The sequence below is a fragment of the Punica granatum genome, unplaced genomic scaffold, assembly GCF_007655135.1.
Source record: "Punica granatum isolate Tunisia-2019 unplaced genomic scaffold, ASM765513v2 Contig00424, whole genome shotgun sequence".
NCBI lineage: Eukaryota > Viridiplantae > Streptophyta > Magnoliopsida > Myrtales > Lythraceae > Punica > Punica granatum.
The window spans coordinates 383-72,471 of record NW_022204338.1 but is presented as its reverse complement, the minus strand read 5'-3'; the positions used below and the strand labels follow the sequence as shown (position 1 = coordinate 72,471).

Sequence of the window (72,089 nt, the reverse complement as noted above, 5' to 3'; positions counted from 1 at the left end):
ATACCAAACCATGTTGTTTATCTACGCAATTGCAAGTTTCAGCTTCAATTTTGAGGTTTGTTTCCCAAATCCTGACTCTCCTTACTTCGTTTCCCTCAATTCTCCTCTAACTTTGCACCTTAGCTCTCTCTCTCTCCCCCTCTGTTTTGCCTGTTTCTCTCCTTCAACTATTTCAGCAGAGAACACAGCAAGAAATCGAAAAGAAAAGGTCAATGGCGGTGGGTTACTGAGGGAGAGAATGAAGTACACGTGGGGCCCCTCACTACCCCTCTTTTTATTTTATTTTTATTTTTTTACAGCCACAAAAATTTATGGTGTATAATTTACATGTATATTACGTAAGCATGTATTTGTATATGTTATATGTATATATATATGTGCATCTTCGGTTGACCGGTCTCACAATCTCCCCCACTAATAAAAATTTCGTCCCCGAAATTATTTACTTGATATCGAAAAAAGATATGGATATTTAACTCTCATAGAATCCTCGGGTTCCCAAGTGGCCTCTTCTCTCGTATGACTTCTCCACAACACCTTCAGTAATGGGATTCTCTTGGTTCGAAGAACCTGCTCTTTCCTATCTAAAATCTCCACTGGCTCTTCCTCATATGTCAAGTCCTCATTTAATTCCACCGGTTGATAACTCAGAACATGGGATGGGTCCGGTATATACTTACGCAATATTGACACATGAAACACGTTATGAATATGGGATAGTTCAGGGGGTAGAGCCAACCGATATGACACCTTCCCAATGCGCTCCAAAATCTCATATGGCCGATATGTCTGGGACTAAGCTTTCATTTCTTGCCAAATCTCATAATAACCTTCCATGGTGATACTTTTAAGAAAACCCGATCCCTTTCCTGAAACTCGAGGTCTTTTCTTTGTTTATCCGCATAATTCTTCTGTCATCCTTGAGCCGTCTTTAATCTTTCCTTGATAACCTTGACCTTTTCAATTGTTAAGTCAACTATTTTTGGTCCAGTGAGTTGCCTTTCTCCAACCTCATTCCAGGACAAAGGTGCTCGACAAGCCCGACCATAAAGTGACTCGTAAGGAGCCATTCCAATACTAGATTGGTAACTATTATTATAGGCGAATTCCATCAGAGGTAGATAGTCATCCCAACTGCCCTGAAATTCTGTAACGCACGCTCTTAGCATATCCCGTCTGACTCAGGATGAAAAGTAGTGGTCAAATTCAGCTTCGTACCCATGGCACGAACAAAACTATTCCAATACCTTGAAGTAAAATAGGAGCCTCTGTCTGATACTATAGATACTGGCACCCCACGCAACCTCACAATCTCCTTAATGAACAATTGTGCTAGTTGATCAACACCAAATGTCGCTCTAACCGGTAAGAAGTGAGCAGTTTTTGTTAGTCTATCAACTATCACCCATATAGAATCATGCCCCCTTCGTGTTCGAGGAAGTCCCGAAACAAAATCCATGGTGATCTTTTCTCATTTCCATTCAGGAACCGAAAGAGGCTGTAATAACTCGGACGGGTGTTGATGTTCTGCCTTAACCTGTTGACACACCAGACACCTAGCAACAAATTCAGCTATATCCTTTTTCATGTTGTTCCACCAATAACTTCCCTTCAAATTATAATACATCTTAGTACTTCCCGGGTGCACCGCATATGGTGAGCTATGGGCTTGTGCAAGAATCTCTCTCTTTAATTCAATATCGTTAGGTACGCAGATCCGATTCCCGAACATAAGTGTGTCATCCTCCTTCAAGAGAAATTCAAATTTCTTGCCTTCCTTTACCTTGCCCTCCTTTATTTTGTTTTTCATCTCTATTAAAAATGGATCTCCTAGTTGCGCCACTCGAATTCGATCAATTAACACTAGTTTCACATCATAGATAGCCATCAATGCCCCGGATCCGGTCGTCTCTAATTTAACTTTCAATGACCTATACTCGTTAATAAGTGTGTTGTGAATACTCCACATACTTGCTAATCTTACTAATGATTTCCGGCTCAGTGCGTCTACCACGACATTTGCCTTCCCTGGATGATAGTTGATCGTGCAGTCGTAATCTTTAATTAATTCCATCCATCTCCGCTGTCTCAAGTTGAGTTCTTTCTGAGTGAACAAATACTTCAAACTCTTGTGATCTATATAAATCTCACATGTTGCTCCATACAGGTAATGTCTCCAAAGTTTGAGAGCAAACACTACTACTGCCAATTCAAGATCGTGTGTCGGATAATTCTTCTCATGGTTCCTTAGTTGCCGAGATGCATAAGCCACCACTTTGCCATTTTGCATTAAGACGCAACCTAAACCTTGATGGGATGCATCACTATATATCACAAACTCCTCATTAGTAGACTAAATAATAAGCACTGGGGCAGTAGTCAACCTTTTCTTCAGCTCATGGAAACTCTGCTCATACTCATCTGTCCACTCAAACTTCACACTCTTTCGCGTAACTGAGTCAGAGGAGCAGCATTAAGGGAAAATCCTTCTATAAATCTTCGATAATAACCAGCTAATCCTAGAAAACTCCTCACCTCTGTTCACTTGTAGGACGACTCCAATTCAAAATAGCTTCAATCTTCGCAGGATCCACTGATACACCATCACCTGAAATCACATACCCGAGGAATCCCACCTGATCTAACCAAAACTCGCATTTACTAAACTTGGCATAAAGTTCTCTCCCTCAAAATCTGCAACACAACTCGGAGATGCTCATCATGCTCATCCTTGTTTCTCGAGTGTACCAATATATCATCAATAAAAACTACCACAAACTGATCAAGATATGGCTGGAAGACTCTATTCATTAAATCCATAAAACCTGCAGGAGGATTCGTTAACCCAAAAGGCATCACAAGGAATTCATAATGTCCATACTGAGTGCGAAACGCAGTCTTGGGCACATCAGAGTCCTTTATTTTCAATTGGTGGTATCCCGATCTAAAGTCGATCTTCGAGAAGACAGTGGCACCTCGGAGCTGATCAAACAAGTCGTCTATCTGAGGTAAAGGATATTTATTACGCTCTGTGACCCGATTCAGCTGTCAATAATATATACACAATCTGAGTGAACCATCCTTCTTCTTTACAAACAAAACTGGAGCACCCCAAGGAGACACGCTAGGCCTGATAAATCCATTTTCTAATAATTCTTGCAGCTGAACTTTCAATTCCTTGAGTTCTGACGGGGCCATACGATACGGTGCGCGAGAAATAGGGGCAGTACCAGGCTCTAACTCGATAGTAAATTCAATCTCTTTATCAGGAGGAAGACTAGGGAACTCATCCGGAAAAACATCCGGAAACTTACAAACCACTGGAATTTCACTAAGCTTCCGTGAGTCAACTTCAGTAGCAACTACATATGCCAAGTATGCTTCACACCCCTTTTTCAATAGCTTACTTGCCTTGAGGAAGGATATGAACTTAAACGGAACACTTAACTGATCTCCATGAAACTTAAATTCGGGCTCATCCGGTATTCTAAAGATAACCTCTTTCTTGTAACACTCCACAGAAGTATGGTGAGAGGCAAGCCAATCCATCCCGAGGATAACATCAAAATCCCAAATACTTAAGGGTATTAGATCTACTAACATCTCCTTATCCTCTAATTGTAGCATACAACTTCGATACACTTCCCCAACCACTACGCTCTCCCCGGTCAGTGTAGGTATAGACATACAACTATCTAATGACTCTCGTGGTCTATTAGAATGCATAGCATATGATAATGAAATATATGAATGAGTGGAACCTGGTTCTATAAGTACATGTACGGGCTTATTAAAGAGATTTAACGTACCCGTTACTACAGTAGGAGTAGCATCGGCATCTCGCTTCGTTAAGGTGAACACTCTACCCTGCGTTATTGGTCTACTAGCCTGGCCTGCTGAGCTCACCATTGATCCACCCCCTCGGCTTTGAAAACTCTTATTACTGCTCACCTGTCCACGGCCTCTCATCGTCAATGGCCTGTTGCCCACATTAGCACTACTAGATGCTGATATTGTAGGCTGCCTACAGTCCCTCTGCACATGTCCCTTCATGCCACATCTAAAGCAAGTAACCTTTTCACTTTTTAATTGCGGGCAATTGTTTCTCAAGTGATCACGACGTCCACAATGAAAAAAACCTCCACATTGTATTTGGAAAACACCAGAATGAATTCAACCACCGTTTTGACAATTCTAACGTCTCGAAGGATTGGCTTCTCCATAACTTCGCTCATTCTGACTTGTCATGCCCTGATCTTGGTGAGACCATTGCGGACCTTGCTGATAGGTTGATTTCCCTTTATTGAAACTCTGAGTAAACCCGCCTCTTTTTGGGGGTCGGTAGAAACCCGCTACAACTGGGCTATTAGGCTGAGTTCTGCTTTGTTCCCTCTAAGAAACTTCCTCTCGTAAGTCCTCTTCAGTGATGATAGCTTTATTATATAGGTCATAAAATAATGGGATCTCCAAAACTAAAAGGTGTGACCTAATGTTGAGGTTCAATCCATCCAAGAACCTACTGCATTTGGAAGTTTTATCACTTACCAATGTAGGGGCAAAACGTGACAACTTGGTGAATTTTAATTCATATTCAGCTACGCTGAGTTCCCCTTGCTTCAAATTCAGAAATTCTCGCTCCTTGGTATGTCGAAAAGAGGCTGGAAAATACTTGTTATAAAATGCTTGTGTAAACTCCACCCAAGTGATAACGTGTAAGGAGTTCGGATCCAGTCATCTCTGGGTAGCTTCCCACCAGTACTGAACATCCCCTTCTAGCATAAATGATGCAAGTGCCACACGTTGGGTGTTTGAAACCTCCATGATTGAGAAAATCCTCTCCATTCCAACTATCCAATTCTCTGCTTCTATGGGATCAAAACTTCCTGAAAAATTAGGTGGACCATATTTCCTAAACCTTTTGTATGGTGTCAATTGTAGCTCTGTCTGAGATGTGGATGCACTCTGTGCTGCTTGCCTCTGAAAGAAAGCCGTTTGTTGCTCAATTAACTGCGCTTGCTGCTCAACTAGGCGAGTCATCGCTGCTAGTGTTTGATGGATTGGCAGATCTTGTTCGATGGGAGCTGCAATAGCTTCTTGAGGAGCTTGAGACACTTGATCTTCTATCATAGGCTGTGGTGCATTCGGATCAGCTAAACCCTAAACTGCACGGTACCTATATCGATCCCGACCCATACGCTTGGGTCCCATTGCAAATTTTTCCTAAGCAAAACACTAGTTAATCAAGCATTTAACAGACACAATTATATGATATATTCTGTCTCGAGACCGCAACTAATAAAAAAGAACGGGGATCAGGCACCCTAAGTCTACAGAATCCTATAACCTTTGCTCTGATACCAAAAATGTCACGACCCGAAATTTCAGCAAAGGTTCCCCTATGTTTTCTCGATATCCATTATCACATAAACCATTCATTTATAACATGCTTTCTACCTCCCAAAACATTTAACCAATTCAGCAACCTATACAAAGGCATATAACCAATTCAGCAGGTTTTGATAGGTATATAACTCTCAAGGAGTACTTTCTTACAGCCATATCACTAGCCCGACTAAACAAAAGTTTCAGGTCGTAACATAACTATAACATTCTATAAGAACTTACTACTTATACTAGGAGTGGCCCTACTGCAAAAGATCCTCTGCGCTAATCCCCGTTATTCAAAAAGATATCCTATGCGATTAGTCTATCTTCTAGCTCATCTGGAAAAATATATGCAGGGGGTGAGCTGCATCTCAGTGAGTACGATATTCCAAAGTAAAATGAATTAATACACTCATAATTCACAGTCAATCAAATATATATATGTATCTATATACTCTACGCAATATCGAGTCTAATACCAACCTAATCCGTTCATACAACTAACTCAACAAACAAATCTCAAGTAAATTATACGCCTATCTTCATCATCATATCTCATAAGGGGGCCCCTTTTCTATTCCGCCGGGTTCAGCCGCCGTTCGTGCCCCTTTTTGCTATTCCGCCGGTTCCAGTGGCCGTTCGGGCCCCTTTTGCTATTCCGCTGGGTCCAACGGCCGTTCGTGCCCCTTTTTGCTATTCCGCCGGGTCCAGCGGCCGTTTGTGCCCCTTTTGCTATAATCACACAATAATACTAGCATACTCAACGCATATATCAACTATATTCCTCAATCATTTAGTCACCTCCACTTCTATAACAACACATATAAATATTTACTATCATTTTACGATGAAAGAAAGTACTCACAAAGACCCCTCAAAATGATAACTCAATGAGTCGAGCTGTTTGGTTGTATAATCTCGGTCTCCTCAACCCCTATTTATATTCAAGCACAAATGTTAGATAATATACAAAATAAAAGCATAAATATACATCAATTCAACTCTCTTGTTCCTATTAATCACAAGCACCCACATAAGAATAAGATAATATGCATAATAATGACATTGCATGCTAGTCCCTTTAACTATTTCTCCATTTTTATTAAAGCTAAAATTACTTCCATACACAGGTTCATCCCACTGTCTACTCCTTATTATCCACCAATCATTACTCAGTTCTCCTTACTCCTCAATTTCTCATTAAAACATGTTATTATCTCATAATCATTTTGAATTAGTAAATTCGAAGAGGCTCGATATTCAATTGTTAATAAGCAGCTAAGCAGCAACCCAATAAAGTTGGCCTCCATACCCAATTAACCCTCAAGCAAAAACATGTAACTTCTTCAATTCGTTGCCTTAGTGAACTCATACAACCAACTTTAAGCAAATGACAAGTGTTCTTATCATCTCATGAACACAACTCCAAATTTTTAGCTTATTAAAATAACTATAAAACACTCCAGCACCACAGTAACGACAAGCCAATTGCCTCTACAAAACTCAGCTCCTAAAATACTATATCGAATTATCAATCCAACTTATTCAACTTACTACTCAAAACAGATTTCCACTTCCATTGTTTAGGGCCTCAAACGGGCATTTTATCGATATTTTAGGCGAATTCCATCGTTTAGGGATTCAAACGGGCATTTTATCGTTATTTGGGAATTTTGGCAATTTTGGGAAAGTTTATTTTTTTGTGCAATTTCAATTTTCTTAATCCCTATTTAAGCTTTGTAAGCCCTAGGGCTGAAACGGTTGTTATTTTGATTATCAATAAAAATTGGAGCTTGCGTGCTCTTTGCCCAATTCTCGGATTTGTTCGAGTTGAATGCCAATTTCCTAGGAATTCGAAGAGTCAATAGGAATTGAAGGTCGTAGTTCCAGTATTCGTGCGCAAATCAACGAGTCTATGATAGGTTACTTGCATGTACGCTGCGTCAATTGGTATCAAAGCCTACGGTTTGATCTTGATCAACCATGTCGCCCAAGAGGAGGGATCGTGTGAAAGATATTCATGACCGTGAAAATCTACGACATCTGAAGCAGAGGCTGGATCAGATGGATTAGAGGATGGAACATATGCTGGGGCAGCTAACACAGCAGATGGCTGCACTTACGGAGAATCAGAATCAGAGAAACCCTAATCTGAATTCTGACCCTAATTGAGAGAAAATCGAGTATGATTCCAATTCTGAAGGGAACACGACTTTGTTTTCCGAAGAGGATCCGTATGATGACGCATTTTTCATGGCGAGAGGCGATGGAGAGCCCGATTTTGACAAGGATGATGAGGGAGATGACAAGGGTTATGACGAGAATTGAAAATTCGATGAATTTGAAGGGAATGACGTGGGTCTTTTTGCTTAATGATGAGGGCGACAAGGAGGTTGATGCGGTCTGGGAGGCTATCGACAAGAGAATGGACTCGCGAAGAAAAGATAGGAGGGAGGCGAGGCTGGAGCAGGAAATTGAGAAGTACCATGCCACGAATCAAGAGATGAGGACGAGGATGTCAGATGTCTCTATCGAACCAATCACTGCGGTAGAGTATCTTGAGTCGGAATTTTTTCCATTCATCCATTCTGAAGCATGGGCTGACATCGGTTTCTGATCAAGTATGGAAGATGTGTATGTTTGTGTGGATAATTTTATTTCTGGACTCCTAGGGCAAATTTGAGGGCAAATTCTCTCCACTCATGGGAGAATGATGCGGCATAAGACATGGCAAGTCGGTACTTGGAGAAAAATAGGTTCTGACAACCCTATTTCGAAGGAAATGACCTTGGGAGCAAAGGCCGTGAAATTTCGACATTTTAGGTGAATTCCATCATTTAGGGCCTCAAACGGGCATTTTATCGTTATTTGGGTGTTTTGGCAATTTTAGGAAAGTTTATTTTTTTGTGCAATTTAGGTTTTCTTAATCCCTATTTAAGCTTTGTAAGCCCTAAGGCTGAAATGGTTGTTTTTTTTTATTATCAATAAAAATTGGAGCTTGTGTGCTCTTTGCCCAATTCTCGGATTTGCTCGAGTTGGATGCCAATTTCCTAGGAATTCGAAGAATCAATAGGGATTGAAGGTCGTAATTTCGATATTCGTGTGCGAGTCAACGAGTCTGTGACAGGTTACTCGCGTGTACGCTGCGTCAGATAGTGATGATGATGATTTTGACAGTTGTGAAAACAGTCCCTTCCCATGTATGGATGATGGGGATGATGATGACAGTGATAAGGATAATAATAAGAGCGATGGGGATGATGATGCCAAAATTGAATCTGAGATGTTTGGTTTGGAGAAGAGTAAAGCAAAAGCTGAACCTAGCAAGGCAGCATGTTCTCGTGGGAAAAAGCATAAATGGATGGCTTATAATCAGAGGCCTAAGAATCTACTGGTTAAAGCCCAAGGGATGACTATGCAATACCAGTTTAGAGGGTTCATGAGGCAACCGAGGAAGTTTCTGAGCAAGAAAAGGAATACCACACTAAAGAGCTTGACAACCTCAAGGGTAATGAAGATGATGAGTAAGAGTTGAAGCCTCTAAAGTTTAATCAAGCTGCAACATTTGGTAATGTTTACTTGGAGTTGTACATTTTTTTCCCCAACCAGGATGTGACTAAGAAGGGACTACGCTACTGCATCACGAAGACCAATAAAATTTTCGAAAAATGACAAATAGAGATGCAGGATCATTTGCACTAATGAAAAGTGTGACTGGTAGATTGTATGTTCTTGGGTAGAAGCTTGTGGGTTTTACCAAGTCAAGTATTTTGATCCCAACCATAAATGTAGTAGAAAGCTAACGGGCCGTTTGGATTCAGAGTTAAAGTTACTTTGATTTTGATTTTGATTTTGATTGTGAAAAAAGACAAATGAGATGTAGTTATAAATTTGACTTGGGAAACGTGTGTTTTTGTTGTGTAGTGTGTTGAGTTAAAGTTAAAGTTAAAGTTAAAATCAAATTTCGGGAAAACAAATGGGGCCTAAAAGTCCTCAAACATTTAGGAACTGAATTGCAAATAAGCTTGTGGATAGGCCAAGAATTACACCCAAGATTACTATAACTGATGCGCATGCCTACATGGTAGACACATACCATATTCAGTTGTTAGAAATAAACTTGTATATAGCTTTACATATTGCCAAGCAGTAGAAAGATTTGAGAAGGAGTAATATGCAAAACTTTCGAATTATTGTGAAGAACTTGGGAGAAGCAATTCTGGTTTTACTCTTCAGCTAGGAGTTGGGAGACCAGATCTTTCTTTCCCGAAAATGTTTGACAAGTTGTGGATTTGCTTTGATAGAACCAAGAGAGGGGCCTTAAGAGGTTGCAGACCTTTGAAAGGTCTAGATGTGTACTTCCTTAAAGAATATTATGGAGGCTAGCTTCTAGCAATGGTCACTCATGATGCAAATCATGCATTTTATGTGATTGCATATGCCGTAGTGGAACAAGAGACAAATGAGGCTAAGTCTATTTTTCTTACAAGACTTTTTGAGAATATAGGACACCCAGGTGTACATGGATGGAAGTTTATCTCTGACATGCATAAGGTAACTACTGGCTCATTTATCAATGTTATTCTAATATTCAATGTAGATTTGATTATTTCTCTAACTTGCCTATGTTATTTTTTTGTAAGGACTTCAAAGGAACACTGCATGAACTATGCCCAAAAGCTAATCACAGATTCTGTGTTAAGCACCTGGAGGCCATTGTATGGAAACATTGGCCCAACGCGGATTTGAAAAAGAAGGTGTGAGATTGTGTAAGATTCAAGATAGTGGGGGAGTTTAAAAAGAATTTTTGGGAGGTTAAAGCACTGAATGTGGCTACTCATGATTATTTCAGCAAACCGCATGTTTTCCTATGGACAAGGACAACATTTAGTATAGGAAGCAAGAATCAATCTTTGCTCAACAACACGTGTGAGCAGTTTAATAGGACTATTGTCAAGTTTCGAGGTAGGCCCATCCTTACAATGCTAGAAGATATAAGGACATATCTCATGACAAAAATGAATAAAAGCATGAACCAGTTAGCTGAGTATCAGGATCCTATCGCTCCTGTTGCTCAGAGCAAGCTAAAGCAATGCAAGATAGACAATAATTCATGGCATGCATTTTGGGTTGGAGATCCAGATGAAACAATGTTTTAGGTACAACATATTTTCTGTCAACATGAGAAGTATTTGGGGAACTTGAAAGAGAGGAGTTGTTCATGTAAAGAATGGGACCTCTATGAGATTCAATGCCAACATGCAGTAGCATGTGTACAGCACAACAATATAGACCATGAACTCTATGTCTGCCAATACTACCCAAGGAGAAATGGCAAAGTACATATATGCCATTCATTCTGCCAGATAGAAGAGAAGATCAATGGAAAAAGACTGGCCAAGAGACTATCTTACCTACAGCATACAACAGTGGTGGTGGCAGACCTAAGAAGAAAAGAACAAAGAACAAAGATGTGCCAGGGAATCTTTTTAAGGCCACGAAGACCAAGCCTCAAACATGCAGAAAGTGAGGTGCCAAGGGGCATAACAGTAGGAGGTGCAAATACACAACAGTAAAAGGAAAGAAAGGAAAGATGACAAAAAATAATCCGAGGAAAATGTATTATTCTATTATGTCTAATTGAATTTAATATGTATAATTGATTGGTATAAATGCATTTTAACATGATTTTGTTCAGGGAATATCTATCAAAGACGATGGGTTAAGTGGTTTTCAAGGCCAAGGACCAGAACAGATCAAACTATCACATGACAAGGTATTAAAAAAAAGGAGAATTTATCTAAAATGACCCATGGTTTATCCGTTTTGTCAAATCTATCATATGTTTTTTTTGTCAAATCTATCACATGGTTTACTTTTTGCATCAAATCTATCACATGGTTTACTTTTTGCATCAAATCTATCACACCGTTATCTTTTCCATCAACATCTAATGGTCGTGTTGACGTGGCACCCACGTGGCAAGTGTGGCTCACTATCTCTCCACTTGCACGTCAGCACGGCCGTTAGATGTTGACAGAAAAGATAACGTCGGGATAGATTTGATGCAAAAAGTAAACCATGTGATCGATATGACAAAAAAAAAACATATGATAGATTTGACAAAATGGGTAAACCATGAGCCATTTGGGGTAAAAATCCCTAATAAAATGCATATATTTTATTATTTGCAGCTTGAATGAGTATTGGAACACAAGTCTGAATACATATACATTATTGAGGTGCAAAGGAAGTATGTAGATCAAGTCCCAATGTTTGTTCCAACTCCTAGCTTTGGAGTAGCACCAACTTTGCCTCATTTCACACCACATGATGTACCTACAGGATCACATCCATCACCATCAAGCAGTCTTAACTTCCCAACTCCACCTGTAAAAAGACCACCACCATGCAGGCCACCAAGGTTTGCTTTTGCATCATCTACTCCTTCTCCTTATGTGAGCTTCCCAGCTCCACCGGCAACGAGACCACCACCACGCAGGCCTGCAAGTTCTTTTATTGGATCATTTGTTCCACTTTTTGTGATTCCTCAACTGCAAGTGCCCCAATTCAGGAGTGCCTTGTCTCCACTAGTGCCTTCTTCTCCAACACCAAATGCTCTTGCAAGAATCAACCCTGCAACTTTTCTATGGAATGGGCAAGAATGTGTCACAAGGCATACTCATTTAGCAGCAAGCAGGGTCACTAGGAGCATGATGAAGAAGATGGGTTCTTCAAGTCAAGAATCTTCTGCCAACTCCAGCAAGCATATCAGCACTCAAACCTCATTTAGTAGAAAACCAACTCACAAAGATCAAGAGTAGTCTCAGCAAGTCAATTGGCGATTCTTCTTTTGTTTGGAAACAATATCAGTGCAGTGTAGAACCAGGTCATATCAGTAGTCTTTTGTTGGGAACTTTGTTTTGTTTGGAAACAATATCTCTTTTGGGAACCATTTGCAATCATATGCATTTAGGATGTGCATTAGTAGGCACTTATAATCTTTTTTCTGTATGCCTGACCATTGGATTGACAATATTAAATAAGTTATTGTCTTTTTGTATATGCATGGTCTTTCGGTGTATAAGATGATATATACATATATATGGTATTCTTGTAACAGTTATGCTCCCTCATCTGCGTTTCGCCAAATTTAAATTGAAATGCAATGTAGGACTTGCATTATACAATTGTATAATAGCTCTGTGGAACACGCTCAACAGATACGATAATGCAAACCATATACCTTATTCTGGTCTCACATGATGCACTTATTCTTATTGACATAGAGTGGCTTCCTTATTTTGGGGCTTATTCTCGTATATGTATAACACTTTGAAGTAGCTCTGAATCATTCTTTAGAGCCGCGCAAGTCGACTAATGTCATACGGCGAAGCATCTGATGGTAACTTCTCATTGTATGCTCTTCCTGCGAAGCCTTCATTCACCACATCTGTAGGATGGAAACCATCAAAGTATGCATACTGTGTTCTGTCAGTGCAAGGAGTGCTACCAGGGACGCATGTGCCGAGATCCTGCACCACTGGGCAGCATGTATCCTGCGTATTCAAGAGAGCTAACAAGACCAAATGAATAGATAATCTGGTCAGTACTTTCAATTCGATACATCTTTCCAAAAGATAGAAACTGATACCAAGAGCAGTGGCTGCATCACTTTAAATCAATAAAATCCGATCAGTATTTCCAATTCGAGTGCTAAATGCAGTAGAAAGCAATAATTGAAGTGAACTCAGAATTATAACCAACTTGATATAACTTTTAGAAGAATCATCACCACATACATAATGAATCGTTGCTTGTAACCGTGATTCCAGTGGTGTTTATGTAAGTGAACTTGGCACCGGTTAAATGGCTGTTCAAGTCATTGACAAGGGGAAGCAGCTTGTTGCTGAATAGTTGAGCTGCATCGTTCACCATTGAGTAGTTAGCCCCAAATCTTCCGATAATTTCTGGTGTTAGCCCTATCAGCCCAACACCAAATATGGCCACCTTTCTTGCTCCAGAGAAATATAGATCCTGACATATTGCATCAACCAATTCAAAGAAATTAAGAGATAAAATTGAATGGATATGAGATATGCAGCGGAGATGGTTTAGTGTTCATTTCTCATCAATAAGACCTCCTGTGCCATTTTATTTTACGTTTTATTTTCCTTTACTTTTGATGCAGCAGAAGACGTGGCAAATCGGTATCTCAAGAAAAACAGATTCTGACGACCCTGTCTGGAGGGAAACAACATGTGGAGCCAAATAGGAAATTTTATGGCCTCAAACAGGCAATTTTATGTTAGTCGGGCATTTTTGCATATTTTAGGAAAAAGTTGATTTCTTTCGTTGCAATTCCCTAAAATAGTTTATTTCCTTTGTCCTAAATTAGTTTATTTCCTTTGTTGCAATTTTGTTTCTTCATATTTAAGCGATGTAAGCCATAGGGCTAAAGAGAGTTGAGTTTTTTTGGGATTATCAATAAAGTCTTGGAGCTACCATGCTCTTTCGCCCAAGCTCATATTTGATTCGAGTTCGATACCTATTTCCTGGTATTCGTAGAATCAACAGGTTGTAGAAGGTTGTTGTTTGACTGACGCAGCGAAACTAATTACGATATGTTGATTCGCGCACAAATATCAGACAACGACCTTCTACAACCTGTTAATTCTACGAATACTAAGAAATATGCATCAAACTCAAATCAAATCCGAGATTGGGTGAAAGAGCACAATAGCTCCAAGACTTTATTGATAATCCCAAAAAACTCAACTCTCTTTAGCCCTAGGGCTTACGTCGCTTAAATAGGAAGAAACGAAAGTGCAACAAAGGAAATAAACTATTTTAGGGAATTGCAACGAAAGAAATAAATTTTTTTCCAAAAATTGCAAAAACTCTCAAATAATATAAAATTGCCTATTTGAGACCCTAAAATTTCCTGTTTGGCTCCAGATGTTGTTTCCCTCGAGATAGGGTCGTCAAAACCTGTTTTTCTCGAGATACCGATTTGCCACGTCTTCTACTGCATCAACTTTGCCATGGGTCTCTTTTGTGATCGAAAAAGAAAAATGAATAGCAATAGTTGATAGTTAGTAAATTGCCCATATGGCCCTAGAATATCTGGGGTCACAACTTCACAGAGAAACTAATCGGTGAATATCGATCTATGAAAAACTATAGCTTTGAAGATGTCAACTGAAAAGCTCAAGAAAGCAAAAGCACAGAAAATATAAGATTCTCGATTTATGTTGGAAAATTGCTTGCTAATATCGGCAAAATTTTTGCCAATAGCTGAAAAAAGAATGTATATATATCACCTACAAAATCCAAAGTTTATCAAGTAAATGAAAAGAAACGAGTATTATGAAATACGTCTATGGTTCTGTATGCCATCTACATTAACTAGGACATATATGGGTCCAAAATGAAAAAAAAAAATCATGTAGAAACAAAGAGTAACAAGTATCTAAGGCAAAATAACTTGCTCCGAACAGAAAAGGGGAAAAAATCACCTTGAGTTGGTTGGAGTACTGCCTGGCAAGCCCGTCTGCAAACTGTTGAGGAGTGTATAATCTGCTGGTTGGATAGATATCCGGCACGAAGTAGTTATTAATGTAGTCATTGTTTCCAGTTATAACAACGTATATGCATTTTTGGAGGTACTGTCTCGCTGCAGATGCACTCTTCATTATCTTAGTGATTCGTAATACTGTGATGAGGTGGTTCCTTAACTGCTCATTCAAGGGTATTCTATCACCCTGCAGAAAAAAGAAAAAGGAAAAAAGAAAAAAGAAAAAAAAGAAGAAGCAAGCGAAAGTATTAATTAAGTTTGGCAGTAATAAAACAAATTTTAATGACCTACAACCAGAGCCTATTTACACTTCAGAAATTAATGATTTAAGCAGAATTGTAAACTTGATCATAAATTATGAATTTTGAACTACTATATGTACCTGTTGCTTCCCGGTTTCATCCCGAATCCCCGACACAGCTGATGCATAATTCACTCCTCTTATTATATCTTCCATTTTATTTGCAAAAGGCGGTATGAAATCTTCAAAACCCAAAAGTTGGCCTGCACAAATTTCGAATATTTCTCTGCACATAGCATTCAAGAAGTAATTCGTAAAATGATGATAAATCAGATGAAGCAGAACCTTCGAATATATATATATGTAAAGCTTAATCATGAAATAAAGGAAACCTATGATATCAGTGATGGTGCGATTATTGGTGAACCGCCCAGTAAAGCCCTCAGGAAAGTCCACCCCATAAGGCAGGTAATTTGCCTTGGCTTGGGTGTTAAGCTGGTTGTTGTTGCCACTGTCGACAAGCGAGTCTCCGAAGATGAAGTAGCAGGGAACTTGGGGCTCTCCTCGAACAAAGTTCTGGAGACACTGAGTCAAGAACAAGAAGGGAAGAAGAATTCTCAGTGTGTCATTGAAAGCCATTGAAGGCGAATCTTCAAGGAGAAACTTGTAGAAGATGAAGGGTGAATGATGCTAAGAGGAAGCCATCTATATTTATATGCAAAATCTTGTACTTTCGCCGCGCCCTACAAGACGAAGATAAATGCAGTAGCATGTAGTTTTGCACCGAACTGAGACTAACAAGGAAATTAAATTTAAAGAGGTAAATTTGTAGAATAAACATATAGACTTGTACTAGCTAGGATATAGGTTTTTTTTCGTAAATATTTTTTCCAGCAGTAAGAGATGGGCTCATGAATCTAGTTGTCTATACAGAGGGAAATTAAAATGGCACAGGAACCACAATTGTCGAGAGTTAATCCCAAGAAAAATAGAATATAAAATTATGCTTCTATAAGAGATTGAGCTTCACAGCTTACCAACTCGAGCTTTTGGGTTAAGATGAGCCCAATCACATATAAGCTCACTTGATATTTTTATATGGTATCAGAGTGGGTTATATTTCCGCGGACCGCGCAAGCTCGTAGCCTATTCTTCATATCGTTTATAAGATCGAGCCTTTGGATTGAGATGGACCAATCGCTTGTAGGCTCACTGGATATTTTACAAACACCACTTATGAGGATCGAATTCACGACCACTTTTCCTATTTCAAGAGCAACTGTTACTACCCTAATGCTGGGTTTCTAAAGATCCTAGAGCAAAATAAATAACATAATAAGCCATTACATTCGTTTGTTTATCTCATTAAGGTTAGAACACTTTTTTCTTTTCGGTAGATTCATTAAGGTTAGAACTCTTAATTAGTTTTGTTCAAATAATGCAATTATTTTATATAATAAATGTAAATAAGTCATTTCCTTGTTTATTACTAGTTTTTTTTTGTCCATGAGATGCACAGGTAATTGTTTGAAGTGGTGAACTTTAGATGGATTTTTAAAAATTTTGACATCACTGTGCGCACCCGAATTTCGTCTCGTCGGGGCACGCAATGCGCGAAGCCTCATTGCAACGCGGCTTGGGAGTGTCCACCTTCCCGGGGACGCGCGACGAACGCACGTGAGAAGGAGTCGCCACTTACTGTTTACGACCCGTAGGTCGAGGGCCGTTGAGTTGCCCGGGTCTAGGGGTACGGGGTACACCTAAATGCTAAGGCAATGATCATGCGGAACCGAAAATTCCGAATTCGGGGGTTCTATTACGTGTGGGCCTATATCCCACACGCCCTTTCGGTACTCTAGCTTGCTAGGCTTGCCCTTTTATTTATTTACCACATGATTAAGTTCCGCTCATCTTACGCGTTTTGACACCGTAAATTCGAAGGAACACTCCGACCGACCGTCCACTTTCCGACCGGGATTATTACATGACTAAATATGCATCGTAAAACCCTTACATTGTTCTCTCAAATATAAATTACAATGACTGAATCCCGGTTGGTTCGTGTTCGGCCGTTATTTCACTCATGCTCACCGTATGGTTTGGAAAAGACCGAAATCGAAAATAATGCAACGCGGGCTCATGGAGCCGGTGGTCGGGTCCGACCGGACCGACGGATAACAGAAGAATCGTTTGATTCTTGAGACAGCCGTGGGACAGGTCGAGCTCCCGGGTCATGTCCTGACCACGACTCATTCATCCTATCCGAGTTGTCTTTCCACTTAGACATCACTAAGATTGGGACGTTGAGTCGACGCAAGACCCGATGCCGCACTCGGGTTGCGCGCTCTCAATGTGCATGGGCGTTGGACCCCGTGATATCGTTTCCTATGAGTTCAGGCTTGAACCGCGATGAATACAACAAATAACAGAAAAGTACATGTTGCAAAGAGCACGTATTATCATGTTGCATACACATAATTACATAAACAAAATTATTTAAACGAGGCATGTGCGTTATCGGTGGGGAATCCAAGTAGGAAAAGCGATTGGATATCTTTGGAAAATTTCCAGAGGACTGAATTGAACGATTTTAAAAGATGGGGGACTGATTTGCAAATTATAAGAGTTTGGGGACTGATTTGAAAATTCTAAAAGATGGGGGACTGATTTGTAAATTCCGAAAGATTGGGGACTGATTTATACATTCCGAAAGATGGGGGACTGATTTGCAAATCATAAAAGATGGGGACTGATTTGTAAAAAAAACTACTGAAAATGTCCTAGGACTTATTTGAAATGAAATTGAAAATCAGGACTGATCTGAAAGATAAAAAAAGGCCCGAGGACTAAACTGAAATAACTCGGAAAGTTTCTTGGAATGCTAGAACAATTCTGGAAAATTCAAGGACTGATTGAAAAATGATAAAGTGACCGGGGCTTGATTGAAAATGATTTTGAAATTCGGGGCAGATCTTAAAAAAATAAAATACGTCCTATGGACTGAAATGTGACGAAACAGAAAGTTCGTAAAATCGAGTTCGGGAAAAATCCGATCACCCACGCGACTCAAGAACATACACTGCACATCATATCCATCAAGCAAACAATAATATTCAGGAAATGAGCCCTAATCATGCTACTAAGTTGAGAATTTACCTAGTTCGGAAAGTTGAGGGGTGATTCTGTAAATAATAAGAAAAAATAAAAAAAAGTCAAAGATATGCTGGGTGAGTTTGACCGGGCCGGTCTGAACAGTATCGGGCCGGTCTGAGCTGGATTGGGCCGAACTCCGATGGAATGGACTGGGCCGAATGGAAGATTGGGCTTCGGAAGGATGGATGGGCCGAAGTTGGCGGACTGGGCCGGACCTGCAACAGAGAAATAATGGGCTAGTCCCGAGATGCGGGATAGGGCCTTCAAGAGTCGGGCTGGACCGTTGCCGAGTCGGGTTTGGGCTGTTTTTGGCTTGCACAGACCCGAATGGTAGCAACAGACCCGACTGGAAGGGTGGACAGGCCCGACTGGCACGAGTCGGGTCGGACGTCGCCACGGAGGCTCCCGATGGAATTTTGAGGCAAAGTCGGCGGCATTGGACTCCTAACTGACTGAGGAGCACAGTGATAGGTGGCTCGTAGCGAGATTCAACCCGAGCGGACCTGTGCGTCCCTTCAAAGTTCGGATCAGAAAAGACGACCAGAGGAACAGGCCCGACTGGCACAAGTCGGGTCGGACGTCGCCACGGAGGCTTCCGATGGAATTTTGAGGCAAGGTCGGCGGCATTAGAACCCTAACTGACTGAGGATCATGCCTGCAGTGGTTTCATGAAGATTAGACATGTCGATTTTCCTGAGAGATGCAAAGAAAACCGGTAAAAACTGGAAAAATCTGTAAAGGGAGAAAAGAGAGAAATGGCGGTGGTGCGCGGTTGAGCGGCTCTCGGCACGTGACCACCTCGTCACGGGGGAGAGTGAGGGTCATGAGGAACCCTTAGGAAATGATGGCACGACTTGCCATAGTCGTGAGGTGGTGGAAATGTCGAGGAAGCCCGGGAAACCGTGAAGATGTCTATGGAACTAGGTTCTGGACAGGGCTGGTTTGGCAAGCTGGAAGCTTCAAATCGCAAAACTAACACCGGAAATGGACTCAGGAGGTCGAATACATGTGGGATATGAAGTTTGGTTGAGTTTGGATCGGGTTGGGTGGCGGTCGCCGGAAAACGGTGGAGTTTTCCGGCGGTTGCGTTTTCTTTTTTTTCTGTTCTTTCCCCCCAAGATCCCGAGAATGAGCTGCCCCAAAACAAGGAGGATTCTCCTCCCTTTAATTGCCAATTTTGCCGGGATTTCCACAGATTTTGGGGAGGAAATCGCGGAGATCCCGAATTTCCGGATCCGGTCGGCGGCTGCCCGGCCGACCGGAACAGTAATTAATTTTTTTTTTTTTTAGAAAAGGTAATAAATTGGGAAATGATAATTTGGCCCCCCTTGGAGCCGGTGGACCGAAATTAGGTGCTGACAGCTTGCCCCTCTTTGGTTGTATGCTCGGATGGAGGATGCAGCCAAAGACTATGAGAAGCACCAAGTTTGGTCCTGGCGATCGTCTGGCCATTCTCCTTGTTTGTGCTAATATGTAGGCCTGTAGCAAAGTGGTAAAAACCATAAATTAGTAAATGTAGACGCATACTTGAAAGACACGAAGTCCAAAGGTAGTAAATGCGGACACGAAGTCTGAAACGTAATGAATGTGGACACGAAGTCAAAAATGCAATAGATGCGGACGCGAAGTCCAAAATGCAGTGAATGCAGACACGAAGTTCGGAATGTAGTAGACTCGGGCACGAAGTTCGTAATGCAATGAATGTGGACACGAAGTCCGGAATGCAATGAATGTGGACACGAAGTCCAAAATGCAGTAGATGTGGACGCGAAGTACAAAATGCAGTAAATGTGGACGCGAAGTCCAAAATGCAGTAAAGATGGACACAGGGTCTTGAACACAAAGTCCGAAAAGCGGTAAAGATGGACACGAAGTCCGAAAAGCAGTAAAGATGGACACGAAGTCCGAAAAGCAGTAAAGATGGACACGAAGTCCGAAAAGCAGTAAAGATGGACACGAAGTCCTGGACGCGGAGTCCAAAAAGCGGTAAAGAAGGACACGAAATTCGAAAAGCAGTAAATGTGGACACGAAGTCCTAGACGCGAAGTCTGAAAAGCGATAAAGATGGACACGAAGTCCTGGACGCGAAGTCCGAAAAGCGATAAAGATGGACGCGAAGTCCTGGACGCGAAGTACGAAAAGCAGTAAAGATGGACCCGAAGTCCTGGACGCGAAGTCCGAAAAGCAGTAAATGTGGACGCGAAGTCCGAAGAGTGGTCAAGATGGACACGAAGTCCTGGACGCGAAGTCCGAAAAAAGATAAAGATGGACACGAAGTCCTGGACGCGAAGTCCGAAAAGCGGTAAAGGTGGACACGAAGTCCTGGACGCGAAGTCCGAAAAGCGGTAAAGGTGGACACGAAGTCCTGGACCCGAAGTCCGAAAAGCAGTAAATGTGGACTCGAAGTCCTGGACGCGAAGTCCGAAAAGCAGTAAATGTGGACACGAAGTCCTGGACGCGAAGTCCGAAAAGCGATAAAGATGGACACGAAGTCCTGGACGCGAAGTCCGAAAAGCAGTAAAGATGGACACGAAGTCCTGGACGCGAAATCCGAAAAGCGATAAAGATGGACACGAAGTCCTGGACGCGAAGTCCGAAAAGCGGTAAAGATGGACACGAAGTCCTGGACGCGAAGTCCGAAAAGCGATAAAGGTGGACACGAAGTCCTGGACGCGAAGTCCGAAAAGCAGTAAGGATGGACACGAAGTCCTGGACGCGAAGTCCGAAAAGCGATAAAGATGGACACGAAGTCCTGGACGCGAAGTCCGAAAAGCGATAAAGATGGACACGAAGTCCTGGACGCGAAGTCCGAAAAGCAATAAATGTGGACACGAAGTCCTGGACGCGAAGTCCGAAAAGCGATAAAGATGGACACGAAGTCCTGGACGCGAAGTCCGAAAAGCGATAAATGTGGACACGAAGTCCTGGACGCGAAGTCCGAAAAGCGATAAAGATGGACACGAAGTCCTGGACGCGAAGTCCGAAAAGGAATAAATGTGGACACGAAGTCCTGGACGCGAAGTCCGAAAAGCGATAAAGATGGACACGAAGTCCTGGACGCGAAGTCCGAAAAGCGATAAAGATGGACACGAAGTCCTGGACGCGAAGTCCGAAAAGCAGTAAATGTGGACGTGAAGTCCGAAGAGTAATAAATGTGGACACGAAGTCCTGGACATGAAGTCCGAAAAGCGGTAAAAAAGTAAATGCAAACTTGGTAGGAAGGGGATAGAGCATATGGAGGCAGGAGTCCATGTTAGACGATAGCGCTTGACGTTGAACTGTAGTCATGTGTGGCGACGCGGGATGCCGACTGTTACGTGGTGGGAAAGTTGCAAGGGAATGACATCAGGTGACCACAGAGGACCATCTACTCGATTTGAGATTGTGACCGGTCGTGTGAGGCAATCGTGAGTCCGTTAAGGAGGAGATGTCCCTTGTGGTTCCATGCGTATCGAGGATGCCCCAGTAGCTTGTGAATGTTATCATTGAGAGGCGGTGCTGCTGTCGACTGACGTTGTTACCGCAATGAAGTTGCTTCGTCGGTGCTTTGCCCCTGGGACGGCAGTGTGTTTGATCTGCTGGAAGCCGACCATGCTGTTAGATCGATTGTTTGTTGTTCTTGCTGGCAGCTGGTCTCGCCGCTGAAGCGATTGCTTGCTGGGAATGCCCCGGTCTCGCCACTGGGACTTTGCTTGCGAGGCGGTTGCTCGTTACTGGCTGGGCGGTTGTTCATTTGCTAGGGATCGACGTCTAGCGATGCGGGACTCGAGCTCTGAGAGCGCCTACGTACCCTCTTGGACCGGGGATCAGAGTCTGCCGTAGTTCTTGCGCTTGTTGTACCTGTGATCCTGGCATCATTAGTAAGTCATGGAATCACTAGCAATTTACAAGCACAGGTAAAAGGATGTGTTCGCGACGCATGCTCTTCGGTTTCGGGTCGCCTGGGCGACTCGTGAAGAGTTTTTGCTTTGGGGATGCAAATGGGGGTCCAGCTTTCTGAGGCCCCGATGCGAGGCCTCCGGGGCTCCTGTTGGCCTTACATGGGCATATCGAGACGTTCTCAAAGGTGCCCAAGCGGCTCTATCGGTTGTTCGACGCGCCTGTGAACTTAGGACCCTTCTCGTCAAGATCTCGAAGGGCGGCTGCGCTTGTGACCCGCATGGGGATTTTTTGCCTAGATTTGATCAGGCTCGGTCTGACCATTTCCAGAATACTATGACTAGACCTCAGAAAGGAATGTCTGAGATTTCGGCTTTGTGGTAGCCTGTTGAAGGGTGGCTGTGACCCATTCTGGAGTAAAGCAAAGACAAACAGAAAAGAGAAAGCTTGGGGGGAACGCGTTGCCCCAGGCTAAAAGGATACACGAGTTCACGCTTGCCGTGAGATGTACCCCCTTCTCTTCCGTCCTTCGGTTAGTGTTGGCTGTCTTGAACTGTTTGGATTGCGTGCTTGGTCGCCCGCTTTGCTTGAAGAAGAATCCGCCTTGGATGGTTGAGTTCGGTAGGATAGCCGATCGGGGATCGTGTTGGAGTAGATAACCTGGCCATTTCCCTTGGGGAGCCCTGGTCCGCGCAGTGTGCGAAGGCCCAAGGTGACTATTTTGTTTATCTCTCGTTTTACTCTCCTTTTGCTACGGTCACCCACCTCGGGGCCGTACCTCTCAACCTAAAGGGGATGAACTCTCCTTTTGCCAAGACTGTCCGCCTCGGGATTTTCAGTCGTGCCTCTCTTTTGCCCTAACTTTGCCTAGATCGCCCCGAGGGGTTTTCGACCTAGCAGGCTCGATTCTTTTCTCTCTCGAGTTTGCAAGGGCGAAGGGTTCGAATAATTCGACCTCCGAGTGCGTTGTGTTCTGTCTCCGTCGAGGAGTTGCGTTTGCTGCTTCCCCTTTTTGTCGGGGTTTGTTGATTCTTCTTTGAATTGGCGGTGCCGGAGTTTTATATCTCGACGGTACCTTGTTTTGTTCATTGACGGGTTTTTCCCGTGTCTTTTCTCTCTCTCTTCATTGGCGGGTTTTTCCCGCTTCTTTTCGCTCTGTGTCTTTTTCCTTGCAGCTGGGTTTATTTTGTGCCCCGTGTATTTCTTGAAGACTCCTCGACTTTGCATTGCGTGGTTGCTTTAGTGTGCCTTGCCCCATTTTGTGAAGGTCGGCCTTTCATGGAGATTTGGCTTCAGGATATTCGGAAGCCGAACTTCGCGTTGCTCGTCCTTGCAAACTTTACAAATGATTTCCCCTATCGTCTAAGAAGAAGAATAAGATTTTCCCAGGGATGCAGGTGACCGAGGTTGCCCCGGCATGGGTGTTGAACGCGGATGCCGTTCCTGACCGTGGAGGATGCCCCTAGGAGGATAGGTGCTCTTGAAGTCGGCGTACGTGCTTTGCTTCGGGGGCCATGCTTGCTATCGACTGAGATGGTTGGGTTGACAGCATGTGGCTCACTTAGTCGTTTTTGTCTTAGGCTTCGTTAAAAGGGGGTACTTCCACATCAAGCCTCTTTCCTGTCAAAGTATAGGGAGAGAGACCTGATAAGAGTTCTCGTGGAAGTGCGAACCCGTGTATCGCTCTTCGCCTGTAGCCGGCGTGCCCCTGTGAAGGATGACAAAGAAGATGATGTATTAGGTGATTATACGGTGAAGTATGTGGTAAGAAATGTAAGGCGGACCCATGGAAAGTTCCCTCATCCAGCGCGCGACCCATGGGGTGCCGCGCGTGGGGGACACTCAATTTCGAGATCTAGTCATCGCCACCCCAGAGTGGGCAGACCGTTGCTAGGGGCCACATAGGTGTACTTTCCCCAATTGCTGGTTGGCATGCGCAGCCGTCCTAGGGAAGGCTCGAGAAGCTGGATCCCATGAGGACAGACGAATCGAACAATTCCGACAGAACCAACATGGCATCTTCAGGGCTATCCTAGTGCGCCCGTGAAGGGCTCGTTCATGCCGGGAGCTTGTTTGGGAATGCACATAAATGTAAAAGAGAGTTTAGGGAAGGGTGCATGTTGCCCAGTGGCTAGTTGATGGCCATAGTGGATGGTGGGCAGGATTCATTCTCCGATCGGAGATGTGACCGTGCTAGTGACTTTCGCGGCGGGTGGGCAGGGCCATGCTCTGTTCGTCGGAGATGTTGCTTGTGATCTTTTGCGGTTGAAGGATTAGACTTGCTCCTTGGAGTATCGCTTGGATGAATTTGAATCCAAGTCGATTTTGGATTTCAGATGAGCTTGAAAACAGTAAACGCGAGGTGTCAAAACCTGAAAGTAGTAAATGCGGGGCCGGAGCCCAAAAGCAGCAAATGCGGGACCGAGGCCCGACGAGGGCCGAAACCCAAAGTGGGGCCAAAGCCCAAAAGTGGGGCCGGAGCCTGATGAGGGCCGAAACCCAAAAGTAAATGCAAGGCTGGAGCCCGATGCAGGGCCGGAGCTCTATGCGGGGCCGAAGTCTAATGCAGTAAATGCGGGGCTGGAGCCCGATGCAGGGCCGGAACCCGATGCGAGGCCGTAGCCCGATGCAGTAAATGCGGGGCCGAAGCCCAATGCAATAAATGCGGGATTGATAGGAAAGTGCAAGAGATGCAAAAGTAAAGGTCAATGCTGAGGAACAGTGCAGGGCACTGCAAAGCGGTGACTCTGATTTTTCTTGCGGTCTTGCTTTGTGAAGCGAGGATGGGGACTTAGTGTTGAAATCCCAAGGAGCTGGATGAGAGACGTTTGTTGTCTCAATTGCGGTCGCCCAGTATTCAGGCTGTCTTCTTGTTGAGAATTTCCTGCAATGGGAAAAGAAAACAATGAAAGAGCATAAACTGATCAAGATTTCAATGCACGAGTGTAGGGAAGCGAACGGGCCTGGTAGGTATCGTGCGAGCACACCAAGAGACATGCATTGATATGTTAAGCATGCGTGTATGAGTTGGTGTGAACGTGCATGGACATGTGTGAGGCGCGCTTAGTCGCTAGTAGATGCGCAAGATCTTGCGGAGAGATGTGCATATGATCATGCGGTGATGCTCTCCGCGAAGGTTTGCACGACTCGCCGGACATGCGGGGTGAGTTGGAGCTGTCGCCTGTGATCTTTCATGGAGGGATCGGTCTTGAGTGTTTGGAGTCCAAGGAGGTAGCAGAGAAGTGTTTCCTGTCTCGATTGTGGCCGTTTTGGATTCAGGTTGCCTTCTTGTCGGTTATTTCCTGCAATGGGAAAAGAGAACGATGAAAGAGCAAACTATGCTCGCAATTTTTAACGCAAAAGTGTAGGGGATCGAACTAGCCTGGTAGGCGTCGTGCGAGCGTGCCGGGGTGTATGCACGGGTAAAGTGAAAGCATGCTCGCACGACGCGGAAGGACGCACTCGGTTGTGCTGGTGGATGTACTCAGTTGCGCGAAGGGACGTGTGCGCGATCACGCGATGACGCTTAGTTGCGTGAGATTAGTGAGAAGTTGGCTTTGCCAAGGAAGGTGCATTGGTCCTCGGGTCACGACTTGCCTTGCCGTGAAAGTCGTGATTAGTCTACCTGCGAAGAAGGTCTTCACTCACTTGCATGGTGGGACGTTAGCTGTTATGCAAAACAGTAAATGAGTAGGATACATGTAATGCGTGAGTTTTTTCAAAACTAATGCCGCCATTCACATTGACTCAAAACGATCAAAGTACAATGTAAATTTTGTAGAATAAAGCCCTAATCCAGTCTTCCATCACACTCGGAGTTTAAGCGAGCTCCTGATTGCATTTTTGTAGTTTGGCATGGGTCGGAGTAAGCTCCCTCTGAGGTTATGGTTGGCCGACCAGTTCCACATATTTCTCAGCAGCTTACCGACGAAGGTGATTGATCCTGTTGTTGGTGAGGTCGACTATGGTGGATGTGCCAGAAGTGGGGGGTGTCCTAGCAGGTGTGCCGGTCTTGGTTTGTGGAGATTCGGTGGGAACCTCGTGTGTTGACGGACTTTGTCGAGCACGAACAAGAGGCCGAGCAAGGCGTCTCTTACCAAGACGAAATGAAGACTGACTTAGGACTCATCCATATGAATGACACCCTAATTTTGTAAAACAGATGATGCATGTGTGCGGAAAAGTAAATGCCCATGGCTTAATACAAATTACAAGGTACATCGCTCTTGAAATAGAAAAGACTCAAGTGGCACGCAGGCCGACTCAACGGACTGTTCGTCGAAGCCGGGTTGGAGGATGGCGTGGAGCTCCTGCAGAATGCATGGTTTTAGTACTACAGGGACCGTGCTACGTAAGGATGGGGGTTCCCGACTCAAGGGTGTCAATTCCTTGAAACCGAGCGGGATTCTTTTCAAGGCCTAAGCGGCAGTCGAACTGCGCGCCGTACCCCTACTTCGAACCCCCTATCTAACCTATGCTCCTATTACCGGTCGTGGGACGCGACCATAGGTACCTATAAGCTAGTATGATATGCAATGCGAGTGCGGAAAATAAAAGTGCGTAAAGTAGATAAGCGAAAAATTGCGGAAAGCGATAAATAAACAAGCAAACAAAACAAGCGGGAACGAGCCCGAACCCTCTAAAAATCCCCAGTGGAGTCGCCAAGCTGTGCGCACCCGAATTTCGTCTCGTCGGTAATTGTTTGAAGTGGTGAACTTTAGATGGATTTTTAAAAATTTTGACATCACAATTGAAATCTTCATTAAATTATATATATTCTTAAATTGAAAGCATTCATATATTAGTACATATAATAACAAATTCAGAATAATTAAAAATGAATTATAATACCAAATATGGATGAAAAAATGATATTACTCAGAAAAGTGTTATTAGAACCGGACCGGATGTTGAACTAGTCGAGGTATGAGTTCACGGGTTCGATGGGTCCAATCGGGGTTCGATGGATCGGACCACACATTTAATTAAAAATTATATAATACATAATTATTATACAAAAGCATGATGCGTAAAATAAATACACAATAATTTAAATAACTATTCTTAATTAATAAAAGAACATTTTCACCCAAGCCCTTCTCTTTTTTGTTACTGTGTAAATCACATTTATGATTCTTACTGAGTGTCAAAAAATCGCCACCTGGATTCCAGAAGGCAGGCCCTACTTAGAATGTTCCGCCTCAGCAGAATCAGTCTAGAACCCCAAGGTGTCAATGCTATAATGCTGAGGAATGGCAAGGAATTGGACACAGTCAACAGAAAAGCTCAAACCCAGGAGAAGAGTCCAGAAAAAGACAAAGGGAAGCAAAAGGTGGAGGAACCAAGGCAGAGGTCACCAGAGGTGAAACCGTATGTTCCTCCTATCCCTTTCTAGGAAGATTGAAGCAATAGCAGCTGGACGCCCAATTTGCTAAATTCCTGGATGTCTTTAAAAAGCTGCAAATCAACATTTCATTTGTAGAAGCACTCCTGCAGATGCCTTCATATGCCAAATTCATGAAGGATCTGCTCACTAAAAAGAGGAAGATTGATGGGAGTGAGCTTGTGATGCTTACAGGGGAGTATTCTATGATTCTCCAGAAGGACTTACCTAACTTACTACGCAAACAAAGAGATCAGGGGAGTTTCACTGTTCTTTGCACTATAGGGAATTTCCATTTTGAGAAAGTTCTTATCGATTCAGGTGCAAGTATAAATTTAATGCCTCTGTCTACTTTCAGGAAACTTAGACTTGGAGAATGCAAGGGAACTCATATTACCTTGCGACTCGCTAATAGGAGTATCAAATATCCAAAGGGCATTGTCAAGAATGTCCTGGTGAAAGTAGACAAATTCATATTTCCAGTCAACTTCATAGTCCTGGAGATGGAGGAGGACAAAGAGGTGTCCACGATCCTTGGCAGACCATTCCTTGCGACAGGTAAAGCATTAATAGATGTGGAACAAGGTAAGCTCACTTTAAGAGTTATGGATGAACAAATAACTTTTAATGTTTATGATGCCATAAAGAAATTTGATGATGGCAAATCATGTTACACCATTGATATTATTGATGAGCTTATCTCTGAGTCTGTAGAGGAGAAAGCAGGTGTGGATACAATGGAATCAGTCCTTAGGGATCTAGATGATTGGAGTGATGATGATGAACCTGAGGAAGAATTTGTGGAGAAGGTGTCAGAAATCAAGGCTTGCTACTATGAAGAGTTGGGCACCAGTGCGACAAAACCAGTGCTAGAACTTAAACCCTATCCTAACCATCTAAAATATGTCCATCTTGGAATAGATGATACTTTTCCAATAAATATCTCTTCTTCCTTGACAAGTGATCAGGAGCAATAGCTCATAAGCGTGTTGAGAGAGCACAATGAGGCAATAGGATGAACCATTGCAAATATCAAAGGGATCAGCCCTCTGATGTGCACTCACAAGATATTATTGGAAGCTGAGTGCAAACCACAGAGACGACTTAACCCAACTCTCAAACAGGGAGTAAAGAAAGAAGTGCTTAAACTACTGGATGCATGTATTATCTATCCTATCTCAAATAGTAAATAGGTTAGTCCTATTCAAGTAGTGCCTAAAAAGGGTGGTATGACTGTGGTCAAGAATGAGGTCAATGAATTAATCCCGACTCGTATTGTGATTGGGTATAGAGTTTATATAGATTATAGGAAACTGAATGATGCTACCCATAAAGACCATTTCCCCCCCTTCATTGATCATATGCTAGAAAAACTTGCAGGGCATGATTATTATTGTTGTCTTGATGGTTATTCTGGTTATAATCAGATTCATATAGCACTCGAGGACCAGGAGAAAACCACCTTTACTTGTCCCTATGGCACTTTTGCCTTTAGGAGAGTGCCCTTTGGTCTCTGTAATGCACCTGCCACTTTCCTGAGGTGCATGATGTTTATATTTTCTGACATGTTAGAGAATTTTATTGAAATATTTATAGATGACTTCTCTGTTTTTGGGAAGTCATTTGAATCATGTCTGACGAATTTAGGTTGTGTGCTTAAAAGATGTAAGGAGACTAATCTGCTTCTGAATTGGGAGAAATGCCATTTTACGGTAAGAGAGGGAATAGTCTTAGGTCACAAGGTGTCAAAGAAAGGGATTGAAGTTGATCAAGCAAAAGTAGAGATAATAGAGAAGTTGCCACCACCTACTTCAGCAAAAAAAGTCAGGAGCTTCTTAGGACATGCTAGCTTCTTCAGGAGATTTATCATGGATTTTTCTAAAATCTCTAGACCTCTTTGTAATTTACTTGAAAAAAATTCTGCTTTTGTTTTTTATGACAGTTGTTTGCAGGCATTCAATTTATTGAAGGAGAAGCTCACTTCTGCACCAGTGATCGTTGCACCTGATTGGGAGCTTCCATTTGAGCTGATGTGTGATGCCAGCGACTATGTTGTAGGAGCAGTACTTGGGCAAATGAGAGGTAAGGTATTTCATGTAATATCCTATGCTAGTAGAACTTTGAATGAGGCCCAAAGGAACTATGCCACAACTGAAAAAGAGCTTTTACCAGTCATATTTGCATGTGACAAGTTCCGGCCTTATTTGATAGGTTCTAAGATCATAGTATACACAGACCATGCTGCCCTGAAATATTTGTTTGCTAAAGCTAATGCTAAACCTAGGCTAATTCGCTGGATTCTACTGCTGCAAGAATTTGACTTGGAAATTAGAGATAAAAAGGGAACTGAAAATGTAGTGGATGATCATTTATTCCATTCGGAATATGATAGTTTAGATCCACCCACTAATGAAAAGTTCCCTGATGAACAATTGCATGCAGTAGAAATCCAAGGATTACCCTGGTATGCTGATATAGTCAATTACCTGGTCAGCAAAATCACACCATATGGTTTGTCATCTCAACAGAATAAGAAATTTTTGCATGATGTGAAATACTATTTTTGGGACGAACCATATCTATTTAAATGTTGTGCTGACCAAGTAATTAAACGTTGTGTGCCTGAAACTGAACAACTTAGCATAATACAACATTGCCATTCTAAGGAAGCAGGAGGCCACTTTGGTGTGGAAAAAACTGCAGCTAAGATTTTATTTTGTGGATTTTATTGGCCTAAAGTATTTCATGATTGCAAGAATTACATTATGTCTTGTGCTCAATGCCAAAGGACCGGCAATATTTCTAGTAGGCATGAATTACCACAAAACAACATTCTTGTAATTGAGCCTTTTGATGTGTGGGGAATAGACTTTATGGGTCCTTTTCCCTCTTCTTTTTCAAATAAATATATTCTTGTGGCTGTCGATTATGTTTCAAAATGGGTAGAATCAGTTGCTCTACAAACTAATGACGCCAGAGTTGTAATCAAATTTTTGAAAAAGAACATCTTTTCGAGATTTGGGGTACCTAGAGCCATTATAAGTTATGGGAGATCGCATTTGCAATTGGCAGTTTGAAAAATTATTATCAAAATATGGAGTTAACCACAAAATTGCCATCCCTTATCATCCACAGACTTGTGGACAGGTTGAGGTGTCCAATAGGGAAATAAAGTGTATCTTAGAGAAAACAGTCAATGCATCTAGGAAAGATTGGTTTTTAAAACTTGATGATGCATTGTGGGCTTACAAAACAGCTTTCAAAACCCCTATAAGAATGTCCCCATACAAGATTTTCTATGGTAAATCATGTCACCTACTAGTAGAGCTTGAGCATAAAGCATAGTGGGCCATAAAATACCTTTTTTTTTTTTACAAGCTGCAGGTGAAAAAATGTTGCTTCAATTGAATCAGATGGCTGAGATGAGAGAGGAAGCATATGAAAATGCTAGGATATACAAGGAGCGAGCCAAGCGATGGCATGATAAGAACATCCTAAAGCGAGAGTTTTTGCCTGGTCAGAAAGTCCTATTATACAACTCTCGCATGAAGTTGTTCCTAGGTAAGTTAACTTTTCTAATGTTTTTCCCTATGGTGCAGTTGAGCTGAAGTCAGAAGATGACCGCACTTTTAAAGTAAACGGTCATCTTCTCAAGCATTACTTTGAAGGGGAAAATATTGATGATGATGTCACTACAGTGGATCTAGCAAATCCGGTTGAAGAACTGGAAAAGTCGAACTAGCGACTATAAACTAAGCGCTTCATGGGGGGTAGGCCATGTTTAACGCTATTGTAAAACAATTTTATTTTGTTTTACTAACTCTCTAACATTAGTGTATTTTAGATTTTCGATTTATGGTACAAATTACAATTGAGGAGTGGGGAACGAGGAAGCACATGGTGCTCACTACAGTCCTAGTTTTTAATTTGTTAAAATTAATTAGTCAAATCTTTAGAAATCAAATTTACCTAGTTTTTAGCACTAGAGTTTGAAGTTTAAGAGTCAGTCAAGTCCTTAAGTGAAAAATAAACAAGTCTACTTCTAGGCTAAGTTAGTTAGTATATCCTCTTTTCAATTGTTCTAATAGCACTTTGACATTTAGTGAAAGAGGTAGAAGAAGCTCTGTACTTAGTGATTCCTATAAAAGAAGTCTGAAAAGTGTTAGTGAGCATTCAAAAGAAGAAAACAAGCAAGCATAGCCTTTACTCCAATGACTCAAAATTGAGTTATGAGTATCCTAACTTGAATGTTAGAGTGAGGAAGAGTTTGTAGGGGTCCCTTTAAAACCTGGTCATTTGGGTGATGAGCTCGGGATATGTCGACTCAATGAATTCACTATAACGAGAAGGGCGGAAAGGCAAAAGTTCAAACAAAAATTGGACTTGAAAAAAAAAAAGAATTGAGACTTGTAATAGAAAGGAAGAAAACCTAGGGATGAAGCAGATACCATATGCTTTCACTACCTTGTTGACTTGCTTAGAGAGATAATTAGAGGGATCATATGCCTGCTAACAGCTGTGAAGTTTAATGTATATTTTTCCTTCTAGGACTGAGTATCTACTTTTGAAATAGAAATCTTAGGCTAAATGTTTGGATTAAAATTTGTTTTATCTAGATTAGCTGGTTAATTTCAACTGTAGTACTCTGATCACATGTTTCTAGTTTGGTTCGAGCAATGGGCACCACAAAATAGCAAGTCATAAATTGTGAAATATCAGATGCTTGAATCAGTGAATACGAAAATTTGTACTCTCTATAATAGATTTCTTTCCTTGGTCTTATTTATTTCTTGAGGACAAGCAAAAGTTCAAGTGTGGGGAAGTTGATAAGGGCATATTATACTCATATTTTATTGTGCAATTCATGTTAAATTATTATTAATTTTATAGAAATTATAAGAAGTTGGTGCTTAATTATGTGTAGTTTCATATTGTAGGTCTTTGAGGACTTACATGGAATTACAAACAATATTGAGGAATTTTGCGCAATTTGGAGGAAGCTAAATCATCTAGGCTGGCAGCTTTCGCTAGATTTGAGAGCCAGCCTATATCTTTCGGAAAGCTTTCTTTGTTTTGGATATAAATACTCCTTATTTCGGAAACCCTTTTTTTAGTTATCGTTTACCATTCTTTAACCTAGAGAGTCCTAGATAGAGTCTTGTTCTTGATCAGTCACCTTGATCAATTGATTTGAAGCAAAGCATTGTGGAAGAGACAATTCCTTGAAGGAATTGTTGGGTTTTTGTTTTAGGATTCAATGTTGATTTATTAAATTATTGATTTCTGAACTATTAATTGTTTTATGCAATTCAATATCTTGAGTTTACTGCTGAATATGAATTTTATTGCAATGATTCCTTTGAATTATAATTGTGTTTTCAATTCCATGATGTTCTAACTTCTCTTGTGGGAATATGATGAAACCCTAGGTAGCTAATATGATGATTGTAGCCATGTTATAGGATCAATAGATGTGTGGATGATTTATGATTGCAATTCCTATAATTTCAATTATAATTCTTAATTGGTTATAATTGTTAGAAACACTATTGATACGGGAGTTGATATAGGGTTTGTTAGAAATTCTTGATTAGACTAATTAGTTAAATGCGAAAGTTGCATTAATTAGTTTAATTAGAGATTATCCAAGGATTAATGCAATGTTTCTAGTTAGTTATTCGTTAAGACATTAGGGATAATTAATTTAGGGCATTAGGAAATCATAGCACTGAAAGGTGTATGATTGTAATTTAGAGTCCACTATTAATTAGAGATGCGGGAGCTGATTAATTAATTAGGGGTTTAAGACTTTAATTTTAAAGGCTTGATAAACTCACTTGAATGACCACATAGCTATTAATCTATATAACATGATGGCAATCCGATTAGTGAAACTAAGGTGGATTCTGTTTTTCCCACTTCCAATTGATATATTTTCATACAATTCTCTTTCTGCTCTTTGTGACGATTTGGATTGGTTAGTAGTTAATTAGTTAATTCTCTCAATTTGATTGCCTAGATAATAATATAATCTAATATAGGTTTAGTACTTAATTAATCCTCGTGGGATCAACACTCTATTCATCTCATCACTATATTACTTGATCTGACACAATGCACTTGCTGGTAGAATTCGCGCTTATCGTTATATATATTCGCAGTGGATCAAGTTAAAGGACATGTTAACAAAAAAAGTAAAAGATTGATTACACTCCTTTTCTCGATGTTTCCTCAGATGACGACTTAGCCTCATTCTTATAAAAACTATGCGAGTACTCGTGCATTGCGTGGTGCCACTTGAATTAAATGTTAACTATATTATTTTGAAATATTACTGACATGAATATCAAATTAATTATGCTATTATAATTTTTTTTTGGTTGCTATATATATAATGAAACATAATTCTTATTTTTGATCTCTAACCGACTTTAAACTTATTTGACAAATATTTTATATTTCCAAGAAAATTATTATTGTAATTATTCTAAACGATTTAAGAAGCACACATATTTTAATTTAAATTTATATGGTAGAATAAATATTTGTTTAATTTTTCAAATAGATGTAGTTAAAAGGAAATAAAAATTAATACTCATGTCGATTGGACGAAGCTGATCCACTAACATATGACTCTTTACATCATCATTTATTTGGTGGTATTATAATGAAGTAACGGTTGTATAAGCCTCCTTCACGAAGTAACATTTGGAACAAACCAAAGTAAGACTTTCTTATGCTTGCATATAGTAATGAACCATGATTTCAGTGGAAGTAATAATTTACTTGTGTTCAAGGCATCACACAATTTTGTGAATCTCACTGTAATTTTTCATGTATCTCTTTCATGTCGTAATTCTTTTATCATATGATAAACTACTATAGTGCCTTAAAATCTATTATAACAAATTAGTTAACATCGCATGTGAGTATGAATTTAGTCTTTTTAAGGCACACACTGGATCAGGTTAAAGGAAATGATAGGTCATAATTATCTTCTTGCTCACATTACGCACTAGACTGTTGTTCTTCTTTGAAAAATCCATACACTATGTTCAATTTCTGATTTTTCGTGGAGTATATATATATATATATATATATAATTCAGAAGAGTACGACATAGATAATATTTATATATTTTTATATGACAACTACATATGCATATATGCAAACGACATATATATATATATATATATACAATCTAATAACTGCTACATATATGTATATGGAGCAAACTAAAAATTCGCCATCGAGAGATTGACATTACATCAAATCAAACCTCAAGAAATTTTTCACATCAAATTGGACCTTGATAGGTTAAGTGTACATCAAATGACCCCTTCCGTCTGCCTAACGTCCAATAGTGGATGGAAACATCTAATGTGGCATTATTTCTTACTTTTTTTACATCAATTTTGACATTGATATATTAAATGTACATCATATTGTCCCTTTCGTCAGAGTGTTCTGTCGAGTTTTTAACGGCAGACCGACGAAAGAGACAATATGATATAAATTTAATAGGATAAGATCAAAATTGATATAAAAATTTTCTTAAGGTAATATTTAATGTAACATCAATCTTTTAAGGGACAAATTGTTAGTTTACTCTCTATATATATATATATGCAAAATAGTATATGCAATCGACATATATCCATGCAAACGGAAGATATATATGCATACGGTTGGACTATATTTCATTATATATAATTTATAAATTGGACAACGTATATATAATCTATGTATTTTACTATATATTCTTTCCTTATGTATAATATATATATATATTTTCTTGGGCTATATGTGGATAAAATATATTTCATTGACAATTTATATGAGAATATTTTCTTGATTATAAAATTTTATTATATTTTCAAAATGACGTGGCAAAACGAGAGAGCTCCGTTTGTTATTTTTTGTTATGAGACGGCGTGAGAATTAGCCTCGTGCTTTGTTTTATATATATATATATATATATATATATATATAGATTGAGAAAGCCCCCAACCTTCCCCCAAACACCAAAATTTAATTATAGTGACTAACACCGGTCGAATATTCTATGGAACATTCCATTAACTTTTATAATTATTTAAAATAATAAAAAATAAAAAATAACAATAATAATACCAAAATTTGAGAAAGCCCCCAACCTTCCCCAAACACCAAAATTTAATTATAGTGACTAACACCGGTCGAATATTCTATGGAACATTCCATTAACTTTTATAATTATTTAAAATAATAAAAAATAAAAAATAACAATAATAATAATAATAGTCATAATAACAATGAAAGATTAATAGAGAAGCGGTGGCCCTTGTCGAGCGGCATGGTTTGCGCCGGCTAGCCCAAAGTGACCACCAGCTAAAGTTAGAATATTCTCAAAATATTCTTGTTAACTTTTTAATAATTTCAAAATTTTAGAAAAATTAAAAAGATAATATACAAAAAGAGAGAGAAGACACATCGGTCATGAGGGGATGATTGTCATCGAAGAGGCCCCAAGCACTACCCCTTTATTGTGAACCCGGAACATTGTTAGAATATTCCTTGAAATATTCAAGTTAATTTTATAAATATTTTTCTAAATATTTATAAAAGAATAAAAATAAGAATAATATATAATTAAAGCCAGAGGTGTTATCCAGTCATGACAACCCTTTTGGCGAGGTTGTTGGTGGCCATTGAGGGCTCGCCGACGGTCATCAGCCCCTTGGCGAGGCCAACAATTTCTCTTTTTTCTATATCATTATTATTATTAGATTTTATAAACAAAACTGATATAATTATAAACGTTAATGGAATATTCTACAAAATATTCTAATGGTGTTAGTCAACATAGTCACAAATGGGGGAGCGTCAACTTTTTTCTAAGAATGGGGTTATCTAAAAATTCACTCAAAATATATCATTCTCTTTTCTAATTGCAACCATAATATTTGATCTTAAAATTATTAGGAGATATCAAATGCTCTCACCCTTCGTGAACTTTTTTATTATGAAATCAATGAAACATTATAGTAGTACTTGCTCTATATGACGACCAAATCAAATGAACAAATTCAAATGTCTAGTTATATATATATATATATATATATTAAATGAAGTTCTAATATTGATTTCGTCTTTTTTATCTTTATCTTAGCCAAAATATCGTCATACTATAATATTCAGCAAAAAAAATCATAAAATAATAAAATATCAAAAATATGATCCTGTGTTAAGTGACTCAGGGAGAAATAAATAGAAAATTGAAAGGGTACTAAAGATGAAATTAACACCATTATTAAGTTTGAGAATTTCACACGATAATTAAAAATATTAATTATTATATTAGATTAATTTTATAAAGATTATTTATTATCTATAGGGCATTATTTTTGTTGCTGAATAAAGACGTTTTATTTTAAACTTTTAATTTATTGGATGAGAACAACTGCAGGTAACAATATAATCTTAATACGAGATCATTACTAACAAAACTAACGTGAATATAAAAATAATAGTTTCTTAATGTGAATATGCCTAGCAAATTATTTATTATATTATCTTGGTTAATAATTAAATATAATTATTTTAACTGGATTTTTTAATCCACGTGCAGCATCCTTCGGTCAATTTCCTACTTGAAATAAAACAAACTTTGCGGCGTTAACAGAATAGGCAAGTAAAAGTTATAACCCATTTTAACACTTGTCCCTTATAGATCAGGCGTGTCTTTTTTATCCTGTTGCACGACCTAACCTTGCCTAGGGTTTTTGGCCGAAACATAGCAGACTTCATAGATATTGCTCGGTCCCCATGTGTGCAGTCAACTAAATTTTCACCGATAAAAGAAATTAGGATGATGTATGCATCATTCTTACCTGGAACTGCTTTCTATTAGTCATACACAAATTGGAAAATTATTCGTAGTCTTCCATTGTTCAAACATTTTATACTCGGTCATGCCATGGTTCATGAAACTCGATCCATTTTCATTATATATATGTTCATTTAGGGCAAGGAGACTTCACGGATTAAAATAATATATAGAAGATATAAAATTAAATTTAAAATACAGTTGTGTACTTGAAATTTCTGGGGGCTGCTCGGAGATATCGATCCATATTATTATTAGTATGCATGCTGCGTACATTGCATGGAAAAGCTATTGCATGGATGGGAATTTGGCGTCTTCATCTAGAATTTCAAGTGTGTGTGTGCGTGTGTATATATAAGCATTAGCTTGAGGACTTATTTCTCTTAAAAACTGCAATTTTGTAAAAAATTGTTGTCTCGAAAATTTTCTATATTAACGCGCTAGTGAACGGATGCCACCTGATCATATTATTAAAAAAAAAAAGGTAAATATAAATGTGTGAGAGCACTTGCAAGTTTTTATTATGTAGAGTATTCACTATTATTTTCAACCCAAAAACTCTAGCAAATAGCTTGTGAAATTTAATCTTTTATAAACTTATGATTTTCCATTTTACTTTTCCACGAGGAATTTAACTCTCAACACCTTCATGGACAGCAATATGTCTTCCCCACACCTGCATGCTGGACATGATTTAATTAATCCTCCTATAGTAAGCTTTCTTTTCGTTTGTAGGAATGATCGATCTCATTGTCAGGAGAGTTTACATAGTTCGGCTCGAAAATAAAATATTTTTTACTTCAAATAAAAGTAGATTTCCAATGGATGAAGAAAGTTGGAAACTTCCTCCGACTTCTTCTAATTACTTTTAGTCCCTCCATCCAAATATAGGGTTAGGCGGTGTTTGAATTTAAAACCTAATTAATTGATTAAAGGTACACCAACACTTTGTTTGGATAGCATCTCATCAAAGGTTATGAAGGGGTGGGGTGGGATGGGTTATGGAGGGATGTGATGTGGTGGGTTATGGAGGAGTTCTTAAATTCTCCATATCCTATGTTTGGATAAACTTCATTAAGGGGTGGAGTAGGATGGTGTGAGAATTTGGAAAAGATCTTGACCCTTGATTATTTTTTATAATGTTATTTCAATAATTGATCTTTTTATTCCTCCATAACAACCCAAACTGGTGGGTTCAAAATATAAATATTATGAAAGGTTAAGATGGGATTAGTTATCCCTCCATAAACCTCCCCCTCTTAAAAATTTTAAAAGCCAAACATGGGTTATTATAATCCCTCCATAACCCATTTTCTTCATAACCCTCCATAACTTTCAATCAAAATAAGATGTAAGAGTACCCTAAAAGTTTGGTACAGATTAGTTAAGGAAATCAATTGAATGGGAAAACGGTAAGAAACCTGAAGATGAGAAATTATATTATGAGACTTTGGATGCGCATCAATAATCAATCTTCATGTTCTTCTTAAGTAATTTTTCCCTATTGATTAAATGGATTAACCCCTCATATTTCTTCTTTTTTTTTTCATCCTGTTTATCTATATCTATCTAAATATAAGATATAAATGTCGAATAGTGGAATGCGAGAGCTCCATTTCAAAACCTTTAACTCCTAGTAAAATGTGTTACCTTCTCGAATCAATTCATTCACTCCATGTTGAATTAAAATTTCAATTTTAATTACAATGAATTTTACTATACTTTTTTTAGTTATATTCAGCATACTTTGATTATTTGTCCATATTATTTGTATGTAATAAATTTTTATTATTTTCTGAAAAATCAAAAGATTTGTAATTGCCCGACCCAATATACGGGACTAACCCAACAAACTTGCCAAGGAGCCCAACAATTGGCTCATAATGCTTAACCCAAGTACCTAGTAATCTCAAAGGTTGATTTTTATTAACCACTTCACTAACTCCATCTCCCATAAAAGTGGAATTTCAGGAGTGTTACAATATCCCCTCTTGAAGGCTTGACATCATCGTCAACCTACTCAAACAAATCATATCCATACTCATGACACTTCACCGAAAAAAGAAATCGTGAAGTAAAGGAGACCTGTGAAATGGTGGGATGATCGGTTATGATTAATTGATGCTGATTGCTTCCCTTGGTTAGGGAACTTCAGCATTTTTTTTTTTGGTAAGTGCAGAGAATTTCACAATTACCACTGAAAAATTTTGAAATTTTCATGTGGAGTTGGGAATAATTGAATTATTTTTGCAGCTGCTCACATAACATTTCGGCTGTCGGATCAGAAGTTGGTTTCATTGGTAAGTGCTCCGAGGATACCCAGCTTTGTCAAATTATATTTGATTCCGCTACAAACCTACAATAGAATGTCGCTTTATGTCTTTATATTGGTGAATAAATCGCTTTATGTTTTTAAATCAAAAGCACAGATCTAATGGTCTTAATGACATCTCTTGTAAGCACTCTTTCCATCTTTGGAGACTTGCTTGTAAATGTCTCTCTAGGTTTACGAAATGTGGCAATCCCTGTCTGTTTTGTCAAACCAATTCTGATAACTTTGCTCACCTTTATGGCAATTGCACTCTTTATCATGATGCTTGGAGGAAATCATTTGGAACTTAATCTCTTATAGTATTTACATCTCTTCGCTTGAGGAAATTGTTCAATTTCTTATGAACAGCACCGCACCTGCTTGTTTTGCTCTGTATGCATGGCGGTGTTAGTGCTTTACCTGCTATGGAATATAAGGAACAATTATATAATATGTGCATATAGCAGGAGCAGGGGCCGATGTTTCCCGATTCTTACAAGGTCCTTCAAGAGCCTATAAGGAGCTCTCTTAGCACTCAACTCTGCTCGCAGGTTCATAAAAACATCAGCACATACAGCCTACCCGAGCCGGCCACCCGCACCTGACTGGATCATCATCAAAACTGACGCCTCATTGAGCTGCAATAAAGCTTGTATTGCTGGAGTCACCAAAATCAATGGCTCCATCATTCTATCCTGGTGTGCCCCCTATTATCACAACAGCAACCCTCCACACTGAAAAAATGTATTATGTGTAATGGGTATACCACGTGATATTGTGTCACAAGACAAAAAATTTTACTTTTGTGAACAATAGTTTTGTTTGTGATATTTCTAAAAACCAATAGGTATTGGTGAAATCTTATAGACTTGTAACATTTCGACATGGTATACCTCTTACATATAAGACTTTTTCCCATGGTGAGGCACACGCTGTCCTGCAGCCTGGTGATTTTTCTATTCTTTTTTTTTTTTTGCTTTTTTCGGGTGGAAGGTTTTTCTGTTTGAGTATAATGCTGCAGCGTCCAAAATCGACAGTTCAAGGTCAGAGCCAAGCCAACACTCGCGGGATCTAGTCCGACACATTCAAGATTGACGGCACCTAGTGACCATACTAAAATTAGAGAATATTGCTAGTCCAACTCATTCAAGATGAACATAATCTTCTAGAGCGTACGACCCCAACATGTTCTCTTTAGATTACATTCAAACGTGATATTCATTAGATGATTGTTACACACAAATAAATTTAATAGCTCAAATCGAGCCACACTTGATAGCTAAAACAATTAATGTGAACCATGCCAGCCGATTTTTGTCGACCCAGATGACTTATTTTGCCTGGTATGAAGGAACAGACTTACTTTTAATTAAAGGAATGTTCTACAACTAATATTTGATGTAGCCTTGAATTAATTATGGGAGCTGCGCGAGTTGTTTGATGCCATAAGGAGAAGCATCTGATGGTAAAAGCCTGTCGTATGCTCTTGTCGCAAAGGCTTTATTCACCACTTCCGTAGGATGGAATCCATCAAAGTATGCATACAATCCTCGAAGAGGGCAAGGTGGGCGACCTTCAATGCAGATGCCCAGATTTTTCACCAGCTCGCAGCAGGTATCTCGAGGATGCAGAAAAGCTAATAGAAGGATAGAAATTGACGTTAAGAGAGCAGCTAATGCGGCTTTCAACATGTTGAAGAATGAAGTGCAACATAATATTATGCAACAAAACTCCCGTACACCAGCCTGTGCATTGCTACTGAAATAAACGTACCTAATAAAGGGGCGCTCGTGATGGTGATCGCGGTGGTATCTATGTAAGTGAACTTGGCACAAGTTAATTGTCTGTTCAAGTCATTGACAAGGGGTAGCAACTTGTTGCTGAATAGTTGAGCCGCATCGTCCACCATCGAAGAGTTTGCACCAAATCTATTCTTCATTTCTGGGACTTGTCCTATCAGCCCAACACCAAATATAGCCACCTTTCTTGCTCCATAGGAGTATAGACGCTGACATATTAATGGAAATTTTTTTTAAAGGAAAGAAAAAAAGATATAATTGAATGGCAATAGTTATAAAATGTTGCATTTGGTCCCCGAAATTTCTGGTAACCAGGTAGCATCTTGCATAAAATTGTTATTTGATTTTCGAGATCTCACCTTGAGTTGCTCAGAGTACTGCTTCACAAGCACGTCCGCATACTGTTGAGGAGTATACTCTTTACTGGTTGGATAGAATTCAGGCATGAAATAGTTATTCATGTAGTCATTATTGCTGCACCTTCTAATACAATATTTATTCATCGCAGCCAAGAGCATATATCTAACATTAGCTTTCCATACAAGTCATATCTTACAACTAGTTTAAGTTAGCTCGACATTTAGGTGCAGCAAAACACATATTATTGCAAGAAGATCTGTTAATGTTGATGCAAAACTAATTGATAACAACTCAAAACAATTCGCATTTCATCTAGGATTTGGATCAGATCCAACACATGTATATACATGTATATCAAAAATCATAAAGGCGTCATATTATATAAAACATAATTAGAACAAAGGAGACCTATAACATCGGCAACGGTGCGTCCATTGGTGAACCGCCCAGTAGGACCCTTAGGAAAGTCCAGTCCATAAGGATAGTAATTCGGTCGGGCTAGTGTATTGAGGTTGTTATTATTGCCACAGTCGGCGAGTGAGTCCCCGAAGATGAAGTAACAAGGAACTTGCGGTGCTCCTTGAACAAAGTCGTGGAGACACTGAGTAAAGAATAAAAAAGCAAGAAGAATTCTTCGCATACTGTCGAAGCCCATAGAAGATGAAGTCCTCAAGAGAGATCACACATTAAGTGGAAACTTTGAGAAAGTTAAGAGGTTGAAGATAATAATAAGAGGAGCAAAATGATCTCCATGCATATTCTTAGCGAACAGATGTTGCTGGGGGGGGGGGGGGGGGGGGGGGGGGGGGGGGGGGTTGGAACTGCTAGAAAAGATGTGTGCTATTTGTAGGCAAATGCTTGAGCTTTGAGAAGAGCTAGAAATGGAAAATTCTCGAGAAAGGATTCAATGGAATGGGACCCACCCTCAATCTGAAATTAAAAAATCCAAATTCAACTATTAAATATTATTAATGGGCTAATATTTCATGCCCTTTATTATTTATTCCTCGATCAGGTTCATTTCCCACATATCACCTTCCCAAGAAAAAGTATATATATATATATATATATAACTCTTCAAGTCCGGAATTCAATTTTTACTGGTGGAACTCCAGTACCTTTTAGTTTTATTTTTCCTTTTACCTTCTAAACCTATGACCTTTCTTTTACAGAAATATAATATGACTTTAGAATTAGATAAATTTTTTGTACGTTCTAACAAAATCAACTGCAGAAGGGCACACTTATGCCGCCATTAGAAACACCAAAAAAAAAAAGGAAACAAGAAAAAACTACAGAAGGGCATCTTTCTGTTTGGGGTCCATTCAAGTTTTATTGAGCAATTGTGGAAATTACACATGGATATGCAATTTCAATGGGGATGTACAGTTGCACCAGAAAATGAAATGGTGATTTATAGCTTCTGATCGGATAGCGATTAGTGGGAAAGGAATATAAATATGTTAATTTTAGATGGAGAGTAGCGTCACTACGTAAGAGTTTGGCCAAAAGTCGAAGTTGAATAGATTCAAATTGACAAATTTGACTAATTGGGGTGTAATAATTGATTGGTTCCCACGTGTGTGCAGGCGGATTGTTTGGGGCATGAACTACTTTCTGTTAGACACAAATTGATAAACAACAAAAATCTCATTGTTTCCCACTTTCATGCTCGCTCATGCTTTTAACAGTTTTAACTTGATATATAATATAATATAATATAATATAATATATACCCATATCTTCAGTTAGGGCACGCTATATATGGAGAAGACATGTTATATATTCTATACTTGTACACAGATAGTTGTGCAACAGAACGTTCCACGGGCTGCTTTAACATAATTAATTTAGAAAAATACTAGTGTAGTATATGGCCTTTCTTTCCATCACTTGCGTCTGGACTCTTTTCCATCCCTACACTCTTGAATATTCTCGGTCATCGCGACCCTCTCGGCTTTGAGTCTCATCTGTTACCTCCCTATCTCTCGACATTGACCTTAGAATTTATTACGGCCGTTTATTGCACTTGAACTAATAAAGTAATTTTTTAAGTCCGAAAATTAAAATTAATTTTGAATTACAATTAAAATTCTGAGCCGTAGCACTGATGCCAGTACTCTAAACCAAAAAGAAGAGAATTATAGACAAATCGAGAAGCAGTGCACCACAAAAAGTATTTCACAAAGGTGAGATTTGTATATATGTATAGATAGATCAACAAATTAAATAATTTTTAATTTGGTTAAAGCGGTGCAATTCGGTTCAGTTTAATATCGAAATATCGAAATATAGAACTGGATCCGTCTCGTTCACGGGCAAGACCGAATGTTGACGAGAAGATACGTGACCGAAAATTTATGAATAGTCAAAACATCAAGAGTAAATCTTAAAATAATAAAATATCCGACGTTTGTACGGTCATGATTGTATGTTATGGTATCTAAACCCCACACTTGAGGGTAAGCCCAATATAGGTACGTATATAAATAGTAAGCCTTCCATTAATTGAGGGGCTAAGAGAAAAATTCCAAATGAAGACATGCGCGGGAGAATCCGATTCTCTCTCCTTCCCCTCCTCAACTTCTCCGTTCATCACTGGCGCGGCTACCGCTCCTCCCGCCGGCAACCGAAAACCACCACGCCAGTACCTCAACTGGCTTTGACTACATCAATTTACAAGGTCAATTACTACGGTCTTAGTTCAAGATTTTCTTAAACCATCAAAATGATATATACCGACACCTTGTGTATATTATCAGTTTGAACTATTTAATATCCAAAAATACAATAAATCTCAATTAGTTTAGATTTGAACTAGGTCAATTCACCAAGGGGTGAACCTCTCTCAATCGTGAATTTTATATATTTACAAGACGCAAACTCAAAGATTTTTTTTTTGGTAGATAGAAGGGCACTGATACACCTCCTAAACAAGCGACCTCTAGAAACTGCATTTTATAATGGCAAGATCAGCTTGTCTAGTCATTGACCCGATTTCAACAGTGAGTGCCATTATCTTTTTTTTTTTGAGTGTGTACCCAGGTATCCAGAAGCTCATTGGCCCTGACTAATTCAATTCGAGCCGGTTCGGCCCACTAAGAGATAAAATTATCCCAGCGGGGATTTCTCCATGTGTAAGACTCGAACCTGATACCTTACTTAAGACAAACAAGCGTCGAACCGCTTGAATCAACTCATGTTGGTTGCATTTATCTTTTTAAAGACTTAGAAATGTGCGTAACCATTCAAAAACTCGGTAAGTGTAATTTAAGTAACTCATAGCGCGATATTTGAGAATTTTATGGTTTACCAGCTTGTTTTTATAGTTTGTTGAAAGCTATATAAGTTCGGATGAATATTAAATTTGTTTAAATTATCGGAGCTTTTTTTTGTAATATAAATTCTACACATAACTTTGGAATTAAATGAACTTTTTGTAAGTTATAACAAAGTCTTCATTTTGGGTCCAGTAAAGTTTATAGCTCTTATATGAGGAAGGATCTTAATACAATAATATAGTATGCCAATTCAGAATCAAGAGGTCCAAAATTCATTCTTCATCAATGGGACTTATATTGTCTTTTATTTTATTTCCGTTCTTATCATTGTAATAGACTCATGACCTCCCGTATTGACTAGAATGATCATGGCAGGGTTGAAAAGTATCTTTATTTGGCCTTCAATTATATTTTAGTTGTAATGAACTAGGATGCCTTGGTTACAGACTCAAATCAATAATGACATATATTGTTATTATACTAGAGAGGAGGACTAGTGAGGGATAACTTTTCTCTTTCGAAAATATATCCATTGCAGGGATATATGAAAAATTAGTAGTCAATGGATTGGAGAATAAATTTGTAGGTGCAAGTTCCCTTTTTCATCACTAAGCTTAGGAAAACTTCTTTTAATTTCTTTCTCCCTCTTTTATTTCTCCTCAAGCTTCTCTCTCCATCTCGCTCTTGGCACTCTCTATCTCATTTCGCATTCTTATTTCTCTATAAATTTAATTATTAATAATTGATTTTTATTAAAAATATGTCTAATAACTTAAAGCCCAAAAAAGTCTTATATAAACCAACGAGGATAGTTTTGCGCTTATTCCTAAGGCATATGGTTCGATTCGGGGTAAAATTACTGTTCACCGCTTTCATCAGTTCAGGGATTTCAAAGCCCGTCCCCGAGAGCTGTAACCAAAATAAGTAAAGAAACCCGACCCTTATGGTTACGGATTTTTACGGTTCGGTTCTCGGGTTACCCGAGAAAATTATCCGAAGAATCTACATTGTTGGAAAAATCGAAAAAAAATCAACAAAAACTTAAAGCAAGAGTAAGTGACCTTTGTTGATTAGGTAAGGCGAAAGAAAATGAAAAAGAAGAAAGGAAACAAACCGTCGTGAGCTTGAAGAGCGAGGGCGAAAGCGTGACTACAAAACATAGGCGACACTCATTGAGAAGGAAGATGAGGGTTTGCGATTGCAACAAAGAATCGAAGGAGTGAGGACAGTATAAGGTTTTGATGAGGGCTCACTGTGCAGTGGGTTATAGGCAAGCTAGTGGGCTCATTGGGCTAGATTGAGAAAATTAATCATAAAGTAAACTTGGGGCGGGTCCGGGTATTCCGAGTTAAGATTTTGAAACCCATCCCCATCCCCATAACCGAAAAAGACAGAGGAAATCGAACTGAGAACCGAACCATAGTCTAACCAAACTGAAAATTTGGGGCTAGTAAAGGTTGTTCGGTTTTTATCAGACCTACTTATTCCTCTTAAGTAAGGTACGGGTTTGAATCTCTTATGGATAGAGAAAATCCTTTATTGAGAGTGTTTTATTCTTTCATGGGTCGATCTAACTCGAACTAAATTAGCTGAAACCCATTGGACTTCCAGGTACCATAGTATAAAAAAAAAGCCTTGTGGAATTAATTCAAAAACAAATCTTTTCAAACCAAAAAGAAAAGAAAACGAAGATTTACATGACAAAGAAAATATTTATGTCACACCATGCGTAATGCGATACAAATCTAATTATTACAAAATGACTTCCCATTAATTCATCTTACATATCAACATTACAATATGACTCTTTATATCCTAAAAAATCCAATACATTCCCCAAATACAATAATCTTTGCATTCCAAACTATATTCCAAGAATTCAGATAAACAAGTAAGCATATACAGCCTACCTGAGCCGGCTACCGGCACCTGACTGGATCATCATCAAAACTGATGCCTCATTGAGCTGCAACAAAGCTTGTATTGCTGGAGTCAACAAAATCAATGGCTCCATCATTGCTATCCTGGTGTGCCCCCTATTATCACAACAGCAACCCTCCACACTGACAGAGAATGTATTATGTGTAATGGGTATATATACCAGGTAGTATTGTGTCAGAAGAGATAAAAATATTACTTTTGCGAGCAATAATTTCTTCTTTTTTTGTGATATTTCTAAAAATCAATAGGTATATTGGTGAAATCTTATAGACTTATAACATTTCGACATTTCGACATGGTATACTTCTTACATATAAGACTTTTTCCCATGGTGAGACTCATGCTGTCCTGCAGCCTGGTGATTTTTCTTTTCTCTTTTCACTTTTCTTGGGTGGAAGGTAAATTGTTTGAGTATAATGCTTCAGCCTCCGAAATCGTCAGTTCAAGGTCAGAGCAAAGACGACACTCGCCGGATCTAGTCCGACTCATTCAAGAGTGACGGCACCTAGTGATCATACTAAAAAAAGAGAATATTGCTAGTCCGACTCATTCAAGATGAACATAATTTTCTAGAGCGTACAACCCCAAACATGTCCTCTTTAGATTACATCCAAATGTCATCTTCATTAGATGACTGCACATACAGATAAATTTAATAGCTCAAAGCGAGCCACACGTGATAGCTAAAACAATTAATGTGAACTGCACTAGCCTATTTTTGTCGACTCAGATCACTTATTTTGCCTGGTATGAAGGAACGGACTTACTTTTAATTAAAGGCATGTTCTACAAGTAATATTTGATGTAGCCTTGAATTAATCATGGGAGCTGCGCGAGTTGTTTGATGCCATAAGGAGAAGCATCTGATGGTAAAAGCCTGTTGTATGCTCTTGTCGCAAAGGCTTTATTCACCGCTTCCGTAGGATGGAATCCATCAAAGTATGCATACGATCCTCGAAAAGGGCAAGGTGGGCGACCTTCAATGCAGGTGCCCAGATTTTTCACCAGCTCGCAGCAGCTATCTCGAGGCTGCTGAAAAGCTAACAGAAGGATAGGAATTGACGTTAAGAGAGCAGCTAATGTGGCTTTCAATATGTTGAAGAATGAAGTGCAACATAATATTATGCAACAAAACTCCCATACACCAGCCTGTGCTTTGCTACCAAAATAAACGTACCTAATAAAGGGGAGCTTGTGAGGGCGATTGCGGTGGTGTTTACATAAGTGAACTTGGCAGAAGTTAATTGTCTGCTCAAGTCATTGACAAGGGGTAGCAACTTGTTGCTGAATAGTTGAGCCGCATCGTCCACCATCGAAGAGTTTGCACCAAATCTATTCTTCATTTCTGGGACTTGTCCAATCAGCCCAACACCAAATATAGCCACCTTTCTTGCTCCATAGGAATATAATCGCTGACATATTAATGCAAAAAGTTGTTTTTTTAAAGGAAAGAAAAAAGATATAATTGAATGGCAATAGTTATAAAATGTTGCATTTGGTCCCCGAAATTTCTGGTAACCAGGTAGCATCTTGCATAAAATTGTTACTTGATTTTTGAGATCTCACCTCGAGTTGCTCAGAGTACTGCTTCACAAGCACGTCCGCATACTGTTGAGGAGAATAATCTTTACTGGTTGGATAGAATTCAGGCATGAAATAGTTATTTATGTAGTTATTTATATGCATTTTTCTAAGTGCTCTTTCCCTGCAGATTCGTTTGAAGAAATGCTGATGATTCGGGACACTATGTTGAAGTGATTCTTCAGCTGCTCATTCAAGCTCACTCTCTCACCCTGAAAAATAATAATAATAATAATAATAATAATAATAATAATAATAATAATAATAATAACAATAATAATAATAATAATAATAATAACAGAAATAAATGTGGTATTTACAATGCAATACCATGTTTTACAGTCGGCAAAACTTAAAGATTGCAACCACCAAAATGTTGATTTAGTGATAAGCAACTTCGACCCCTGTAAGGAAGAGAATGTTAGTTCGACTCTGGAAGCGTACTTGTTGGCAGAGAGAATCACCTTTCATGCTTGATCTCACAGAATTGCGAGAGTAATGACTTCCATAATTTTACTCATAAAAAAAAACTTAAAGATTGCAATATGAATTGCAAAGCTTAAAGATTGCCCTCTTACTTAATTGATAATCTAATACTATCCTTTTTCGATGCATACGCTCAAGTACCCAAACAATTCAATTCGAAGCTAATGGTTTTTTTTTTAATATTGTATCCGGATAAATCCTGTACCCCTATCATTATATGTGTTAGGGGTGAGAAAATCGGCTCTATTTAGCAGATCAGGTTCACATCGATATTCTCCGTTTTGGTAATATGTTTCCACTCAAGAAATCCATCTATGAATATATTCTATGTTATCTAGCAATATTCTATTGATATCTCCGTGGGATATTACGTTATCTCTAATGATATATTTGATAAATAAATCTATATGTTACTGGTAATCAAATATATTGTCTAGATTGCAATATCTTGATATCGATAATTCAGACACCTATAAATACATCTCTAAGTATCACTAAACTCTGTGTTCAATTCTTTACATTTCTTCAATATATTCGCATTTAAGCATCGGAGAAAGAAATCATGATTTCCTTCTTCCCCTTTTTGCAGGTCCCTCGTGGATACTCAAGGCTTGTAGCCTGCACGTAATCAAGGTTTGAAAATTGAGATCCTAACAATATCAAACTTAAATGATTTGTCTCTTTCATAGAATGCCCCTGCTACAAATTATTCAATTGATAAGCACTATTAGATTAACAATTAAAATAATATATTTCAAGCATTACTAATCTATACTCTCTCACGTCCCTGTCTTCCCTATATCGATTTCCTCAGTTCCACAATTCCTTATTTTTAGTTTTATTTCCCCCTACCTTTCTCGGCATATTTTGTGCACAATTTTTTTTACATATCTTCTTTTGTCTTTTTGCATTTTCATTTAAATTTTCGATGAACGATGGACTAAATATTCCAAAAAGTGATTATTTTGTTAATTATACCATTAATACATATATATATATATACAAACTATTTATCTCTCCTAGATCAATTATATTAACAAAGGACCTTCCTTTGTTGTTACTTTCCTTTCCCAAAACGTCCTTACAAAAATAATTTCAAATAATACAAACCATAAAATAAGGGTTAAAATTATAAATTAAAGAATAATTACCACATCCAATCCTTTTTTTTCCCCTCTCTCTCCCTGCAAGCCCGTTGGCCACTTCTCTTCATCCTTCAGACTTTGGGCAAATTACAAAAAAACCCAAATTTTGTAAAATGTCTCAGTTTTGTCCTAAATTTTGCTTTGTAACAAAAAAAACCATAAGTTTTCTAAAATGTCTCAAAAATGACCTCCGTTATAACTTCCGTCAATTTTTGCCTACGTGTGACCTACGTGGACTGTTAAAGGGACCCACTAGCCTACGTGTGACCTACGTGGACTGTTAAAGGGACCCACCATCAGCAGCAAAAATTGACAGAAGTTATAACGGAGGTCATTTTTGAGACACTTTAGAAAACTTATGGTTTGTTTTGTTACAAAACAAAATTTAGGACAAAATTGAGACATTTTACAAAATTTGGATTTTTTTTGTAATTTACCCTCAGACTTTTAATAAATATAATTGTTTTTAAAAATATTAAAATTTCTGCATGACATTATATCGATTGGATTTAGTTATAATTATTCTTATAATTTTTTAATTTTAATTCATATTTACTTTTAATTTATTTAACTTTAAGTCATAGTTACTTTTAATTTATAAATTATGCATATACCGTCAATTAACTGCTAATTACTGCTAATTAACTAACAATATTATAATAACATTTCACTCAAAGTGTGTACGATTTATTCCGCGCTTAACACGGTTAACCTCCAAAAGTATTTTAGTTACTTTTGTAAGTAAATGTATATTATTTTGCTTTAAAATTGATTCAATTTTTGCATTTTATAATTAACTTCTAAAATTGTCTGCACAATTGCGAACGGTTAGACAAGAATCTCACCAAATGTGTATATGTATTTACCATCAAATTAGACCTATATAGGGAACAATGATAGTACTGATGAAATAAAATTCTACAGTTTAATGTGAGCTTCTGTGGTTAGTAACTCGATACAAATCATATGACTAGAAAGATGCATCAAGATTCATTTATGTGTACTGGCTTGCTCATTTCATCAAAAATTCAATCCTTGAAAGATGCATGGACAATGCTTATATCCATTTGCATGTACATAGGCTATTCCCTTTATCTTTCTTAATAGATATGGATCAGGTCAGAAATTGATATTCCCACAACTAGTGCATATATATTTCACAAGAATTTTTTCGGATTATAATGGAGGCCAATACCATATATAATAAGGAAATAAAATACTTAATATGGGGACACAGATAGTTCTACCATGAGAATCGACGAGGGGAGACTAAAACCTAATATGAAATCCTTAGGTTTAAAATACCTAATATGGAAATAAAATACCTAATATGGAAATAAAATATGGAAATACCTAATATGGACATAAAATACCTAATATGGAATCCTTTCCCACAACTAGTGCATATATATTTCACAAGAAATTTTTTCGGATTATAATGGAGGCCAATATCATATATAATAAGGAAATAAAATACTTAATATGGGGACACAGATAGTTCTACCATGAGAATCGACGAGAGGAGACTAATACTTAATATGAAATCCTTAGGTTTAAAATACCTGATATGGAAATAACATATGGAAATAAAAAACCTAATATGGAATTCTCACCCCGTTTGGTTTTGCAATCGAGTTTTTAAAATTTTAAATCTAACTTTAACTCAACTCACTACAGAACAAAAATCAATAATATAAATATTACTTTTCCATTTTTCTTCAATTTTTTAATAATTGAATTCAATATTAATACTAAATTATCTCAACTATCAATTATATTGTCCATAAGTCAACGGCACAATCATTATTTTTCCCTCAAATATTCATTACTTTTTCACATTTTTTCTCATAATTCAACAATACAATCATTACAATCATTACAACCCAATTAAAATCAAAATTCAACTCAACTTAACTCTAAAATCAAACAATCCAATACATATATATTTCACAAGAAATTTTTTTGGATTATAATGGTGGCCAATACCATATATAATAAGGAAATAAAGACCTAATATGGGGACACAGATAGTTCTACCATGAGAATCGACGAGATGAGACTAATACCTAATATGAAATCCTTAGGTTTAAAATACCTAATATGGAAATAAAATATTTAATATGGAAATAAAATATGGGAATAAAATATGGAAATAAAATACCTAATATAATGTTTAACCATATGTTCCTCTCGCCATGTTCCTCAATTATAAACAAAAAAATTCAAATAAACAAAGAAGCTATTTGATTATAAGATATATGTATAATTAATCCGACGTCTCTCGGAGATATCTAGGCAAAATTGTTATTTATAGCCAAATAGGGCTTCATCTATAATTTAGAGTCTTATTTTCCTCATGATCTCTGGAATTGAAATTTAAGGAAGTAATGTAAAGATTTCAATGCACGTACATCGCTTCCCGTATACTAAATATAATGATTAAATACTTATTTAAGCAGCATTATGTGCACTTGATCCCAAAATATGAGTTATGGACTGTGCTATGTACCTGTTGCATCCCGGTTTCATCCCGAATTCCCGATGAAGATGATGCATAATTCACTCCCTTTCGGACATCTGCTCCCGTTAAATTTGCAAAGGCGGAATGAAGTGATCAAAACCCAAAAGTTCACCTGCACATATCTAACCGAAAACTGATCACTTTTCAATTAATCTCGTCTCCACTACTGGCATTCAAGAATTTGTAAATGCGAAACCTTCTAATACAACTATTATTCATGACAGCCAAGAGCATATATCGAACATTAGCTTTCCATACAAGTCATGTCTTACAACCAGTTTATGTTAGCTCGACATTTGGGTGCAACAAAACACATATTATTGCGAGAAGATCTGTTAATGTCGATGCAAAACTAATTGATAACAACTCAAAACAATTCGCATTTCATCTAGGATTTGGATCAGATCCAACACAAATATACATGTATATCAAAAATCATAAAGGTGTCATATTATATAAAACATAATTAGAACAAAGGAGACCTATAACATCGGCAACAGTGCGACCATTGGTGAACTGCCCAGTAGGACCCTTAGGGAAGTCCACTCCATAAGGATAGTAATTCGATCGGGCTAGTGTTTTGAGGTTATTGTTGTTGCCACAGTCTGCGAGTGAGTCCCCGAAGATGAAGTAACAAGGAGCTTGCGGTGCTCCCCAAACAAAGTCGTGAAAACACTGAGTAAAGAATAAAAAACCAAGAAGAATTCTCCGCATACTGCCGAAGGCCATTGAAGATGAAGCCTTCAAGAGAGATCGCACGTTAAGTGGAAACTTTGAGAAAGCTAAAAAAGTTGAAGTTAATAATAAGAGGAGATGACAAACATATATAGCAACTCATGAGAAGGCGGGGGCGGGGGGTTAGGGTTTTAGGATTTTAGGGTTTGGGAAAAGCTAGAAATAGAAAATTTTCCAGAAAGGATTCAATGGAATGGCGCCCACCCTCAATTTGAAATTAAAAAATATAAATTCAATTATTAACATTAATAAGGTAATATTTCACGCCCGTTTATTATTTACTCTTCTATTAGGTCCATTTTCCTCATATCACCTTCCTAAGAAAAAGCATATATATATATATATATATATATATACTCTTCAAGTCCGGGATTCGATTCTCACTGGTGGAACTCCAATACCCACGTGTAATAATTGATTGGTGCCCACGTGTGTGCAGGCGGATTGTTTGGACATGAACTACTTTCTGTTAGACACAAATTGATAAACAACAAAAATCTCATTGTTTCCACTTGCATGCTCGATCATGCCTTAACAGTTTCAACTTGATATATAATATAATATATACCCATATCTTCAGTTAGGGCACACTATATATGGAGAAGACATGTTATACAGTCTAGAACGTTCCACGGGCTGCTTTAACATAATTAATTTAGAAAAATACTAGTACAGTACATGGCCTTTCTTTCCATCACTTTTGCTTCTGGACTCTTTTCCATCCCCACACTCTCGAATATTCTCGGTCATCGCGACCCTCTCGGCTTTGATTCTCATCTGTTACCTCCCTATATCTCGACATTGACCTTAGTTTTTATTTGTTTATTGACATCCTAAATTTTTTCATTGCATTGAAAAGCATGACATCTAAAAGCTCAATATCCAATCCATGAACTTTGGAAAACCAAAGCCTTTATTGGTCGGCTTTTATTCATCTCAAATGATTTTTGTACAAAAGATAATTATGATATGGATAAGGATTAGACCAAAAGAATTGGTGATTCTACAGCCGTTGGCATCCAAAAACAATCATCACTATTATTTTATTTCTGACCATCATATCTTCTTACATAAAATCCTAACTATACACGTGTCTTAAATTATTTTAGTTTAAGATTCAGTTCTGACGGTTTAATTATCCATATTTTCAGCCATATACATCTAGTCGTACAATTGAATAATTTAGTTTCTTTACTTCCCCTATTATTTTCTGCATGTAAAGATTCGCAGATTATTGAGCCCATACATATTGATTTGAATAACAGCTGCTATGTACGTACTAGCCATGATCAAGCGTCAGAAGCATGACGCTTTTGCTTGAGATAAAAAGATGTTAATGAAGTGGGATATTGATATTGTTGTATGCTAATTAAGAGATCTCAAGAGAAATATTGATCCATCTTTATTTGAGAGGTAAGCGGGTTGCTTCGATTAAGCTCAATATCTATATTTTATATTATTGGTAGAATTTATTAAGGCCGTTTATTACTCTTGAACTAATAAAGTATTTTTTTTAAGTCCGAAAATCAAAATTAATTTTGAATTAAAATTAAAATCTGAGCCTTATCACTGGTGCCCGTACTCTAAACCAAAAAGAAGAGAATTATAGACAAACCGAGAAGCAATGCACCACAAGAAGTGTTTCACAAAGGTGAGATTTGTATATGTGTACAGATAGATTAACAAATTAAATAATTTTTAATTTGGTTGAAGCGTTGAAATTCAGTTCAGTTTAATAAATATTGAGCTGCATCCGTCTCCTTCTCAGGCGAGACCAAATGTGGACAAGAAAATATGTGGCCGAAAGTATATGGATAGTCAAAAAATCAGGGGGAATCTTAAAGTAATAAAATATAATACGCTTGTACGGTAATGATTGCATGTTAGGAATCTGACGGTCAATAATAAAATAATTGCGGTGGTTGTTTTTTTGCACCAATCACTGTAGCATCACCCCCAAGAGAATAAGGTCGGAAATTGTTTTTACGGACCCAATGGGCTCGGCCCAAGGTATCTAAAGCCCACACTTGAGGGCAAGCCCAACATAGGTACGTATATAGATAGTAAGCCTTCCATTAATTGAGGGCTAAGAGAAAAATTCCAAATGAAAGCATGGGCGGGAGAATCCGATTCTCTCTCCATCCCCTCCTCAACTTCTCCGTTCATCGCTGGCGCGGCCACTGCTCCTCCCGCCGGCGACAGAAACCACCAAGCCAGTACCTCAATTGGCTTTGACTGCATCAAGTTACAAGGTCAATTACTACGGTCATTGTTCAAGATTTTCATAAACCATCAAAATGATATACCGACATATCGTGTGAATTATCAATCTGTACTACTTGATATCCAAAAGTACAATGGATGTCAATTTGTTCAGGTTTGGACTAGGTCAATTCATCAAGGGGTGAACCTCTCTCAATCGTGGATTTTCTATATTCAAAAGAACCCGAGACCTTTTCTTTCCTTTTTGGTAGACAGAAGGGAAGATGCACGGATACACCTAAACAAGCCACCTCTAGAAACTGAATTTTATAATGGCAAGATCAGCTTATCTAGTCATCGATCCGATTTCAATAGTGAGTGTCTTTATCTTTTTTTTTCGGTGTGTATCCAAGTATGTGGAAACTCATCAGTCCTAACTAATTTAATTCGAGTCGGGTATATCCACTAAGAGATAAAAATTCTTCTAGCGTAGATTTCTCCATACACAAGACTCGAACTCGAGACCTTCCTTAAGATGATTAAGCGTCGAACTGCTTCAATCAACCCACGTTGGTTGCCTTTTATCTTTTTAAAGACTAAGAAATGTGCGTAACCATTCAAAAACTTGGTAAGTGTAATTTAAGTAACTTATAGTGCGATATTTGCGAATTTTATGGTTTGTCAGCTTGTTTTTATAGTTTGTTGAATCAGACAGGTTTCCAACTGGAATATGATAAATCTCTATCTCTTAAGTTACATTAAATAATTGTTTGACTTTAGCTTTTATAGAGATTCTACATGAGAGGTAATTAAAAGAATATATCTCGCACAAAGGATAACGTGAAGGGTGCACTTATTTATAGAAGAGCGGAATACAATAGATATTAGAGATTTCACACAATCACCCAAAACAACATCAAATTAGATATTTTGATAACCTTTATTATTTCGAATACTCCCCTCAAACACATCGGGTGAGATCCGACGTTGAACTTGAACATCATCTGAGTGAAGCACGTCGTGAGGAGGCCCTCGGTGAAATCAAATGCAGATGCGATGACTTGCATTAGAAGCTGCTTCCCAAAGTTAAAAGATAGCAACCAAACGTTGATCTACTGAGCTGGGCTTGTTAGAAAGTTGGGCTGTGATGGGCCAAGAGATGTGGGCCTGCATGAGATGAGGCACTGGCGTTGCTGGCGATGGGACTCCGTTATTTATTTTTATAACTTTTCTTCATGGATATGGGACTCCATTATTTCTTATTATAACATCTCTTGACATTTTTCTGTACAAGATCATACAAATTTGAAAATAATGTGAAGACTATGAAAAAGTACGAAAAGTGATATTATGTGTACTGCTCCATGCAGTAATGAGATCGTATATCTAATTATATGTAACTCGAATTTATGCAAAGATAACCGGAGTAGCAGTCCTTGACGATGACCTCAACAGAAGCCGTGGAAATCAGTGGTGCGCCATGTCGACCTTCAAATATTTCCACATTTTAGAGATAGAGGTCAAGGAAAACAAATAATTTATGTGAGTCCAATCTCAATTAAATTTGAAAGCTATACAAGTTCAGATGAATATTCAATTTGTTTAAATTATTGGAGCTTTTTTTGTAATATAAATGCACACACAACTTTGGAATTAAATAAGCTTTTTGCAAGTTATAACAAAGTCCACAGGGAGTGGACTTCTTCCTTTTGGGTCAGTAAAGTCTAATATAGCTCTTATATGAGGAAAGGATCTTAATACAATAATATAGTATGCCAATTTAGAATCAAGAGGTCCCAAATTCATTTTCTTTCCTATCATTGTAATAGATTCATGGATCTCCCATATTGAGTAGAATGATCATGGCAGTGCTGAAGAGTATCTTTATTTGGCTTTCGATTATATTTTAGTTGTAATGAACTAGGATGCCTAGGTTACAGAGTCAAATCAATAATGCATATATTGTTATTATACTGGAGAGAAGGACCAGTGGTGTATAACTTTTCTCTTTCAAAAATATATCCTTTGCAGAAATATATGAAAAATTAGTAGTCAATAGATTGGAGAATAAATTGGTAGTTGCAAGTTCCCCTTTTCATCACTAAGCTTAGGAAAACTTCTTTTAATTTCTTCCTCCCTCTTTCATCTGTCTCCTCAAGCTTCTCTCTCCATCTCGCTCTTGGTACTCTCTATCTCATTTCGCATTTTATTTCTCTATTAATTTAATTTTTAATAATTGATTTTTATTAAAATATGTCTAATAAGTTAAAGCCCGAAAAAGTCTTATATAAACCAACAAGGACGGTTTTGCGCTTATTCCTAGGGCTGATCATGGTTCGGTTCGGGGCAATTTCGGGGTAAAATTATAGTTCACTGCTTTCATCGGTTCAAGGATTTCAGGACCCATCCCCGAGAACCAACCGAAATAAGTAAAAAAAACCAACCCTTACGATTACAAACTTTTACATTTCGGTTCTCGAGTTACTCGAGAAAATTATTCGAAGACATCTACGCTGTTGGAAAAAATGAAAAAAAATCAACGAAAACTTAAAGCAAGAACAGGCAATCTTTATTAATTAACTAAGGTGAAAGACAATTAAAAGAAGAAAGGAAACGAACCTTCGTGAGCATGACCACAGAGCAGATGCGACACTCAATGAAAAGGGAGATGAAGGTTTGCAATTACAACAAAGAAGTGGAGGAGTGAGGATAGTCTAAAGTTTTGAAGGGTTTTGATAAGGGCTTACTGGGTAGTGGGCTATAGGCAAGCTTAGTGGGCTCATTGGAATGGGTTGAGAAAATTAATTATAATGCAAATTTGGGGCTGATCGGGCTATTCGAGGTTATGATTTTGAAACCCGTCCCCATCCCCATAACCGAAAAAGACAGAGGGGATCGAATCGTAATCGTAATCTAACCTAATTGAAAATTCAGGCCGAGTAAAGGTGGTTTAGATTGGATTTTCGAGGCAGTCGATTTTTTTTATCAACCCTACTTATTCTCCTAAAATAAGGTTCAGGTTCGAGTCTCTTGTGAATAAAGAAAATTCTTGATTGGGAGTTTTTACTTTTTAATGGGCCGATTTAGCTCGAATTGAATTAGTCAGAACCCATTAGACTTCCAAATACCATAGTACACATAGGAAAAAAAAGTCTTGTAGAATTAATTCAAAAACAAAACTTTTAAAGCAAAAAAGAAAAGAAAACAAAGATTTACACGACAAAGAAAATATTTATGTCACACCATGCGATACAAATCTAATTATTTCAAAATGACATCCCATTAATTCATCTTACATATCAACATTACAATATGACTCTTTATATTCTCAAAATCCAATACATTCCCCAAATACAATAATCGTTGCATTCCAAACTATATTCCAAGAATTCAGATAAACAGGTGAACATATATTCACAAAATCCTTAACATCTATTAAAATATATAAAAGCTGACAAGCGCTTATGAGGATTTGTATTTTCAAAACCCTCAACTTGTGATTAATCGCCTTTTGGATTGCTTGGAGAATTTAATTCTTCAAAGAGATTCATGTATTTATCCATAGGAAGCTCAACCGTGGATATATATCTTTTCATGTTGCCAAGTTCATGCACTTTGTTATCATATTCAACGAATTTAATTTCTATGGCTGGGATTCATGCATTTCAATTTTTAATTCTGATTAAATCAATTTTTTCTATATTTTATTTGTAATAATATTCATTGAATTTTGAAAATATGTTCATATTATTTGTAGATATCAATATATAATTGTGAGTCTTTTTTGAAAAATTAAAAGATTTCTTGATAATTTAAAATAACTCATCAAGATACGTTATTGTTTTTTGAATTCGACGCACTACATTTCCTGTAATAAGTAGACTTAAAATTCAGCTTATAAGTGTCTTTCTTTTTTCTTTTTTCTTTTTTAGTTTTTTCTACACATTACTCTCACACGATATCTCTGTTAGGTAGATTTAATGCATTTATATTTTTTATGCACTAAATTTCCTATAAATAGTAGAATTTAAAATTCAGTTTATAAGTCTTTTATTTTATTTTTTTGGTGTTTCCTACACCTTAATATTATACGAAATATGGGTAGATTTAATGTATATATGTATATGTGTTGTTGTATTTCCATAAAACTATGTATACTTGTTTATCATGTTTCACTCACAATTCATGGTGATAAATCTACTCAGTACATAATTTCTTTTATTTCTATTTATTAGTGTCACATGCATTGATTTTATATATTTGATTAGAAAAGAATTGATAAAATATTATCGCACAATATATGGGTATCCCCTAATTTTGAGTAAACTAACAATATTCAAACCAAACAACCCCTTGCTTTATCTAGGATCTAGGAGTCATTTCTTATTAATGAATAAGATAAAACGGTAAACGGCAAAATTGACAGTAGAGAATTCTCAATGGAAGGTTCATGAGAGCATTCTTTGAAACTCTTGGGATCACAGAAAGGGACAGAAAGACCACTCAAGATGAGGGGCTTATTTAAATTAAATTGAATTACAAGGACTTAATGTAATAAATTTCAGAGTTGAGGACGAGATCTCTAATTTATTTGCTTTTTTTTATTTTACGGAAGAGTATACTAACACCACTAATTTCTTTTACAGTGGACACGAGCCAATATCTTTGTCATTGGATTTCAATAGAGAAACCTCGGCCTAGCGATATTTATGAAAAATGATGATTTCCCACAAAACTCGATTGCACCCTAGGAATAGGATCAGTCCGTAGCAGTTTGTATTATTTCCGAGCCAGCCAATTCATTGAAAAATTCAAATTTATAATTTAGAAATTATATTAAACAAACAAAAAGGTCCGAATCAAATTAATTAAATAATAAATAAAAATAAAAAAGAAAAAAGAAAAAGAAAAAGAAAAGCCCTTTACCCTAGAAAACCCAATCAGATCAATAAAAAAATTAAAAAAGGCAAAAGGTCAAATTTGGTCATCAATCTTTAACTCTTTTTCTATCTTAGTCCTAAACATTTTCTTTGACTGGATTTCGTCCTCAATCTTTTTCGCGCAGTATGAGTTCGGTCCTTCCATCCACTTTCCCTAACATGTATATTCGTCAAATGAGAGTGCGCCACGTGTGCGACAGATCACTGCTATTTTAAACCGGTTATTATAGAGCAAATCCGATTCTTTTTTTAATCAGAACCGTAAACCGAACTAAGATATTTCCAGCTTTGTTATGATTCCAGCCATCGCTTCTCTTTCATCGTCTCATGCATTAACAGATGGCTGGAATCCTAAAAGAACCGAAAATATCTTAGTCCGGTTTCCATATCTAATTAAAAAAAGTATCGGATTTGCTCTATAATAACCGGTTTAGAATAACAGTGATTTGTCGTGCATGTGGCGCACTCTCATTTGACGACTATACATGTCAGGGAAAATTGACAGAATTTTGGACGGAAGGACTGAACTCATACCGAGCGAAAAAAATTGAGGACGAAATCCAGCAAAAAAAAAAGGTTTAGAACTAAGATAGAAAAAGAGCTAAAGGTTGAGGACCAAATTTGATCTTTTCCCATTAAAAAAGATCCCTAATTGACAATTCAATCGGTGTACCCATCCTTCGAGAGCCTCTTCCATGCGCACCCCATTAAACAAAAAAAGAAACCCTAATTACAATTCCTCTACAGACAGATCGAATCAAACCACAATCACAACTCCATATATAATATATATATATATATATATATATATGAAAATAAAGTGCCGAACTAAATTTTTACACCACCACATTATCAAAAATAAAAAAATGGAGCTCTCTCGCGATGCTACGTCGTCATTTATATAGTAAGGAAATATTTATCTACGGGAGAAATATATATTTGTAATAGTTTCTTATTTATCTATGTAGTGTAATATATAGATTATATCCATATATGGCCCCATGGAATATGTATATGAATACACAAGGCAATAATATACAGTGGAATATATACAATGAAATATATTTCAATTAAGGGTATATTAGTGGAATTAGGAAAAGTGGAGTATACAATGGAATATATTTTCAATAAGCGCACATTAGTGGAATATACTCTGATAAGGGTACCTGAAATATTTAATGTAATATAGTCCATCATTTAGATATATCGTAATATTACTTAACTATAATTCTAGTCTAATGTTTTAACAGATGAGAATTTTTTTAAATAATTATGCATATATATTTGGTCGTCTAGCACTAAGATTCATACCTGAAGTTAGCTTTTTTCTGCTCACGCAGGTTTGAAGTTAGGTTTCTTCTTCAGTTCAACGAGGTTCATAACATATTTATTATTTCATAAATGATTTCATTTATTGCAGGTAAAATAATATTTCTTTCATTGATTTTTTTTTTCACATTCATCAAGTTTTCCTATTTTCATTAAAATTATTCAGTCATTCCACCGCATTAAAATTTAGTTGTTATTTTATACTATTGCGATCTTTTCAATTATTATGAGTTGGCACTACCTATTCATTAAGCGTTTAGATAGTTGTCTTACTCATGATTGTCAGAATCGCGATTCGAATCATAGAATCGTACGATTCTAGGATTCGAAAGAGAGTCACCGATTCCGATTCCACGGGATGAGTCGGGACGGTACAATCGGTGGTGAATCAGACGCTGATTCGCAAAATTGCAGAATCGGACCGATTTTGCGATTCTGGGTTCAGGCCAGAGTCGGGCCAAGCCCAGGCCCAGAAGCTGGCGAAGCCCAAGCCTCAACACTTTTCTTTATCCCTCTCTTCCCCCTCCCTTTCTTCTTTCTTTCCAATCGGGTTTTCCGATTTTCCCCAATTTCTTCCATGCTTCTAGTCCAAGCTTTGACCAGTTTGCCCTAAATCTTCGAGTCTTCGACGAGTTCTGCCCTAAATCTTCCAACCAGCTAGCTTCTCCGCTTTTCCAAGCTTTGATTGGACCGAGCTTCAACCAGGTACGATAACTTCTCCGAGTTTCGATTCTTAGCTCTAATTCAACCTGTACTCCGAGCTTCCACCTGTATTCTCTCTTAGGTACCTTCTCCAAGTGGCAGGTACCTTCTCGACTGTTCCGAGCTTCGACCGGGGGCAGGGCAGGTATATTACCTTCTCCAAACTTCGATTCTGAGCTCTAATTCTCCCTTCCCCAAACTCATGCTTGCTCGATTGAGCCGATTTTGTACTCTCTCTCTCTCTTTCTCTTTGTAGCCAGTCTATCTTCGATTTTGGGCAGTGGGTAGTGTATCTTCGATTCTGTACATATAGATGCTTATGAAATATAGTTGTAGCATATAGGTGTTTATGAAACATATTTAGTATAGAGGTACAGTGGTTACCTTAGCTTTGTTCTTTTTTCTTTGCATATATACTTCTGGAGATGGGTTTAGTTCTGTTAAGAGGTTCTAGAGCAGTGGAGTGGTCTTGTTATTTTCATTTAACATCGCTCCTTGACAGGTTTTGAGAAAAGTAGATTCTTTGAGGAAGAAGGTGATTTCTTTTGGCAAGGTACATGCCTCTCATTGTGCAAAGGTTAATCCCCAGTCTGTACATATTTTCAGAATATCCTATAACCAGTTTAAATTTGTTACAGATGCCTTGTGCTTTTAAGACTTATTATTGATTTGTGGTCTTTTTTGAATGAACAATGATTGATTTTTCCTGCTCAGGAAAGTATGATACATATATATATGTTATTTTTTTAATTACAGGTAGAATCTTACGATTCATGATTCAATTCTACTATTCACAATTCTACGACCCTCGATTGATTTTAGGTAGAATCATGATTCTGACAACCTTGGTCTTACTCCTATTGTATTATTTGGTTTGAAGAATTTTCTATTCTATTGAAGAGCTTTGATTATTATGTAAGATGCAAATTTTGTTAAGATGACCATTGTGATTGTGTAAGCTATCAAACATTGAGTTGAATATAATATTGATAGTAAAAAATAATTATATTATAATATATATTTATTGTCATTATCATAGAGAAAAAAAATTATATTCTTGAATAGGTGTCTTTTCTAGTTGTTTGCTTTCCTAAAATAATTTAAGATTTGCATTTTCTTATACTTGAAAAATGGGCACAGCACTTCCTTTTTTCACAATATAGTTAGGATAATTTCATTCTTGATAAAATATAGTTGTTTGCTGAACTCACTTTATTTTTAAGTGAAACAATTTTAATGCACAATATATTTTTCTTGAATAAAATTTCATAATATACTTAATTTTAAATATTACTTATTGTTAAAAAATCTTTCCCACGCAATGCGTGAGTTGTCACCTAGTTAAACATTAGGCCCAAATAAAAACACTAATTAAACATTATTGATCGATTTCGGGTCTCTTCCCTCTCTGCTGCCTGCCCGCGCCTTGCATCTCTGACCGATGCCTTCATCTATGGGGACTTGCTTCTGTTGATGGGGTTAGGCAGTACTAGAATCCATCGATTTCAGGAAAGAATGTTCTTCAGATCGATCCATGAGGAAGCTACTAGTGTCCGGGTTGATTCAGGAACAAATTAGGGGCCGATCATGCACAAATTGCAGCTGGGTCGTTCCTAATATGCATGGGTTGCACCAGGAGTAGATCAGATCACCGAAAAATTTCTCTCGTACGAGGAAAGAGCACAAACTGCAGCTGGACCGTTCCTTATGTGCGTGGGGTTGCACTAGGAGGGGATCGACCTAGGCGGCTCTAATTAACTTAATTAGGATAAGAATCAACTTAGGTAAGCGTTTCCCTAGGTCAGAACTGACTACAGCACTTTGCCTAGGTTGATTTTCCATGCTTCTTTCAACCAACAATGCGGCACAGCTAAATAGACCCCACTAAACCAAGTTCAAACCAATCACTCAGGGTAAAACTCTCCAAGTCATGAACAAATCACATAGGAAAGGTTCAGCAGGAACTAGAGAAGTTAGACCATCCACCCTGGCACGAGGGATAGTTTCATAGGCCGAAATGGGGATAACGTTGAACCAATTGCTGACCCTACCTACATGTGGAAACAAAAGAAATAAATAATTGGTGCACTGGGTGAGTAAACACGGACAAATCTTACATTAAGTTTATATATAATAGCTCCAAGCGAGCAACACTTGATATAGCTACAACCACATCAAACCACACCGATTTATTCTTGTCGACTCATATGACTTATTCCGCTACGGTGAGGAACTTCCGTATTTAAGGGTGACACGTTTGATAAGTAACATATTTGATGTTTCCTTGAACTCATTATGGGAGCAGAGCAAGTTGGCGGATGTCATAAGGAGAAGCGTGTGACGGTGACAACTTATTGTATGCCTTTGCCGCAAAGGCCACATTCACCACTTCCGTAGGATGGAATCCGTCGAACGAGGCATAACGTATTCTCAAGAGGCAGGGAGCGCTACCTTCGATGCAGGAGCCATCCGATTTCAGCTTGCAGCAGCTATTGTTGAGATTCAAGAGGGCTGACAAAAAAAGAACAGAAGATTCCAAGAGATCGTCTTATCAATTAATCGATCGCATTTTCACCAGTTGCAAATTTATATTAAAAGACCAGCTATAATGAGCTCTCAATACGATCAAGAATGATGATGTCTGTTGCCACTAAAAACACATACCTGATAAAAGGGGTACTCGTGGTCATGATCCCGGTGGTGTTTATGTAAGTGAACTTTGCACCGGTTAATTGTCGATTCAAGCTAGTGACAAGGGGAAGTAGCTTGCTGCTGAATAGGTGGGATGCAGCGTCGACCATAGAAGAGTTCACACTGGAACTTCTCTTTATTCCTGGGACTTGCCCTAGCTGCGGCAAGCCAAATATAGCCACCTTCCTTGCTCCATATGAATGTAAGCGCTGCATGTTGCACGAACAAATTCGAGGAATGATATAAAAAATTGAACGACGATGTGTAGTCATAAAAAATTGCCCTTTTGGTCTCTGAACTTTCTTGCATTACAACTATTTGGAGAAATTTCATGACTGATATCTATAAAAGAATAATAGTTTCGAATATATCGATCCACTAGTTGAAGAATCAAAATTCGTAAAAAAAAACGTATTTTACTATTGAAAAATGCGCGCCAATTTCGAACAAAGTTTATGAAAGTCTAAAGAAAAGAACTGACAATGTCTGTCAATGCATTAGACGATATAGATGAAAGTAGGAATTACATAAATCGTATTGAGGACGCCAATTAGTCATAACACTACAAGAAAAAGTGTCTGTGCTGACGCAAAAAGAGACTTTTACAAACACATTTTTGCGTCGGCATAGACCCTGCCGACGCAATAAACAACACAATTTTTTACATCATAGTAGCCAAGTTTGCCGACGCACCTCAAAAGTGCGTTGACAAAAGCTGATCTCTGCCAATGCACTTTCATCCGCTGACCCAACTTCTCATCTTGCCAATGCACTTTGTGTTACCCTATGTATGGTATAGAAGAGAAATAGAAACGAGAGGAGAGGCGGACGTTGAAACAAAGAGAGACTTTATTGATATATTCTTCCTTTTCTTATCTTTTCATAATTCATCATATTACATATTTATATATCTCAAAAGAAGATTCTAGTTACTCTATTAATGACATCTCCCATTTAATTCATCACTATCCAATGACCCTAGAAACTTTCACTAGTCAAAGCACTCATCATTTTCCGATGACACTAGAAACTTCTTCCATTCAAAGCATTTACCGATAAGATCAAGTTTACATGCCAACATTTTCCCCCCTTAAACTTGTTCCTCCTCGAGCTTTAACTCCGAGCTGTCTCCTTAACTGCCGAAAAACTTCAGCTTTTAAGGCCTTCGTCAATATATCAGCAACTTGGTCATTTGAATTCACATGAAACAGCTCAACTTTCTTTGCCTTGACATGCTCCCTTATGAAGTGAAACCGTGTATCAATATGCTTCAAACACTCATGATGAACCGGATTCTTGGCCAGAGCAATAGCCGACTTATTATCCACATAAATCTTGGTTGCTCCTTCTTGCTGCAGCTTTAATTCTTGAAGCAATCTCCTCAGCCAAATAGCATGACAAACACAAGAGGCTGCAGCTATATATTCTGCCTCACAAGTCGATAAAGCAACAATAGCTTGCTTCTTCGAGGACCAAGTAAATGTAGTATCACCAAGATAAAACACAAACCCGGTAGTACTCTTGCGATCATCGCAGTTTCCAGCCCAATCACTATCACTAAAGCCGATAAGTTCCATACCTCCTTTAGATGAATACAACAGCCCATAATCAACTGTCCCTTTGACGTATCTGAGAATTCTCTTGGCCGCCTTCAAGTGGGAAGTCTACGGTGTCTCCATAAACCTGCTTACGAGACCAACTCCGAACAATATATCAGGTCGGGTGCATGTTAAATACCTTAGACAACCCACAAGACTTTTGTAATAAGTCGGGTTCACCGACTTTCCTTCTCCTTCCTTCGTTAATCTGATGCCGCACTCCACCGGTGTGTCCACGGGCAGACAGTCCTCCATCGAAAACTTCTTCAAGATCTCCTTCGCATATCTTTCTTGTGAAATAAAAACTCCATCTTCACCTCGCTGCACTTCAATGCCCAAAAAGTATCTCATTAGACCCAAGTCTGTCATTTCGAACTCTTTCTCCATGGACTGCTTAAACTCTCGAGCCATAAAACTGCTGTTGCCCGTGAAAACCAAATCATCTACATATAAACACATCAGCAAGATATCTCCACCAGAATTGACCTTCACATATAGAGAATGCTCATACGGACATTTAACGAAGCCTTCTCGAATAAAATACGCATCAATTCTAGAATTCCAAGCTCTCGGGGCTTGTTTGAGCCCATAAAGGGCTCTCTTCAATCTATAAACCTTTTCTGCTTGGCCTGCAACAACGAAGCCCGGTGGTTGTTCGACATATACCTCTTCTTCGAGATTCCCATTCAAGAACGCTGATTTCACATCCATCTGGTACATCTTCCATCTCCTTTGGGCTGCTAGAGAGATGAGCAACCTCACCGTTTCAAGTCGGGCTACTAGTGCAAAGACTTCTTCGTAGTCAACCCCGTATTTCTGCTTGTATCCCTTTACAACCAGCCTTGCTTTATGCCTCTCCACTTCTCTTTTTGCATTTCTTTTTGTCTTGAACACCCATTTGACACCGATAGCTTTGTGTCCTCGAGGAAGTGAAGTAAGCTCCCATGTATTGTTCTTTTTTATAGCATGAATCTCTTCCTCCATTGCCTTCCTCCACTTTGTTTCCTTGGAAGCTTCTTCATATGTTAGTGGATCGAATCCTGCAAAGAGGCACAAATTATTGAACTCCTCATCAAAATTGACATCGACTGCTCGACTGGAGTCATAAATCTCTTGAATGCTCTTCGTTTTCCTCATAATCGAACTGCCCGAACCATCACTGTCGGACTGAATTCCAACTCGACGGGGTGACAAGGCTTCTTCGATGTCTCCTAGTGTCTCATTCTTCTGCTGATGCTCTTCATCAAGAGCAATTTGCTTCAGCTGGTCGTTGTTCTTCCAGTCCCTTGTCTGCTCCTCATCGAACTTAACGTCTCTTGACATCACAATCTTGTGAGTCACGGGATTGTACAGCTTGTACCCGCTAGAATTCTCACCATAACCCAAGAAAATGCACTTTTGACTTTTATCCTCTAGCTTTGTCCGCTTCTCTTCCTGCACCTTTGCATAAGCAACACTCCCAAAGATTCTGAGGTAATCGACTTTCAGCTTACGAGAACTCCAGGCTTCCTCCGGCGTGATGTCTCCAATGCGCTTCGTTGGAAACCTATTTAACAAATAGACAGAGCAAGCAATAGCATCTCCCCAAAATTCTTTCGGGACATTTTTCTCCTTCAACATGCATCGAACCATATTTAGAATCGTCCTATTTTTCCTCTCTGAAACACCATTTTGTTGTGGTGTTTGAGGCATCGTGAGCTGATGAACAATCCCGTTTTCCCTGCAAAAATTCTCGAACTCCAGCGATGTATATTCGCCTCCTCGATCGGTTCGCAAGCATTTTATTTGGCAGCCACTTTGCTTTTCCACCAGACTTTTGAACTCTTTAAATCTAGTGAAAACTTCTTTCTTCTCCTTCAGCATGTAGACCCATGTTTTTCCACTATAATCATCAGTAAACGTCAAAATATATCGATTTCCACCGATGGAGATGGGTTTGATGGGTCCGCAAACATCTGAATGCACCAGCTCGAGATGCAAGGATGCTCTTCTCGACTTATACTTCTGGAAAGGTTTCCTCTGCTGCTTTCCAATGACACAAACCTCACACAGATTGCGTGGGGCTTCGATCTTCGGCAGTCCCATCACCATGTTTTTCTTCTCGAGCAGCTTCAACGCCTCAAAATTCAAATGCCCATAACGAAGATGCCAAAGAGTCGAGGCGTCCAGAGTTGTCACCTTGAGACAATTTGCCTCATTAACACTTAACTTTAGCGGAAACATCCTATTCTTGGTCATGCTTACATGAGTAATGAGCTTGTCGTTCTTATCCCGAATGCTAAGAGCCGAATCCTTCATGTTTATATCGTAGCCTCTTTCCAACAACTGGCCGATACTCAACAGATTACTTTTAATGTCGGGAACGTAATAAACATCAGAGATGCAAAGCTGCTTCCCGTTGTTGAGTTCGAAAATTACATCACCTTTTCCTTCAATCGGCCTCTTCGAGAGATCACCAAAAGTGATGTTACCCAACCGCCTTTTGTCAAGTTTGGCAAAAAATTCCTTTCTTCCACACATGTGATTGGAGGCTCCCGTGTCCAGAAACCACGTGACGAATTGAAGTGGTTCTGGCTCATTATACGACATCAACAACACTAGCCCTTCATCATCTTCTTCTTTGTCGACAAGATTCGCTTTCTCTCCTCCGTTGTTGGTGTTATACCAACAGTCATAAGAGTAATGGTCGAATTTCTTACAAACATAACACTGGATTTTAGATTTGTCGTACCTTCCTCCAGTGTTTCTATCGCGTCCTCGACCTCGGCCTCGGCCTCGAACACCACCTCTTCCACGGCCATACCCTTTCTGATCACGATCGTCTCCATCACCGTGGATGCTAGTTTAATCACCAAAGTTAGAACCTCGACCGCCTTGGCCTCGGGCTCCGCCTCTTCCTCTTCCTCGTTGATGACCTCCTCTCGAAGATTCAGTCTTGAGGGAGAGTTTTGTCTGCAGCGCTTGCTCCAGAGTATTCTTCTCTCCTTTCTTCTTTTGTATTCTATCTTCATATACTTGCAGGGATCCCAAGAGCTCATCGACTATCATCGCCTCCAGATCTTTAGATTCTTCAATTGCCACAGCTACATGATCGAACTTTGGGTCTAGAGAACGCAAGATTTTCTCTACAACCCGAACATCCTTCAACTCCTCACCATTTCTTCTCATCTGATGCACAATGGAAATCACTCGGGAAAAATAATCCGAGATCGTCTCTGAATTCCCTTGCTGTAGTGCTTCAAACTGAGCTCCCAGGGACTGCAAGCGAATCTTCCTCACTTTATCGACTCCGACATATGCTTTCTTTAATATCTCCCAAGCCTCTTTCGACGTCTTTGCTGGAGCAATTAACTCGAACGTGGCTTCATCGACTCCCTGATAAATGGTGAACAACGCCTTCTTCTCTCTTTTCTTTAATTGCTTAAGCTTCTTCTCATCCTCCTCGTCCGTATATGATTCTGCATAGCCGTTCTCCACAAGGTCCCACACATCGAGAGAACCCAAAAGGGCCTCCATTTGGATGCTCCACATCCCATAGTTGTCTTTGGTTAATCTAGGCACCTGTGATTGAGAAGAACTGATCGAAGCCATTGTTGTTTTGGCTCTGATACCAATTTTGTTACCCTATGTATGGTATGGAAGAGAAATAGAAACGAGAGGAGAGGGGGACGTTGAAACAAAGAGAGACTTTATTGATATATTCTTCTTTTTCTTATCTTTTCATAATTCATCATATTACATATTTATATATCTCAAGAGAAGATTCTAGTTACTCTATTAATGACATTTCCCATTTAATTCATCACTATCCAATGACCCTAGAAACTTTCACTAGTCAAAGCACTCATCATTTTCCGATAACACTAGAAACTTCTTCCATTCAAAGCATTTACCGATAAAATCAAGTTTACATGCCAACACTTTGTGCTTTAGCACAAGTTCTCACTAAACCGACACATTTGGTTGGGTTATGCACCATCACCTGTACCGGCGCACGTAAGTGCGTCGGCAAATACATATTTTTTTTAAAAAAAAAAAAGCTCGCATCCTGCCTTTTGAAAGGTAGCATGCTGCTGCTCGGCTCCTACCTCAGCAGCCGAGCAGCACATTCTTTATAAAAAAAAAAATCAAATGCCCAATATGTAACTATCATAATCTTTCCAAAAAAATTGTAAAATTCATATGTACCGCAAAACCTTCAGCCAGAGAACTCAATGGCGATTTCGATATTGGCCTAATTTGACAAAAGCAGTCCAATTTCACAACTAAAACGTCCTGAATATACAATATTATGGGAGGTAATCAACCCGAAAGCACCAAATGAAACAAACCAAAAAGAAATGGAGTCAACCTAGTTATTAGAACTTGAACTACATCTTGGATCTTTGCACAGACAGATTCCGAATTCGACACAAATCTAAGGAAAAGTTCTAATTACTCAAAAGCCCTAGATTACTATGCCAAGGTAATCCATCGAGAAACATCAGGATTAAAGAATCAAAATCTACAAACCTCTCCTCCCCGCACCAATGATCAAAAACGAAATCCATTGCATACAAAATGAAAAAAAACCGACATCAAAGCTTAAACCCAGAGACAGAGAGTACCCCAAAATTTAGAGCTCGCGGGAGTTTTCAAAGGAAAAGGTAGAGCCTGTGGGAGGAAGGTTGGAGGATGTCTGATGGCCAACCTACCTTATCCTGGCAGGGGAAAGAAGATGTCATTGGAGTGGCAATGGAAAGAAGATGTGATGCGGGAGCAGCAAGCAGTTGAGTGGCAGCCTTGGGAGAAGGCAGCAGGGTAGTGACAACTCAAGGAAGGGAGCGAGGAGCAGCTGAGGCAGAGAAGCAGCAGAGCAATGGCAACTCGAGGAAGGGACTGGCGAGCAGCTGAGGGAGAGAAAGCAGCAAGGCAGCGGCAGCTCCAAGAAGGGTGGAGCGGTAGCCGCAAACAAGGGGAGAAAAGGAGGAGCTTCCCTAGT

The 72,089-nt window shown here is 38.5% G+C and overlaps 4 protein-coding genes and 1 pseudogene across 4 annotated transcripts; 1 reads left to right on the top strand and 4 right to left on the bottom strand.

Annotated features, from left to right (window-relative positions):
- Positions 1–12,591: 12,591 nt before the first annotated feature.
- On the bottom strand, positions 12,592–15,864 carry LOC116190343 (GDSL esterase/lipase At5g45670-like). Its single transcript, XM_031520032.1, has 5 exons — positions 15,596–15,864; positions 15,345–15,466; positions 14,904–15,149; positions 13,188–13,422; positions 12,592–12,961 (listed from the first exon to the last, which is right to left on the bottom strand). Exons 1-5 carry the CDS (start codon positions 15,840–15,842, stop codon positions 12,744–12,746), a joined length of 1,068 nt encoding a protein of 355 aa, XP_031375892.1. The 5' UTR covers positions 15,843–15,864; the 3' UTR covers positions 12,592–12,743.
- A 25,131-nt stretch (positions 15,865–40,995) lies between these two features.
- Positions 40,996–42,732, bottom strand: LOC116190348 (GDSL esterase/lipase At1g29660-like). Its single transcript, XM_031520036.1, has 4 exons — positions 42,328–42,732; positions 41,956–42,076; positions 41,571–41,805; positions 40,996–41,433 (listed from the first exon to the last, which is right to left on the bottom strand). Exons 1-4 carry the CDS (start codon positions 42,609–42,611, stop codon positions 41,213–41,215), a joined length of 861 nt encoding a protein of 286 aa, XP_031375896.1. The 5' UTR covers positions 42,612–42,732; the 3' UTR covers positions 40,996–41,212.
- A 5,265-nt stretch (positions 42,733–47,997) lies between these two features.
- Positions 47,998–54,396, bottom strand: LOC116190347 (annotated as a pseudogene).
- An 874-nt stretch (positions 54,397–55,270) lies between these two features.
- Positions 55,271–63,822, top strand: LOC116190346. Its single transcript, XM_031520034.1, has 5 exons — positions 55,271–55,297; positions 62,532–62,822; positions 62,922–62,964; positions 63,322–63,372; positions 63,576–63,822. Exons 1-5 carry the CDS (start codon positions 55,271–55,273, stop codon positions 63,695–63,697), a joined length of 534 nt encoding a protein of 177 aa, XP_031375894.1. The 3' UTR covers positions 63,698–63,822.
- Positions 63,823–65,112: 1,290 nt separating this feature from the next.
- LOC116190345 (GDSL esterase/lipase At4g18970-like) lies at positions 65,113–65,725 on the bottom strand. The gene is made up of 2 exons (XM_031520033.1): positions 65,484–65,725; positions 65,113–65,308 (listed from the first exon to the last, which is right to left on the bottom strand). The coding sequence occupies exons 1-2, from the start codon at positions 65,723–65,725 to the stop codon at positions 65,113–65,115; spliced, it is 438 nt and encodes a 145-aa protein (XP_031375893.1).
- Positions 65,726–72,089: the final 6,364 nt, after the last annotated feature.

Bases quoted from the DNA above. Each gene is read 5' to 3' on its own strand.
- LOC116190343 (XM_031520032.1), bottom strand. From the start codon at position 15,842: ATGGCTTTCAATGACACACTGAGAATTCTTCTTCCCTTCTTGTTCTTG. The intron at 15,467-15,595 runs GTTTCCTTTATT...AAATTTGTGCAG, and splicing joins CACCATCACTGATATCATAG to GCCAACTTTTGGGTTTTGAA. The intron at 13,423-14,903 runs GTGATTTTTTCC...GCAATATGTCAG, and splicing joins AGTACTCCAACCAACTCAAG to GATCTATATTTCTCTGGAGC.
- LOC116190345 (XM_031520033.1), bottom strand. From the start codon at position 65,725: ATGCAGCGCTTACATTCATATGGAGCAAGGAAGGTGGCTATATTTGGC. The intron at 65,309-65,483 runs GTATGTGTTTTT...TCTCAACAATAG, and splicing joins ACGAGTACCCCTTTTATCAG to CTGCTGCAAGCTGAAATCGG.
- LOC116190348 (XM_031520036.1), bottom strand. From the start codon at position 42,611: ATGGGCTTCGACAGTATGCGAAGAATTCTTCTTGCTTTTTTATTCTTT. The intron at 41,806-41,955 runs GTGAGATCTCGA...TTAATATGTCAG, and splicing joins AGTACTCTGAGCAACTCAAG to CGTCTATACTCCTATGGAGC. The intron at 41,434-41,570 runs GTACGTTTATTT...TCCTTCTATTAG, and splicing joins CACGAGCGCCCCTTTATTAG to CTTTTCTGCATCCTCGAGAT.
- LOC116190346 (XM_031520034.1), top strand. From the start codon at position 55,271: ATGCACCACAAGAAGTGTTTCACAAAG. The intron at 62,965-63,321 runs GTATATTACCTT...GCTCCTTGACAG, and splicing joins TTCGACCGGGGGCAGGGCAG to GTTTTGAGAAAAGTAGATTC. The intron at 63,373-63,575 runs GTACATGCCTCT...TTTTAATTACAG, and splicing joins AGGTGATTTCTTTTGGCAAG to GTAGAATCTTACGATTCATG.